We start from the raw sequence: 60,948 nt of genomic DNA, 5'->3' as shown, positions 1-60,948 counted from the left end.
CCTATATGCAGAAGTTTGAATTACTCGGTGAGATGTCGGTCGGCCGGCTAATTTTGTTTATTTATTTATTTATTCCGTTTTATTTAAACAGGCTAGCCCCGTCAGTAATCAAAGTACTGTTTTCAAGAGGGCCCTGTAGACAAGTGGCTAAACAGTCGTGTAAAAAGTGCGGCGCAGAATTGGCAGTTCGCAAATCCGAGACCCAGCGCGGCGGCCTATATCATGCATGCACTGCATATAGCCAGATTATGTAGATTAGAGCTGGAGCTGAGAAGCAGCGAAAATGTTGATAGGCTAGGCCAGCGGGAAATTGAAAAGTTACTGTTTTTAATAACGGATATCTAATTTGGTAAGTATTAATGTGTTGAGTCTAAATGGATTTATGCTGTTGTATTCAGATTTTATTGTTTGTTGAATAAGATTCATTCAAACCATGGAGTTACTAGGCCAGTTTTCATGATTCAAACGCATCTCCTCACTTTTTGCAAAATACGGTACTTATTGTGGTCCCATTTGTTGTTATATGTGTAGGCCTACTGACATTCGTTGGTGCCGAGGCGAGGCTCAACCAAACGTCGCAGGCGCAGGCAGCTGCAGGGGGCCGTTTCTCGAAACCGTCATAACTACAATATCAATGACATCTCGCCACTGTCGCGCAACTTGTCAACTAGATCTACGTGTTTCACGAAACTGCTTTGCCAAGATGAGCGACAACTTCCGCGACAGTGAGTTGTCACTTCTCCGAACCCGTCATATCTTTTTTAATTGCTGTAAAGCGCCATCACAAGTCAGTTTGTTGCTATTTTATGGGCCGCGAAATGTACGATTAGTTTCAATATCATTTTGAGAAAAATATAGACGAGTTCGATACGTACGTAATTCTCTGGGATGCTCATTCTTAAGCATGAAGGGTAGGGCGCCGCCCAGTATTCGGTCAGACAGCCGTTTCAACAGCTGTAACAATTTAAAAAATAATTAATGAGCTGCGAAACCTGCAAAAATCAGGCAGCTGAACAACTTTTCTTAACTCTGAAAATTAAATCTGATATGGCCCCGGAAAGATCTCCAACTTAGCTTGAAATTGGTCAGTGTCGCACTACTTTCTGCAATTCTGCGTTCTGTTGTTAGCACATGCGCTAACATGCATAGCCATATGTAGAACTAGAAGTCTATTGCTAAACAACTATGTGTGCTGTTGCAATGAATTTAGTATGTGTGTGAAGAGGAGCTCTTCCGTGTTCGCTCCATCGCAGCAAATTTGCAAATGACGCACTTGCCGATGTGCAAGAGGTATTTATACAAATAATACGATACCCTTGACATGCGGTATTGCTCGTCCAGTATTCAGTCAACGCATTGACAATCAGTGCTTTATCGCGCAATTGTGTGAAAATAGTGCGCAAATACGCTTTGCTCCTTGGCAACGGAGATACCACGCACAAATCGCGTGACCGAATTCTGGGCAGTAAAATGCTCCGTCTTCTTTCAGAAATATTTTTCTTAACATCATTCTTTATTTTAAGTGACTATAAAATCCTGTTAAAAGAATAATTTTCTTTTCTTTTGATGGGTAGATTGCAAAATAAAATAGGTAAGAATTCAAAATATTAGTGATTTCCCCTTAATGCAGGTGTCATTTGTAAGACGCACCTTTTGACCCCCGGGGATGGTGCGTCATGGTTGCATCATGTTCCCCAAAATCGCGACGCACTGTACCGTCATGGCCGCAAAATGTCCGTCACAATACTGACCCATATGTGCGTCATAGTAAGTCACTTTACCACGTTGCGTCATTTAGTGTGTCAATGGGACCGTCACTTTCTCCAAGCAGAAGTGTTTCTCAAATGTGCGTCATTGGCTAGTCATTTTCATGAAATGGTGTGTCATATGTTTGACTCAAATGTGCGTCAATGGAATGTAATGGTGTGTCACTTTCTGTGACGGAAGGTGCGTCATGGTATCAAAATGTATGACTCACATTGGTACAATGACGCACCATTCCCGGGGGTCAAGAGGTGCGTCTTACAAATAACAAGTGCATAAGTGACCGAATACTGGGCACTCTACCCAATCCCTTAATTAGCATTGATCTACCATGATGCTTATGCTCTTCACCATTCACGTTTTAGTTCCAATAATATTCGATAGGTGACCTCATCATTGCCTTATTGGTCATATTTCATTGGCTATCTATTATTATATTCCATATTAACTGGCTGAGAAAAGGTATTTTGCCTAAAATTTCTCGTCACAATAAACAACAAAAGTATGTATTGATAAACTATCACATTACGGAATCCTTCAACTACCTTTTGATTGGATTGTCAACAAAAAAACACTCACCGGTTTTTCTTCAGTTTAAGAATCTTTACAGAAATATGCAAATCGTTTGATGATCTACATTTGATAATGACACTATTTGTTATTTATTTTAAGAGAATTTATATTTTTCTTTTGAACAATTTTAGCCTCAAAACTTGTTTTGGGTTATTCGTGATAAATCAAATGGATCTTTAGTGTTTGGTGAATCTGCCACCTGTGTCAATGGTCATATTTTCGCGGCTGTCTTTTGTGCGCTCTAACTGCCTCATTTCTTGACAGATTTATTTCAAATTTTCAACAGAGATGCATTATACTCTAATCTACACATATTACACACATATTATTTTGTGATGCTGTTCCTAGTCTTGACATTATTCTGAGCCACTAGTGGCGATCTTTACGTCATCCTTTTGTTTCAGGGAGGGGAGAGGGAATCTTGTCCTGTCTTTGAACATAAGGATGACACAAAAATTGCTGCCAATGCCGGGCATACGATTCGCATTGCGGGGCAATGCAAATTGTGATATTTCTAGTTAACATTTGCTTTCAAGGTAGGTCTAAACATCAGATCTAAGTTTCTAACATTTAGATCTAGACCTAGACTATGTTTTTGATATCATCTTAATTTTTCTTCTTTCTTGACTCCCTTTGTTTCAGCTAGTTCAGCATTCTTCTTCAAGGTTGACCGATAAAGGCTTAATGGGGAAGAGGAAACCAGCTGATCAGATACATTTACATGTTTATGTAGCCCCGAAAATCTGATTTGATGGAAGTGACTGTGAAAAAATTGACTGATCATCATTCGACCTGAGGATAAAAAAACACAATTGTTTTGCTTTAGGGGAAAGTTTGAAGTGTATTCTCTGTGCCCTCCCACGATTACAGGTAAAAGATTGAATTTGAATATCTAAGTTTGGGATTTTCTGCTCTGCTTCCACCGTCCACAAGAACCCCTAAAACTGGAAGATTTTGAGGAGAACAAATTGGATGCCGATTCCTGGAGTGAGGAAACTGATTGTGCGAATGTGAGAAACAATATCTGCTATACATTGTAAACAGAACATTTGGGATATGGATCCATCTGAAGTGGAGTTCCTGGCAGAAAAGGAGGAGGTGACGATTGTTCCAAACTTCTCCCATGATGAGGTTTTCTTGATAGGGGGTAATGTGGGACCGTTCAACCCCAGTCTACCCATGAAGGTTCCCCTCTGGATGGCTATCAATCTAAAACAGAGACAGAAATGTCGTATCCAACCCCCTGATTGGATGCTTGTTGGTAAGTTTCAAGATTTCCAGAGGTTATTGCCTTATTGGGTGTGTGAGGGGGTTGGGGAGGGGGGGGGGGGGTAGCAAGTGTAAGGGTATTGGCGGGGGGGGGGGGACATGTGATAGTAGTTCTGCTATGTATGTTTCTTGCTCCTGAAACATTAGTGAAAAGAATTAGAAAGGTACAGGATAACAACATAGAGGATAGAGGGGGGGGGGGGAGGAATTGAAATGTGTGTAGCAGGCAAAGGGTGGGGATCAGGGAATTCTTACTACAAATACATGTAGTAGTTGATGTCAAGATTAAAACAGAATAGCTTGTTGAAATCAAAGTAAGATATTAATTCTTTCACTGGCTCTGAAAAAGAAATGCACATTGAAGTTCGAGAAAGTTATCAAACAAATTACTGTTATTTCATTAAAGTAAGTAAATATAAGTAAGTAAGTATAACTGATGTTCTCTCTTTTAATAGAGAAACTAGAAGAGGTGAAGAAGCAGGAGCATGATTCAGCTGTATTTCAGCCCATGGTGAACCCTCATTACATGGAGGTTACTAAACTACTTCTCAGCCAGTAAGTTGGATTTATTTTATTGGCATCACCGTCATCATCATTATCATCTACATATTCAAATTCAGTACCAACAATATCAATATATAATTTTAATCTGTATCATATATTCATGATCAATGATTTTATATCCAATGTCCTGTTTGTCAGTATGTTTTGCCTTTTCTTTATTCTTTTTTGGTAGGTTGTCAATACAAAAACAAATTCTTCTTCTTAATTCTTAAATGTTTTTTTTAACCCCTGTCAGTGCTACAGATGATATACCCAATGCTGATGAAGTGAACACATTGATTAAAGACATTTGGGATCTGAGGATGGCTAAACTAAGGCAGAGTATTGACAAGTTTGTAAAGGATCAGGAGACACATGCCAGGGTGAGTTCAAATATGTCCCTTCATTTTTTCTTTGTATTTGTTTTTTTCCTCAAATGTTTGCAAGATATATATATCATTATCATTACAGAAATGCAATTTAATTCCAGAGATACTACATTACTGGCATTTTTACAGGATTTTGTATTTTCAGAACCTGTTTTTTCTGTACTATTTGCACAATAAAGACCAAGTTTTCTAAATTACCCCGGTATAGACATTTACATTCCTCACTTTTCTTCATTTGAATTGTTCAATGCTCACAGTCTATTACTTTAAACTTTCAATTTTAAAAATAAGGATGTCAATTTTTGCTTTTCTTTATTGATTATTAACATGTAGTCCTATATTTACCCTAAATTTGAAATTATTCTTATGAACAATATAAGCATTGTTGTGGATTATAAATGTGCATTTCATCCAATTATTTTGCATTTCTTTTTCAGCTTGATAACTTGTCATTAATGGAGATCAACTCAGTCCGACCATTCCTTACCCAAGCCCTGGACCACATGCACACATTACGCATGAATCTCCTAACCGCTGGTCCAGGTCCTACTCAAGATAGTTAGGACTAGATCTCATGGACTTGGACCACAATGTGAGACCATTGTTATTTGGATCTATTATCTATTGTTTATGCATTGACAAACTCTGGGATGATAAGTACCGTATGCCGTGAACTCATCAACTGATACTGATCATCAATAACGTATGCATCAACAAGATTTGAATGGAAGTAATATGCCAGGAACTTCAGGAAGAGTATTAACTCAGTATTGATCTGCAGTCTTCAGCGTACAATGTATACATTGAAAAGTCTGGATGGAAAGAAATTATCCCCACTGTTGCTAATATCGTGTTTTTTCTCTGTCACCTTTGCTGTATGCATTGAACAGACTTTGAATGGAATCCATGTAATGACACAATCCAGGTTATAAGTACAAACTTGTATTATGCAATAATTAAAGGCTTTAAAACATTTTGTAGCAAGGAGTATATCTTTGCAAAGAGTTACTTTTCATTATGTTTGTGACAAGATTGCGCCATTGTGGAATTGATGGTTCTCCCCCCCCCCCCAAGGAATCAATCTCTGTAATTGATATACATGTATAAAAGTAAACCCTGCATGCGGATACTCAAGGAGATGAGTATGAATGTGGACTAAAACAAAATATAGAATATGAGGCTTTGAATGAGTAGTCTCATTTGCATAGCACTAGGTCAAACCCAGTTTACAAATGCTTCCTTCAAATGCGAAAGTTAATAATCTGAATACTAAGGCCGAGATAACTTGTGCTAAAGCTCATAAAAATGTACCTGAAACACAATCAAGTCGTATTTCAATAAAAAACTGGGCAATTGTTTAAAGTGCTTTTCTATTACATTATAGGGAAAATATATAAACATAGACTCAAAAGGATTCCCAGTTTTTAAATGAGTCCCTGCCATTTAAAAAGAGCCCCTATTGAAGCAGATATTATTATAATGCATAGAATCAAAGACAAAGTTGGTGCCAAAATTTGATTTTTATGTTTAATCCCTTAGTTAAATAGCACAAGTTATCCCAGCACGGCCAGCAGTCAAGTGCTCAGTGTTCATCTGTCTAATATTGGTAGCATTTTGTATGACTGCAATTTCATCATTTGCTATTGGGTTGTTCTACACCTTGAAAGATGCATTTATTATTCAAGTCATATTATCACAATGAAATTGAGATGTCATGTAACAGAAAGGAATCTCTCAGTACTACATTATTGAACATATGCATGCCCTTGTTAGAAGTTTAAAAGATTTGCCACTGTGATACCAAGTATCAAGTGGGGGATGTCTTTTATTTTGCCATAAATTTCAGGTGCTTTAATAACTGCATTTGCTTGTACTTCAGTATTTCAGAATTGTGATTTGTGATTTGTGAGTTGGTGCCTAAAAAAGTCTACTGGATATGTCAATGAAAATAGAATTGCCAATGGGTAAATTCATAATAAACAGCACCCCCATCGGCAAGATGCGATACACCTATTTTTCAGCCTGGGGCTCATCATCTTTCATCATCTGACATCATTCAATGAGTGCAGCGCATCAAAATGCTACCCAGCGTTTGAAATGACCAAAGCGGGTTGAAATGTGTAAATTCTTTCAATGAGATTGATTGTTCTCATATCAATGCACAGTTTTATATTGAATTTTAGGTGTCAGAACCCACCACTCATTGATTCTGACCGAAAATTTGTAAAATTCCTGGATATAAAGCTATTCCAATCTTCCCCTCCCAAAAGTTCTGGTAAAATCCCCTTAGCCCGGTCTCCAAGGGTATATATATATAACAAAGCCACAGCTGATACGATGATGAATTTGTCCCATGATGCATCACATGAAATCGTCAAAACACTAGTGTTGCTAAATGGGGCTGTGGATTGTTAATCCACCATACCGGTATATCCTCTTGCTTTGTGTAATTGCCTGATGAGATTATTCTGACATGATTAACATGTATTTTGCTTATTTCAGGTACAGTAGCATGATTTGTACTATTATTGCAAGCTACATGTAAATTTGAAACCGAGATTTCATTGGCTAAGGTATAAGTTTTGAATCAGTAACTTTATCAGCTCTTCCTGGGGAAAATGTTAGTTTTGGATAGATTTTGTCACTATTTCTCCAAGTAGGAATTCAACTCCCTGCTTCTACCCATGTTCTGTCATCCAAAATGGGTTTTATTTTCATGCAAGGTATTATAGCCTTCTAGGTTGACAGAATTGAAAAGCTGTTTATACAAGTTATAACAGTACCATATTATTGTATTGTTGTGTGTTATTTACCTTGGGATGCTAAAGACATGCAAATGTATGTATTTGTAGGTGAATAGCCAAGAGACCTACAGCAGGGCTCCACACTAACTTTAGTTGACTGATTTTGGGGTTGGGGGGGGGGGGGGTCTGGATTGGAGTTTTCAGGGTACGTATTCCTGAGCATTACCAAAGACCAACTGACCTGGTTCAGTCACGTTTTCAGAATGAACAGCATTTGCTTCACTAAACACTTACTCATGGAGACAGTTGTCGAAACAAATAGGCAAGATAGACCAGGGTAGAGATGGAGAAGTTACATCCTACCTAGTAGGCAGCACCTTCTAGAATGCATATAGAATTGCCTAAGATAGGCAAAAATGGTTTGAATGTGTTTGTGGAGCCAACGTCTTTAGGGACACGGTGACATCTTAGCTTAGCCTATGCTTGAGCCCTATGTAAAAAATGTCAGAGTTTTGAAGGTTTAAACTCTAAACTTTGGGTGCCCATGTGTCCTGGATGCCCGTTAGTAATGAGCTCTGCCTACATCATTGGGTCATATGTTTGTAACTTGGTTTACAGTATGCATGTGGGAGTGTTATGCCTTATCGTAGGTTACATACTGCATGTTAATCAGCTTTTAAAGGTCATGTTCAGTTTAAAACAAAACTCAAATTGTTTTTGTCTAAGTTCTTTGATTTTAGATGATGAATAGGAAGATACAGGTAATCCTGGGACGTAAATTCAAACAATGGTAATCTGTTATACAGACATGTAAAACATGGGACTTTGTGTTTAAGCCTGGGATAATGTAAGAGTTGTCAGCTGTAAAATTGAACTCTACTTTATACAAGAACTCAAGATTTCTGTGTCTGCAACATGTTTGCCTACCGTCTATACAGAGTGAGTCAGAAAAAATATCCCACTTTTTAAAAGTTGTATTGTTTGAAGTATGAATATTCAATCATGGGTTTCATGATATGTCTTTGAATCTCTGCATGCATGACTGAACATCAGACAATCTTAACAAGACTGTCAGATCTCACTTGCACCAAGTTACTGGGTGAGGAATAAAACACTGCATTGAACAAAGACACACACACACACACACAGTGACAATTGTTTCATATTTTCCCCTTTTCTGATTAAGCATTGATTTTTATCAAGATCGCTGAATGTTTAAGTAGCATAACCCTGACAATCTTTCCCTTTAGTACACATTCACTACCACCACCATGTCATCATCATCATCATCATCATCATCATCATCATCATCATCATCATCATCATCATCATCATCATCATCATCATCATCATCATCATCATCATCATCATCATCATCATCATCATCATCATCATCATCATCATCATCATCATCATCATCATCATCATCATCATCATCATCATCATCATCATCATCATCATGAAGCGCAACATCTGCCAATACGCACCAAGAGGACAGCGGCCACTCAACTTTTCATACGAGTCTTTGTTCAAAACACTATTTTATTCCTCACCCAGCAACTTGGCGCAAGTGAGATCTGGCAGTCTTGTAAAAAATGGATAACTCTATCAAGACATATCATGAAACCCACGATTAAATATTCATACTTCAATCAGTCAGAAAAAATGTCCTTACTTTTACAAAGTTGTATAACTTTGTAAAAGTGGGACATGTTTTCTGACTCACTCTGTATATTGTATTCTGTACATCGCCAAAAGAAATATCTTGCTTTACATGTATCTAAACAAGATAATTAACATAAATGATATCAAGATATAATCATGTGTGTAAATAAACTGTATATACTTCATTTTAGTTGTCTCTCTTATTTCAGAATATTTTTAATATTTATCCTTCTTTCTTTTGTATATTTCTCTTCACCTACGCTCACATTCTTTCTTCATTCCTCTTCCTCTCATTCTTTCATTTCTATTATAATTATAAACGTTGCATCAAAGAAATTCAAAGAACAACATGTACGAGTGATTGCAATTTTTTATTCTTCAAGAAACATATCTTTGGAATAAAGAAAAAACAGAAAGGTTGAGAGACAATAAAAAAGAAAGAGAATCTTACACAACTACAATGCACTCCAAACTCTCACAACGAGAGTGATGAAACAAAAACTAGGAAAAGACATCACAACAGTCTTGATTCTTCACAGAACACAAAAACGTGGAATAAATAACATGTCGGTCCAAAGATATGAAGAGGAAAGAAATAAAGACACATTGGACATATCCTCACACTGAAATTCTGTGTGCCGGCCCGCACTCTCTCTCTTCATGTTCACAACAAATGTATCGAGTTAACAACACTAAATAAAAAGAACATTTCTCAAACGATTTACAAACGAATGGAAATGTACATGACATACACATAGTTTGTGTCTGTCTGTCTCCACCATCAACATCACATTCAAATCACATTCAAATCACGTGATAAAATTTGTCTCTTCTAAAATGTGTTATTTACAGTTGTAACCATCATTAGATTCATGTGCTTCATATTAGATCATAAATTTACACTATTTCCAAAGACAAAAGATGCACAATAAGTACAGATTTTTTTGTTGAGTGAACACAAATATATCAAAAGAAACCACCCTATCATACAGTAACGTACAAGTATTCTAGTCACATCATACAAGGTTTATGTTAATCAAGATCACCGAATGTGATAGATTTTTGTCCATTTTTCTTTTTTCTTTTTCAAGCTTTAAAGCCCCTTTGCACTAGTTTGGCATGGAGGGATTAGACCTCCCTGCAAGATCACTGACAGGTGGTTATCTCATCAAATCAGCTCTCATTTAACATAAGAAAAAGGGCATCATGGAGAATTAATGGGTATCGCTTAGGCATTGTTGGCTGTATAGAGAGGTGCAGTGGGTCTTTAAAGACTACAAAGATTTCAAAATAATCTGATGTTTTGTGAATCTCTGCCTTACGATAATCTTCTTTCGGCTAATATGGAACCTTCATAAATGACAAATTTGCAACATGATAATTATTCAATTATAGATGCTCTATTTTATCTCATTGTTTCAATTTGTAATAATTCTTGTTTAAAAATCAAACAGAAAAATAGTTTGGAATCTTAAATATAAATATATTTTGCCACATTCTGAAGCTGAACTATGATGGCTGCCTTTTTCTTTACTCCAGCACTTCTTGAAAAAAAAAAAAATCTGTATTGTGTTGAGAAAGAAAAAAAAGGAGACAAAAACACATTGGATAAATAGTACCCTGTGTGGAAAAACATGTACATGTAAAATCAAAACAAAATCAAGTGTTATCCATTTAATAAATACTCGATACATAATAACACAATTAAGCATTAATGTTGTCGTTCTTAAATTTGATCCAAATGGATTGATTTCAGATACAGTATGTATTAAAAAAATATGAAGAAAAAAAAAATCACTGCATGTATATCTTTCTGTACCGGTCTAGGTAGTCCGGACTATGAGCATGGAATTATCATAAAGAAATAAAGGGAAAAAGGAAAAAAAAGTTGGTCCACTGTAACATCAATTTTTGGTCCTTACATTACAAACTCAGTTTATATTGCTGAATCATTCTCAACACAATAACTCTTTGAAGACCAAAACGCTGTTTAGTCATTATTTGTAAGAACAAGAGAATGGGCCAATATTGTTTCCCCAGAATTACATTCGATAGCTGAGATTGAAAGAAATATAAGGAAACAATTTCCCAACACTCTAGTTCTCACACTCACAAAAATATCATATGGAGTGTTGTAGGTATTCATACCAATGGTTTCAGAGTGAAAGAGAGACTTCAAGTCTAATGTCATCACATTATTATTAAACCAAACTAAACAGATTTAACATCTATAATTGCCTTTTTTCTTGTTTTTCTTCAAATAAATATTAAAGTGTTTGTGTAAAACTAGAAATCTTTTGAAAACAACTTTACATATGAAATTCAAGGTATAAAACTACCAACATGACAACATATATATGCATATATACATGTATACATATATTGCCACACATAAAAGAGAACTCCACATTGAATAAAAAAGGGACTGCTTTGAGTGAAAAACTGCAATATTTACAAATTTACAACAGCGCATATCCCTAAAAAAAAAAAAAAAAATCAAACAGGTGTACAGTTGAACATAAAAACACACAGGTGCAATATTCTTGTATGGGTGGGGGAGGTGTCTCACATGTTAATAAATTATGAAAGATATTTCCTAACATCAAGGAAAAAAACATTTTAATCCAGCAGTGGATAATAATAGATATGAACATTAAGTGAAATGTATTTTACATGATTGCACTTTGCTTCAAAGATATAAAGATGCTTACTTATAAGGGACAACAAAATAACATTAGGCTATGTGACAAGAAGAATGATAGTTAAACAAACTTTATGTAACAAGAAAGTCAAGTTATCCTAACTTCCCTCTTATACTTGTTCAAACTTGGAAAATGGTAGCAGCACTTCGTCTAGATTTTTATGAAAATAAGACTACTTAGTCACAATCTTCGAAGAATTACAAACAGAAGTCTTGGATAAATATTGCTTTCTTCTCTCATGTGCTACCATGTAGTAGTGAGATAGGAGTTTGATTCAATCCGTATGTCTGCTTTGAAAGAATGTATTGTTTATGATTGGATTTATGCATATGTGAAATCTAGACTGGCAGGCAGGAATGCTCCCTAGCTCCCTCCCTCCATGGTAAAGTGAAGGCTGTGCACTTGTAATTGAATCCAATCATCCAGGAACAGCACTTTGTTAATTGGATCTATCTATCTATCAAGGTATCTTTTCCGAGCTCTGAGATTGACAACAACATTTTGACACATATCTCTGTTTGCAGGTACCTCAATAGACTCTTGAAGTGTCATTCCACTCCATGTCTTAATTAATGTTCCCCTCCCGGTTGGTTCTTGGTTTGGTATCTTCTGCTTTTCCTTCTCATAAAATATTCAAGATACTCTAATGTGTTTTGCCTTTCTTTAATTTAACCATTCCTATCAATTGTGATAAGTGCTATATGAAAGCAGTTATTACGATTAATATCAGTAATAGGTAGTTGCCATATTTTGGAGTAGTTTTGTGTTAGCTGATGAAAACAAGCAGTGGGCATAAAATATGCTTTATTCTTTATATATACCTTTATTCTAAAAAATCAGAACCTTCAAAATCAACAGGGAAATTACAATTGTGAATAAATAATGTGGAATGACTATCCTACAAATGTACGGAAAGCTGCCAAAAATACAGAATCTACAGCAGAGAAAACCAAAGTTAATTTGATTGTATAAATAAAATAAATAGCATGTCTAAAACCAAATATCCCTGCTAGCCGGACAAACATATCTAAGACAGCATTTCCCGTCATAGAATAAATATACAGGTACATTAACTATGCTAACCTGACTTTCATAATGCCATGCAGCTCCATGTATGCTATGCATATTGCTCACAGCACTCTCATTCTCAACAAGTTTTCTTACAGTGCCTGCCAAAGTTTATTACAAAAATGTCAATTTATACTATGGTGCCAACTGCATTTCCTTTGAAATGAACAAACAAAATGAGATACACCAACAACAACAAATTTTAAAAAATTTAAAAAATCTGTAGATATTTCAAGTGATGAAATAAAGGGGGGGGGGTGAAATTGAGTGTTACCTATTAAATACTTTTTTTGTCCTATAGTTGCAGGCTTTCTAGTTTTATCTTGCAGGCAAACTGTAAAAATTCATTAACAGCATAGCTTCAGTATTGTTACATTGTTGGGTAAACAAATGAAACACTTCACAAATCTAACAGCTGCTCTTGAGTGGTTAAAAAACACCAGACTGGAAAATATATGGATCATTCCAGTCAGGAGTCAGACTTTGATTTATAATTTTCTTGGTCCATGTTTTCAAGCATCTTTTCAAAAATCTTTTCTCCATCCATCAAAATACATAGTGTTCTGTCAAGGAACTTGTACTACTGCTCTGAAGCACCCATGTCTTGTGTACGTCTAGAAACTTTTCTGTGAAAATTACTTTGGATTTTACTGTTCCTCTAAATTTCTTCTTGATAATTTCAATAATAAAAAATAAATAATTTGGATTTCTATAGTGCTTAATACAAATCTCTCCAAGTGATTTACAGTTATCATTTATCATATGTAACCTGAGACGGCTTTAAAATTCAACTGATCCCACATTTTCTTTTTTAAAAAAAGAAAATCTATTTCAAAACGTTAACATTTTTGTTACAATACATTGGAAATGTATGTTTCAACATTTTTGCTCCTCCGGTATTTCATGTTGTGATGAACACGAATACTTTGCGCTCATTGACAAACTCAACCTTCCTCTGTACTCCATTGCATCCTAATCCACGGCAAACTTGGGCACCCTCTCTATTGGTTGTTTTGTTGATGAAGTTTGATTCTGGTTTTTTTTTCATCCATCTGCCACATGTATCTGCAGGATATTAGTACTCCTCCAAACAAAGCCACAGACACCTCACGATTCTTGATCCTAAATCTCCCCCTATGCTCCTGGCCTGTTCTGCTGAACATCCTACTGCACGCTTCCATCATCCATAATAAGTAAGGAAATCAAAATTGTTGAACTGAAGAACAGAGACTATAAGCTAACGAAGGAATGGAATTCAAAAGTCTGTTTGATTATCTGGCAATAACCTGCACACTAAGACATCCAACATGGATCAATGCACCATCGAATAAGATTGCAAACATCCTCAGCAAGGCTTTTTACTTTCACTATAATCAACGCCAACCATCGTTACTGTTTGAGAAGAGCGAGCTGACGGTCCCTGCACTCTCTCATTGCTGGTGATAAGTTCACTAGACAGGCAAGCAACATCATTTTGTAGCCTTATCTAGGTCCATTGTTCTTTGCCTAAGTAGATGCATTTCTCGCATGTAGTTCTCATATTCTCGTTGCATCTCGTACATGCGCTCTGTCAGCTCCTGTGAGGTGTGTGCCAATGAGAAAAAGAGAAAGAGGAAGATATCAATTCTGATTCAGAAAACATTCATTGGTTGGGATAATCACAACAAAGCTTCTACCAACCTCAAAAGAAAACCCTAGCCCTAGAAATAACTATACGTATTCTGAGAAATGTATTGTATTCTTGTTCATTAATATACAAGATTCCCCACCAAGTGTATGATGGAGGTATATCCTCAACATAATATACATTTTCCTAATAACGGGACGTATTATGCGAAATAAAAGTTCATAACTTTAATATTCTTTGACCAACTTTTCTCAAATTGTTTCTTTACAGTATCTGTATTCTCTTTTTTCCTTCTAGAATTCATTTCAATTTTTTCTCAATTGATTTTCCTTTCCCACTCTGTATGGATGAGTATTTGATAAGTTTTGAAGTGTATCAATCAGATATACCTATTCACAGCTGGAGACCATATTTAACTCGGTTTTAACCTCAGACTGTTTCGTCATCAGATAATAGAGCTGACCACTCTACCAACTAAGCCAAAATTACACGATACTTTATAACACTGGCATGACCTCTTACACATACTTACATTTTTCCTCCTTGCAAGCAGTTCAGCATTGCCATTGAGTTCTGCATTGTGGTGCGTAAGGCCTGTTAAGTGTTCCAAAAGCATGGATCTCTCTGATCGTTGATCTGTTTGAAAAGAACGAAAGTCAATTTCAAGAAAATGTATTTGATGATACTAACAGCCCTGTTAATAAGCTCATGTGATTAGATGTGATAACATGGAAGATTTCTGGGATAGTTTTGGAGTAGTATAGTGTAATGTGTACTTCTCATCAAGGAACATTTTCAGGTTTTCAATAGTTATAAATCAGACATCACAGACTCTAAAATATCTACACACATAATAATGCTTTAATCATCATTGCATTCTACCAATCAAACAAAGGCCTTTCACATGTCTACTTCAAAAGCAAATTGGTTGATGTAAATTTCAAACACACATAACAAGATTTAATGTTAGGTTGGATTCCTACCTGCTAGGTATCTATGGTATGACTCTGAGACGACTTCCCATCCAGGCCAGGAATAGAGACGGTTATTCATCATTAGTGGCTTGTGTCTGCTACTCTGCTGTGATGATGCAGCTGATGGTAAGATGGATGATGACGATGATGATGATGATGATGATGGTGGTGTGGATGAAGGCGGATGATGTTGGTGGTGGTGTTGATGCCTGCTGGAGGTTGATGACGATGATGATGATGATGATGTTGATGATGAAGATGATGTTGGTGGAATGGTGAGATAGTCACGTTTAGCTGCTGAATCGTTCTGAGACGAGTTTGAACTTGCACCTGGATAGAGAAAGAGTATGTACACAAGTTGCAAGTCTACATCAGAAAGTACAAAGTCTGATGACTGAATATGTAAAAGGAATAAACTATCTTGTTAAGAGCCATGTATCTGAGGTTTTAAGGTACTTCTACGTTACGATATATATTTGTACAATATAAAGCATCCCTATGTCTCCATATAGTATAACTGTGAACTATACATATTTTGTTTTCAAAGAAGACTACAATTACTTTTATCAACCCCTACATATCTAGATCTGATTCTCTTTCTGTCCATCTTCAGTCAATGTATTTCCTCGTTCTTCCATTAACCTTTCCCTACATCTATCTTCCAACCTCTCTGTCTCGTACCTTTCTTTTGATTGAGTTTCTCCTGAGTAGATCTCAGCACCGATTGATGGAACTCCTGAGCGAAACCATCCGAGATGGGGTTTGTTGAGTTATGTCGCGAGGTGTTGAGGAATGATGAGATAGTGAATGGCGATGGCTGTTTCAGCACAGTTTCCGATGAGGATGATGAAGATGAAGAGGCGTCCGATCTCCTGCGATAGCTGGCCAACTCACCATTCACCACCTCTTGCTTGATTTCCTTCTTCAGCTGCATGGCATCCACGCTCTTCGTCGGTACCACGTCCCCGCTGCCTGCCGGAGGTGCTGTTTTCAGTAGCTGTTGGTTGTTATTAGAAGCAGGGTCGGGCATTGATGATGCTGAGGAGTCTACGTCGCTCGGGGAATGTGCATTGTTGTGATTGGTCGTTGATGACACCGCACCAGCAGTTGAACCCGGGATTGTTCCTAGAGGTACAGGTGGGGTGGAGGACTTGTCGTCGATCTGGAGGTGGTTGAGGGGGGTCTGCAGACCAGGGTGAGAGTTGATGTAAGGGGAACCCTCCTTTCCCTCTTGTAATCTCTGCTGGAGCACTGCATCTATTGCTGCAATAGATAGGAAAAAGAGCTAGATTAGAAAAACATATTATTTTATGACACTTATTTAATGGCATGTAAAAATCACCACGCTGCACGCAACAAAGCTGACAATTCCATTTAGTTTGGGTTGAGCTTTGATAGCTCTTTCCGGAAACGGTTCCCTATCTTATAATGTAAATAATATTCTGCAGTTACATACATGCAGTTTTTCACTTTAAAAGCCACACGATACACAGATTCATTAAAGTGACTGACAAATAAGAACACTGCCAGCATGTTACAAATAAACGTAGATAGATAGATAGATAAATAGCAGTATATAGAGACTCATGATAGCAAATGTCTGGAACTGACGAGACAACTAGCAAGCAAGGAATAGTTGCACATGGATAAGTAGAATAATGTTATAAATGATACTGACCTGGGCTGTGGGCATCGGCATTATTAGGCTGTGGTGCATCACCATCTTTATTATCTCTCCTTATCTTACGTTCTCTGTCTGCTTCTACTGCTTTCTTGGCATTAGCCATGCCTGAAAAGTAAAAGAATAAATAGAAAATTTGAATTAGTTTCCATTGAAAACATATATACGCGACCAAAAGTAGACTGATGCCATGCTCTACACCTTGATAGAACTAAAACCATGATAAATACACATAACAGGTATGAAGAAGAAGAAAAAAATGGCAGGTAACAGTAGCTACATAATAAGCACTTTCTTTTTTCTACCCAAAAGATGTTCTCTACAATGCTTGAATGCAAAAACTTGTTCAAATCTAAAAGAGTGCACAACTATAAAGTAGATATAAAGGAATACTGACAGAGAAGTTAACTTTTCGTCCAAATCTAGGAATGCTTTGTGCATCAAACGTTAAGTGGCTGCCCTTCATATGAAAACGTTGAAGGGAGATGGGAGGGGGGGGGGGTTAATCCCTTTCTCACAGGTAGCTGAGTTACACTGCTTTTCATCAGGAGGGGGGGGGGGGTTAATCCCTTTCTCACAGGTAGCTGAGTTACACTGCTTCTCATCGGGAGGGGGGGGGGAGGTTAATCCCTTTCTCACAGGTAGCTGAGTTACACTGCTTTTCATCAGGAGGGGGGGGGGGGGGGGGGGTTAAATCCCTTTCTCACAGGTAGCTGAGTTACATTGCTTTTCATCAGGGGGGGGGGGGGGGGGGGGGGGGGTTAATCCCTTTCTCACAGGTAGCTGAGTTACACTGCTTCTCATCATCACATGACATACACATTTTCTGAACATCTACTTATTAGTGACGTCACCTTGCTTCTTTTCCTGTGTGAGCGTATCCAGTCCAAAGATGCGGAGAAAGCGGCACTTGTGAGGGTAGTTGAGCTCCTTCTGAAAGTCATCCTGGGTGAGGGGTGCAGCAGAGGGTAAGAGAGGGGGTTGGGGCATCACCTTAGATACCTTGGCTGGGGGCATGTCCTCTCCATAGATCCGCCTCCTCTTCCGCCTCTGATCTCGTCTCACCTCTGTGGCAACAATGAAAATGAGGTTCACTCAATATCAACAAATTCAGTCCAGGTAAGAACAATAACTTCATTTGAGGATAATATTGTCCTGAATCTCTCATCTATGAATAAAATCTACCATAGCATATTTTTCAGTTAGATATCTCATGATAACTATGTTTGCTAAATCACAATAACCTCAAAAAACTTCATATTTTCATATCTGAACTCCTACTATATAAAAAATCACGGATCAGATACATCGTACAATGTTATTCCAAGCATACTTTTTTATGTCAAACCTAAAAATCACTGATTAAGAGGTCATTACCATGATGATACTAAAACTTAAAAGGCCAAAATGTCAACACAATTTATGGGACTTGTTTGAGATACGTGAGACATGCATTCTAGAATAAGCAGTAGTGTCTTTACCCCTCCTGTCTTTATGAGTGATTAATCCCATAGTATTGAGGAATCCAAACTTCTTCTCGTTAGCATCCATCTTGAGTCTGGATCGTTTGACGATGCGAATCATCCTCCTGCGATGCCGCTCCCGCTTATCCTCCAACTCCTCCTCGCTGTCTGATTCACTCTCACTAGAGGCATAGACACCGTTGAGTCTCTCCTCGCTCTTGCGCTTCTCCTCTAGATCCAGCTTACTGATGGCTGGCTCAGAGCTTGACCTGTTCATGTGACCTGGTAGAGCGTCCCGTATATGCTGATTGCGGTAGAACTCATGGATATGCCTTGTGAACTCTGCATGCGGGTGGCTTAAGTCATAGGGTCCCAGCTGCGCCTGGTTCTTCAAGAGAGTCTGCGTGTGGCGCGGTGAATCCTTGTCCTCCACATTGGAATTAAGCGGTACGTGGCTACCCGATTTACTGTTGCTGTTGCTACTAGCACCACCGCTGCCGCTATGTGCTTGCTGTAACCGTCTGTGATCACTGGGCATGCGTTCGGTATGTTTGCTATCATTATGTAACGTCCTTGAAGGGGGCAAGCGTTCATAATCTACTGTTCTATGATTGTTATAAGCACTGAGCTTGTTGTGAACCTCATGGGTGGTGGAGGGGTGTGGCAAGCCATGGGTTGATGACCCATGGGATGACCCGTGGGATGACCCGTGGGATGACCCGTGGGATGACCCGTGGGAGGATACATGTGCTGATAGGTGCGATGACCCATGCAGAGAGGTCAGGGGAGGTGGATGATGGCTGGAATGCTCTTCTCTCTGTCTCTCCCGATGTTCAGCTTCATGCCTGGAGGAAAATTAAGATTTATGTATGTCAGAATGACTGATCTCATTATGTTTGGACTCTATCTGTTTTTATTGCACTCACATTTACTTGAAAAGCCAACTTGAAATAAATTGAATTGATTTAAGAATTCATTTACATGTTTACAAAAATAGGGTAATCGAAGTTTAACAACAATTACCCACAATTAATTAATACTGACACGAAAGGACTTTTTTTGTTGATAAGTTAATATTTGTTTTAAAATCTGGTTAAAACCTGTAATTAGCATGGATCCATATAAATGAAACACAGTTCTCCTGTACACAAACACTAAAAAGCCACCAAGCGTAACACCAAATCATTCACTTTTATGTTGTATCCACAGCACCACTAAAAGTGACATTAGAATCTATAATTTTGATCTGCTCACCTTTCAGCAATCTTCCTGTCTTGTTGTAGTAACAGCTCCCTCTCATGGTGAGCTTTTCTCTCCCTGTCTGACAGGTAGCGAGTAGCATCATGGGAAGGTATATCCTGTGAAACCAAAGGGAAAGAACAATGGTACACATGGAGTTAAAACACAAATCAATAGCACCACTTGCGTTGTAGCAGTATATTGCATTCATAGATAATTATCAAATACAACAAAAATATAAATGACTGATAACAAAGCTATGAATCAATACTTAAAGGGAGTGGGTCGTCAGTTTCCATGTGCAGAAGGCCATAATTCGCTGACACCAGACTTGGTGGAAATACAATCAATGTGTTTAAAAGTCTGCACACAGCGAACCCGTAGGTCCATGGAAATAACCCTTCGTCTCTCGGAGAGTCTTCGGGTGAGGGAAAAGTGAGATAATGACTTTACCTTGTGGAGGAATGGATGAGGAAATACAAGGCATTATATAAGGCATTTTGGTCACAAAACTGAAGGCTAATCTACAACGCCTGTTATAGGGTAAATAACTGAACAGTGTCGAATTCCTCCATGAGAGCCGACTACTGTGTGTCCTTAATGCAAACTGACGTCTATACTGCCATATGCAAAACACACCAGTGGTACACTTTTGCTCCAGATATGATTCAAATGACAAGGTGAAAAGTTGTAATCTAATGATTTAGACCTCATTGAACTAATGTTCCTTTGACTTCTTTCTTGATTAGCCTTTTATCAAAAGATTTGAATAAAGATTGATGAAAATGACTTTTAAGATGTTTGACTCACTCTATGCTGGGAGTAGTTAGTAGGGGACTCCTGATTGTGGTGATGGTCCTCCCGTCCGCTGCGGGGTGTGTGACGGTGTTTCTCACTCCATCTGTCCTCCCTGTCTGCCTTCTTGAGGAGGGGAAGGGGGGCTTGGTCCTGGGGCGAGGGTTTGCTGGACCCCACCGATGAGTGTGACAGGGGTCGTCTGGAACTTGACGAATCTAGAGGGGACGAGGATGAGCAATAAATACATGAAGATAAAATGCTTTCCTTGCTTTATCAGCTTTATTTCCAATATGTTCAACTGAAGATGAAGTCAAATTGGTTAAAGACACTATTATGAATGGTTTGTTTAAAGATTTATTTGGAGGTTTATTTCTGTGTCTACTTGATTGCTGACTATCAGGGGAGTATCATCAATATCTACACATTAAGAGCCCAACACATTAAGAGCCCATCGCATCACATATAGCAGAGTACTGCACTGGTACGTAAGAGAATTACGTGTCAGGATGAAGCATGCAATCTGTGCAATATATTCGCGATGAGAGAAGGAACGCTCCGGTATGATGAGGTGCCAATATTTTGGCGTGTTGATAAAATCCATGATGATATAAAATTCGCGAAAATAACAGCTTATACAGTATGTTCATTTCAATCTCATTCCATTGTGAATGGGAAAACAATATTGTACCCTGTCAGTCAAGCAAGTACTGCAAATCTATATTGAGTGTTCAAGATGTATGAAAGCTTCTCGCCCCCAAATAACCGAATCTCAACAATATATTGTCGCAACTTTTGGAAGTTTCTCACAACAAAAATGGCTGGTGTCATAAATTTGAGACAGTTTCTGTTTTGACAGTACTATACAAGATAATTCCAGAAGCAGGCACTAATTCACTTGCACAACCAACGCTATTGATAGAGTGATATACATACCTCTTGCTGGGCTGTTGGAGTACCTCCTCTCATCAACCCTACCCCTGTCGTGATGAAGAGATGCTGAATCCCTCTCGCTCCTACTCCTCTCTCGGTTCTGCTCCAATCTCAACTCCTCCGCACGTCGCTCTCGTTCCCTCTCTCGCTGCTGCTCCTGTAGCACCTTCTCTCTGTTATGAAAGTATATAGGTAAATATGCCTTATCAGATACAGTACAACAGATTCAATTTTAGATTTCTTCTTGAAAAGCATATGAAGAAAATCACTTTGTTTAAAGGATAAATACTAGAGTATCAATAAATCATTGCCAAATGAGAGGAAATATATTTTCTCAAGGCATTTCATCAATTTTTTTTGAAAGAGAAAAGATGTCCTAAAAATCTGGAGATAGGAGAAACATTCTCTTCCAGTGATTGTGTTTTAAGTTTCCAATAAGGACTGTTCAGTAACTTATCTTATTATATCAGTTTTTGGTTACGGGCCTTGGTTACAGAACTCTGAAAGATAAAGTCGGGTTTTAGAAAGAAACCTCATTTCTTGGAAAAATCTGACATGAAATGATCAGAATTTTAGATTTTGAGTACCGTATTTGCCGGCGTATAGGCCGCAGTATTTTTGGAAGAGAAAATATCAAAAAGTCGGGGTGCGGCCTATGCGGCGAAAGAGTAAAAAAAGTTTTTTTTTTTTTTTTTTTTTTTTTTTTTTTTTTTTTTTAGTTTCGATTTATGGCGCTATGCCTGGCAATGTCTCCGAACTCAGTAATCAGTGTGTTGACTCACCACTCGGAAACTACAACAACACTAAAATTTGACTGTCATCTTGGTTTGAAAGTAATCTTTCTAATAGATCTCAATATGTAGTTTATAATAATAGTTCCTCAAATTTTTTTCTATAACAAATGGTGTACCACAAGGTACACCACTGGTACCATAGGTACTTTATTGTTTTTAATTCACATTAATGATCTTACACATTCTTCTAAAAACGACATTGTTACTATTATTTGTGACAAGTTTACAAGCACAAATCAGCGCCTTTAACTGCACCTCGATGTTAAATGAAGGTCCTTCCACGCGTGGGTTTTCGGCAGCAAAACAACAACAAAACAAACAAAAAAAAACGATTTTTTTTTTTTTTTTTTTTTTTTTTTTTTTTTTTTTTTTTTTTTTTTTTCAAAATCGGGGGTGCGGCCTATGCGAGGGTGCGGCCTTTACGCCGGCAAATACGGTATTAATTGTGTGATATTGCAAATCAATTTGTAGACAATGGTCAAATACATAATATATATGAAGCCTTTAAAAAAAATACGAACAAAACCAAATAATAAGAGGAAAGGTTACCTTTCTGCTGCAGTGATGGGGTTACCCAGTCCCCCAAATGACATGGCTCCTGGTGAGAGATGGGGCATCTGCATAGCAGCCTGCAGGTCTGCAGGGTAGCGGAGCCCAGTGAAGAGCGGGCTGATGGCTGGGTGGGGGAAGAGTTGTGCATGGGGTGAACCCAGAGGCAGGAATGGAGGCCGAAGACCAGGGTAGGAGGCATAGCGCTCAAAATGCTCTTCAGGTCTACAGTGATAAAAGGAGAGAAAGAGACAATAACAATATTTAAATATTTGAAAATTACAGAGCTTTTATCAAGTAACTGTATTATGCAAACAATTATGTAAGAAATTAATTGAATTTTAGGGGTCATATGAATAGACAGATGATGTGTTTATGAATATTATGAATCCAATAGCAGGGGGAAAGATAGTAGAGGGAGGAAGGGGTCAGCTTGTACAACAAAACATTCTCGTCACTGCATCTATTTTCCTCAAGTGCCACAATGCTTCAACTATGTCTCAATAAAGATTTAAGTTCATTCTCTTTATCTGCCTGTTCATCTGTCTGTCTGTCCCTCTACATGCTCAAAAATGTCTGCCGTTGTGCTGCCGGAGAGAGCAATGGGACTACAACGGCAGTGCTGCCAGAGAGAGCAATGGGACTACAACGGCAGTACTCTGGTATGGCTCCAGCGGCTCTCCGGTGGCCTCAATGTGTACCGGCACTTCGATCACTTTGGTGGTACATCAGTAGAACAGCGGATGCGCATCGGTAACACTAAGTGACAGAAAAGTGGTATTCGGTAGCACATTGGCTCTTACACCGGTAGAACACCGCCGATTTTCTCAGCGTTGTTAAGTGTGCACTCCGGTTTAGTTCGGGCAAGGTACATCGGGTAGGTGTGACAGGCCCTCTAGTATGCATTCTCTCTTTCTCTCTGTCTCTCTCTCTCTCTCTGTATATTTCTTTCTCTCTCTTTCTGTATCTTTCTTTCTCTCTCTCTTTCACAAGTTGTAGGTCTGATCAGTCAGTCACCCTGGGGTGAAGGTTAGACCCTATTTCTGGCAGTTGAACCTCGCTGATTGAATCACAAGCCAGGCATGAGGGTCTCTCCTTTTCCCTGTCAAACCACTATCAACCTCGCTTGGGCCGGGAGGGCAGAAATTTGAAATTTGTCAACATAGGCAACGTGCGACATGCCTAAGTTGCAGCCCCCTCTGAAAATCCTAAGATTGAATTTCCAGATTTTCAACAAACTATACTAATGTAGAGTGACAAGTAGTCTTGGCAGGGTCAGACCCTACCAAGTTTTATGCCATGTAAATATTTTCATATTGATGTAATATACATGCAAAATCCTCTCTAAAATTTCATACTATTTCTAATAATCAATTAGTTATGAATATTTTTGTTATTTCTTTAATAAAATATTTCACCACCCAAGGCTATTAAAGCTTATGACTCTTCTACCATCCATTCTTTGAAAAAGAACTTCTGATAGCCCTAGACTACAAAAACCCATAGCACGATGACAGACAAGGAATACAAAATTCTTTTTACAGGATTGTTAAGAATTGGACAGTTGCCCACACTGGAAAGACGCCTAATCGCATCATCGGCCTGCAACACTAATGATCTGGATTATAATAATTCTTATTTTGCTTGTCTCAGCTTTGTTTATGATTACTTACTTGGCAACACAGAGTAATACTATCCCTCAACTTATTTTGTTTTCATCAATTATACGAAAATATCAATGTTTGTATGATAAATGATCCTGAAAACTGTGATGGATTTCCGGGGGAAAGGAAGGGGGAGAAGGAGGAAATTATGCTATTTTGAAAAATATTTTGATTGTTTCTGGCTAAGCGTATATTCAATCCTGAATATAATTTTGTTTTCAATCAAGATATGAATCATCATTTTACAAACATTGGTGTACTTGAAAAGATAAATATATCTGTCAAATTATATGAAAACACAAAATATGACTTTAAAAATGTGTTTTACATTGAGCAACAGAATAGATCAGAAAAGATAGTTAGCATTTCTTACTCCCACAATCAGTTGATTTGTTGTCTTCAATGACATGCTTGAATGACATGAAAGGCTTCTCATCAGGTGGAAATCAGTCATATATTAATCACATGACCAAGGTTATAATAACAGTTGTCTGGATGTCCACAGATTTATTAAAATTCATTCTACTATATGACAGAAACAGCCTCACGTAATGCGATTGTCAATTCATGTGATGATTAAAAATCCATTGCTGGAATATATCGTAATGAATACAGAAATGAATTACTTAGCATCTTGCTGTTAGGAGTTAAAACACTGAAAACATTGAAGTTGCTTGATCAACACAAGTGGTGTACCAATCTCTAATCAACTGATCCATAACCTAATTCTATGTAACACAATTAAGGCCTTATGGACTCCTTTGTCTCATGATAACAATGCTATCACAATTCATTACCAACGGTATATTATAAAAGAAACTAAAATTTATATTCAAGGCCACGGTGTTTTGCATTTCACATCATTTCCACTTAACTAATTGCAGTCTCTAGTTCGATTCTCACCACTTCTTCACATCCAAATTCATTTATCGGTATTAATCATACGAAATAGTTTGACACTATTTGTTTTCAATATTATTAATTTCTCTTTGTGCTGAAAAAAATAATAATCTAACTTTGGAGGTGCCATCTAAAATATTAAGTAACAAAAGTAAGAAAACATAGCACTATCAAACAGCACTGTAAGCAATATCATACTTTCTCAGAGTAATTGAAATAAAGAAACCATCAATCTATTTAACAAAGAATTTGTTTTCAATAAGATTAAAAGTGTGGCCTTCCTCTTCTATCCATGTAGACAAATAACCATCACTAATCTTTGTCATACTGTGAGATAACTAGAATGCATAAGTATTGGAATAATCTCCAAGTTAAAGTTTCTTCTACCCCATGCAACCTTATTCCTACTATATAATTCGCTAGTTCTCCCGTATATAACATATTGTAATAGTGTATGGGCAAATTGTGGTTCGACAAAAATCAATTCTATTTTCAAACTGCAAAAGAAAGCCATACGTATTTGTACAGGTTCGCATTTCTTAGCTCACACTGATCCTTTATTCTATAAACTTAAAACACTAAAAAATTTCGATCTGAACACTACTCAAGTAGCAGTTATTATGTTTAAGTACATTAATAATCTGCTTCCACCATCCTTTGATAACATGTTTAGGTTTAATAATTCCGTTCATTCATACTCTACTCGCATATCTGGAAACTTCCATCTTACAAACCCCAAATTATCAATAACACACAAATCTGTTAGACATTCTGGCCCGGACATTTGGAATGATTTACCCGACAACATAAAGTCTTGTTCAACCATCTACTCCTTAAAAGCTACACTTAAACGACAAATAATACAATCATATGCTCCCCCTCTCTAAATTAGTATAACAAAACCGTGACTTATTTATTCTTTATCATGCAACTGCTCACTGCACCTGCACTTGCACCGCACCCTCTTGGTCACTCAGTTTTTCGAAGAGAGTTATGTCGCCAATTCTTTTTACGAGGCCGCCATCCATCTCCAGCCTAACCGCTCACGATGGCGGTCTCCTGCGTTCCAAATTACCTCTCTAATTTATTGAAAATATTTCATATTTCTTATGTTATTGTATGCTTCGTACATGTTTATCGAATGATATAATTGAACATGATTTTTCATTTAATTACTTTTGTAAACATTGTATTCATTGTATTTGTTATTGTTCGAAATTTTGTACTTTGAATTTGAATTTGTATATTTTTGAACGCAGAAATAAAATCAATCAAACAAAACAAACAAACAAACAAGTCACAAAGAAGGGGTTGGGAATATATGCGCAGACATATATGTATATCATATATTGTTAATGTGTGGCATCAGAAAATGATTGTGCACAATATGTATCATGCTAAATTGGACTGCCTCATCATTCAAAGAAATTGATGATTTGATATGAACACCACCGCCATTATTTACCCCAAAGCTATAAAGCGCACTAACGACCTGGCGAAACGTAGCACTATCAAAGAAATGCCTTGACGTCAAATCCAGGCGTGTTCAAATTACAGGCATAATTGCTCATAACCAATGCAGGGCTATGATGAGGGTGAAGATGAGAGCCGGAGTGTGGCTCAAATGGAGAAGGGGTGGAACAATGAATAGGGACGGCGAGGGGGAGGAAGGGGAAGGAGGGTGACGGGGAGGGTGACGGGGAGGGAGGGGGAGGGTGACGGGGAGGGAGGGGGAGGGTGACGGGGAGGGAGGGGGGGGGGAGGCAGAGGGAGGGAGAGATAGGAAAGAAGGAAGAAAAAGAGAGGGATGAGATAGATAAAGGGAGAGGGGGGGGGGAGAGAAATTTTTTTTTAAGCAGGTACAGGAAGTGAGAAAAAGGAGGGGAGTCAAAAAAAATGTAAGATTGATTTGAATTTATATAATGAAAGGATTGAGAAGAAAACAAGATACCAAGATACGTTATAGAAATTCTACAAATTCATTATTATTTTCCTCTTCTTCCTTCTCCTCTTCTTCTTCTTCTCCTTCTTCTTTTTCTTCTTGTACTTAATTATCATTTCTATCATCAGTTTAATGTTGTTATTATTATTATTATCTTTAATAAGTAGTTCTTTTAATTTTCTTATCTGTCTGTAAATATTACTATTTTAACTTATTAATTTTATACATGTCTGTAAGGGACCCCACTGGAAATAAGCTCTCGAGCTTTCGTGGGTTATCCTGTTCAAGCTGACTTTTTTTGATCTGTTATTATTGTATATTGTTGTATGTTGGAAGCTTGTCGAATAAAAATCATTCAATCAATCAATCAAAATGATCTGTTCTGCAGAAAAAGGGAATTGATAACACTCAGGAATGTATTGTTGATGCCTTTCTTACAAGTACATGCATTGAATTTGACTGAAAAATCTAAATCATTCATTATTACTCATTTATCCACACAAAACATCAAAACCTAATCTTTGTTAAAATAAGTGGAGGTCTAGTACAACCCCAGGAGGGAACTCCTATCCCAATCCCTAAGTCCAGACACAAAAGATGCCCTCTATCCGAAATAAATTTGACAATAAAGTATCCCATTTGCTCGGCCACTTTGAGGAGCACTGCTAAAGTGCAGTGGCGACACGGCTAAGATATATAATATTCCCTTCTCCGAGCCCTTAATGAAATCTATATATGTTTCTGAGCCCATGAGAGATGAGAACAATCTCCTTTAACAGATCAGTGCGGAAAATGTCAATCTGTCCTGTCTCATAAGATGCCTCTTTCTATATTCCAGACCCGAAGCGATAAAGATGAGATTCTGCTTTACCCTATTACTCCATACATCTTTCCAATTGTTTAGATGCTTTCTTTCTGTTCCTGTAACATATCCATGGGTGTATGCAACAAAATCAGTCCTTGGTCATTTTCTTTTCATTGAATATCCTTTCCTGTTAAATCTGACAATATATTTTTTGGTATATGATACATCCATATAAGAAGATATATCTTGAACTATACAATTTCAGATCATTTCTTTTAATTCCCCCAAAACTCCCCAACACAAGACTGTCTAATGCATAAAATTGCCTGTAATAAAGATGAAAATTTGACTGAAATATTTATTAATTTCTACAATACCTGTGAATTTTGGCTTCATTAAAACTACTAAAATGAAATTAAATCTCTCCATCTTCATTCCCTAGTAAGTAACCCGAAGATATCAAAGCTAATGAATCCTGTCAATTTATCACTTTAATAAATAATTCAAATTGTTCCAGCAATTACTGGTACATCAGTGCTAAATTGCTTGATTGTCTGATTAAAATGACAAGAGTGGTATTCTGCCTCAATATCAGCAGATGAAAGATAGATAGGTGACATGGAGGTATATATGTTACCGAAGCCTATTGATTTCAATCTCTTTACCAAAGACACCTTTCCTTGTGCCACAGCGCTGAAGCAAGCCCTCGGTGTCCAGCTGTTTAAATCGTTGGTTATTCTTTCCGCACAGCCAAAGAGGATCGCTTTCAATCAATAGCGCAAACATTGTTAATGGCAGATGCCGCTACCGCACGGCAACCCGACGATTTGTCTATCGAATATTCATGGAGATGGAAAACATGGCTGACAGAAGATCCGATTGCGGTTTCTCATCATTCCCCCCCCCCCCTCCCCCCTTTCTCCCAATCGACTTCACATGTGAGTTAATATGCGTGCGTGTGTATGTGTGTGTGTGTGAGAGTGATATGCTAAGATACGTCACAATGATGCTTATGACACCCTCTTTCTCTATTCCTCTAAATCCATGCTGCTTTGAAGGGCACACTTAGCTGCGGCGGCGGCGGCGGTGATAATGATAGTCTGTGTGCAGAAATAGATACCAGGCATTTGTGTGTGGCTGGCTCACTCACTTGGTAGTGATATTGAAATAATTACTCTTCATGTCTACAAAATGACTACAAAATTAATGCAAATGTAATTTCATTCTTAAGCATTGAAATTGTCTTCTAGTAAAATTTAATAAAACAAAACATTAGAAAATGATAATCTTTATCAATCCTGCTATCTAATATCATATTTATTAATGTAGGATTTAGTTGCAACAAGATCTCAAAAAACTGTTTGCATAATTATAATTATATATATAATTATCCAAAACAAGGACATTTGAACTACTAAACTAGCCATGTCATATTTAAACAACCTTATTACTATTCTTTATTTTAATTATTGGCTAGACTTTGTATTTCCCTTCTAAACAAAATCACTGATTAGAGAGAAATGGATATATCAAATTACAAATAAACAAAAAAAAACATATAATTTATATTTTTCTTAAAAGTTAGTACCGGTAGGCCTACCAACCAGTAAGGTTATACATGCACTCTTGGACTATTCAGATATAAAGAGGGGCCCAAACAAGATTGATATTTCATCCATAAACTGCAGACATATAATCTACAAGAAAAAAAAAATTCCTTTAAAACACAAGGAGAAAGAGGAAGGTCTTAATGTCTGCAGAGAACCAAAAGGGAATTAACGTCATGCAAGAATGAATGAGTTAATGCCCTTTTGGCTCTAAAAGTCATATCTGTTTTTCAACGAATTGGCCATTTCTTACAATTCTCAAATAAATAATTGTTTTGCTTGAATCGACATCAATTGTCGTGTAAAAATATCAAAATAGATCTATTGTAACACATCAGGAATGGAGATGTAGAGGAAACAAACATTGAACAAAAAGCACTTAGTCAATAACAATCTATCTACATAGAGATATTGGAGAATAGAGAATTAGACGCGGACTCGGTAAAAAGGTAAGCTAAGCACAGGAAACCGCTTTGTAGCGACAAAGCCCCAGACACACACACACACACACACACACACATTAGCCACTCACACTCACAGTGCTAAAGTCCGTTTGCTAATGGATCTCAGTGGCTGGGCTCACGGATGGTACGTGAGGGTGCAGCAAGATAATGTAATTTTCATGACGTCGTTAAACGCCCTGGCGAGTGCTACTTAATGCCACAATCATCATCCATCACTCGGGGCGCACTCTTATGCGCAGGGATTCAGCTTGGATATCTTTTAATTATTGCCATTAATCTTTTCCCTAATGAGCTTTCCTAGTCTCACTATCTCTCGCTTAATGACAACCACTGACCACTGTCTATCTTTATCTGATTCTCTCTTCTTAGCGCCTCTACTCTCTCCTCACTCTATTCCTTTCTCTCTTTCTTTCTAAGCTTGCTTTATCCCCTATATCATGATCCCTCTATAAAAACAATCACTCTCTTCTTCTCTACCCACTAGTTTTCATTCTTCTTTCTTGTTTCATTCTTCACTCTTCATATTTTTTTTTTAGTAGTCCTAACTGATTCAAGTCTTGTTCATTTATCACTGCAAGGACTTGGTTCTTGTAAATCAGTTGTTTTTAAAATTAATAATCAATGCTAAGATCTCAAGATGGTTTCAAATCCATATCCTTTTTAAATTTTTCTAATCTTCTCCTACTCTCTATTTCTCTTTGGATGTCCCTCTGTCTATCTTTTGGTGTATCTCTCTTTCATTCTTTCCTTCTTTCTTGCCTCTCTTTTTTCTGCCTGCCTGTTGGCGCGCTCTCTCTCTCTCCTCTCCCTGTCTCTCTCTCTCTCTCTCTCTCTCTCTCTCTGTCTCTCTCTCTCCTCCTCTCTCTCTCCTCCTCCTCTCCCTCTCTCTCTCTTCTATCTCTCTCCCTATCTCTCTCTCTTTCTCTCTCTCTCTCTCTCCCTCTCTCTCTCTCTCTCTCTCTATATATATATATATATCTGTATCTGCCTCGCTTTAACTCTGTATCTGTGTCGGTTTCTGCGTCTCTCATTCCACAGTGACCTGCCATTGTTCACTCTCACTCTGTTTTAACCCTCAAGACGGACAGACTCCACCGTCACTTCTCAACCGCTCACTTCTCGCCCTTCACAAGCATCTATCACCCTCTCTCTCCTCCAAAGCAACATACATCGCATGACTGCAACACAAAGAAATGGAAACCAAATGCCTCGATGTTCAACGCTGAGAGGTCCTTAGTGCAGCTATCTCATACAAGGACAAGTGTCTATCAAGGCATTATGTCTTGCCACCAGCTTTCACTTTCTATCCTTTGCTCAAATTCAAAAGCACAATAGAATAGATCGAAAAGGAATTTTTACAAAGCTAATGAGGAAATGAGCTCTGGGATTGAAAGGCTCTATCTAAGCATAGAGTAATTGATATCATGCACTTGGTGCTGTAGCTGCCATGAATTGTCCAAGGGCTTTCAGATATCAATACATTCATTTTAACTGACTGGTCTTCAAAAGGAAAAGCAGTTTTGCTTGACATGCGTTGTATACCAGGCGTGAGCGTGTGTGTGAGTGTGTGTGTGTGTGTGTGGGGGGGGGGGGGGAGAGGGGTACTTGTGTTTATCAATGCTAACTACACCATTGTTGCTATTTCATACAAATGCATTAAAAAACAAAATTGGTCCAAGAATTATCATGGGAGTATTTCTCCAGAGTGGACATCGGATCAAAATCACCTCATCTGTAAATCTTGCATAATTTTAAATGACCACAATTACTCCCAAGATCATGTTCAATCTTTGTCATCGATAAAATACAGGGATAATTTTCCCCCAGTGCATAATGCTTCCCATTTGGCAAATGAATTTCATCTTGATGAATTAAACATATCGCAATGAACAAACGTAGGGATAGTGCAATTCACATCAGGAAACGCTTGATGTAAAATTGCTTGCAACATGATAATAATGCAGCTTCACACTTCACATTAATAGCTTCCTTTGCCTCAGAGCAGAGCTAATTTGTTAATAGCTGTACAATCTGCCAGCAAGTGACATACATCTCAAAGACTTCCTTTGCCAGGCTTGCATCCATATTCTCCCCTCATCCAACCCTAGTAGTCAATACATCATTACAAAATAAGATGATGCAAGCTCTCATCTTCAATAAATAATGTATTAAACATCCCTTACATATTCATCAACTAATTAAGGTTTCATCTTATCACAAAGCAAGTGGGTATAAGGGTTCTGGCAACCTCCTCCCAGATGTATTCTCACCCCTCCTATTACATCATACAGTACATCCAGGATTCATAGTAGGCATGAGTATATTCTGTCATCCCCCCCCCCCCCCGTACCGTCAATCCTCCTACCAAATCACACAGCTTGAAAGAGGGCATTTTGATACCCACCTCCCTCATGGAAATACATGTACATCCAAGTGAGCACAAGTGTATATTCTGACAGCCCCCTCCTCAAAACCCTTACCCTCCCCTCTATCAAATCACACAGTACACCCTGACGTTCTCGCTATCAAACATAAACCTTATCAGGGGAGCGGCTCTTCAAACTTCTGTGCGATTTGCAGTCAGCATTCAATATAGATTTTAATTTCCTCTTTGGATAATTCCCCCGAGTCTGCAATGATACAACTCTCATGAGGATAGTCATATTTAGCTGAATAAATCGATCCTATCTATTCCTCTCATCTCATTACTTAAATAAAATGAGAAACTGTTTGGGTTTCCCCCTCAACATTTATCCCTTCAAATGAGAGGATTTCTGTCATTCTCTGTGGTAATGAGGCTTCCTGCAGCCCCTACCTTCTGTTTGATGAGGTTGTAATCTTTAGAATATTGGAGATTTGATGTGTTTCTCAATGTAATCTTGATATTCTGTGAAGGGGGTGATAGTGTTCCATCAATCAAAGATCTAGCGTTCAAATCAACCTGACAGCAACTCAATTGAGAGCATTTTGATTCCATCTCTCTTTATCCATCTCCAGAGATAGCTCTTACCACTTTTAATGGGGTTAACTTTGCAAGATTAATATTGGATTTCTACAGCAAATATATGTGGATATCAATTTTATCAGGATTAGCATAATATTTTTTCGATTAAATGACCTCTGTATAATGAAACAATACATGAATGATTTCAGTGATATGAGAATTAAAGCAGTAATGTAACAAAAGAATGTGGGGGGGGGGGGGGGAGGTTGTGATCAGAGTAGAAAGGTTCAATACTGCTGTGTTTCCTGATTTTTAGATGTCTTTTTTTCCTTCTAATTTTCAAGCATAAACCCTATATTAATTAATACCAGCAGCTTACCAACCTCGCACTGCTCTAAATCAATGGTCTAAAAGTGATGATGACTTACAAGTGACTAGATTCAGAGCAAAATACTGTGAGAGTAAATAGATAGCCATTGTTTGGAACACACCACTCTTTCCTCTTTTACTCTCTCCCATCAATGGAAATTGACATGATACAGAGCAGAGAGGATATTGTCCTCACAAACTAATGACACAAAAGTAGACTCTAGGAGAGAGAAAGAGAGGGAAGGAGGGAGGGGGGGGGGGGGGAGGAAGGGAGAGAGAGAGAAAGAGATAGAAAGAGAGATATATATATATATAGATGGACAGAGACGGAGATGAAGACTGAAACAGACAGACAAAGAGAGGCATGTATAGATAGAGAAAGTAGACAAACACACAAACGAACAGAAAGAGAAATAGAAACAAAGAAGCAGAGAAGGAGAGACAGAGAGAAAGAGAAAAAGACAGAGACAGAAATAGAGACAAACAAAAACCCACACAAAAAGATCCTTTTTAATATTTCTGATGATCCCTATATATTCCTTTTAATTTTTCTCTTCAACAATATAGTACTGTTACTTTTTCCTATCATTTGTAGACATGTCTTTGAAAAAGCCAAGTCTACGATATTCAGTATAATTCATACATTTATACTACAATTGATGATATAATGCACTTACATTGTACAATACATCCTGTTATTTATTCATGGGTGTATGATTTATTTGCTGCACAGTAATTGTTTCCGCCATTTCAAGAAACTGAAAAACAGTCTTAATTGCCTTTGGAAAATTGGATCCCTGTGTAACATCTTTAAAAGCTGTGAATTTACAAAAGATAGAACTAATTGTATGTTGGATTGCTCCATTCTCAAAATATTTGGCAAAAAGCATATTTGTCTATCCTTAAAAAACAAAAGAGGTATTTAGGCGTAATCTTACTTGGCAAGACCTGGGAACTAAGGCTGGTAAATTTGTTCTTCGTCAATCTGGGGAAGGTGAAAGTCATTTTTCAGTCAGCGGGATAGGAGGACAGCAGACATTGATCAGGGACCAAGATAAAGGGTCCCTTCCTTCCTGGATAGCGCAATAATAGCAACCGCAACAAAACGTCGAGTCATCTCGGATCTCTGTCCTCTACATTAATGTTGTTCTCTCGCTGGAATCGCTCGCATATGCAAAGCTGCCCCCCCCCCTCCCCTCACATCACATCCTGATTTTGTAGTTCATCAAAATGTCACCCTATTTCACCCGTGTTTGAGCATCAAAAGCTTCCATATTTACTCTCCTGATATCTCCTTTAACAGAAAAAAAACAAAACGATACATCGCTTACTCAAAAAAGCAGTTCACCAAAATGTCAGCCAACTTCTCCCGTGTTTGGGAGCATCTCCATTCTCTGGGTAACTTCATCAATGCTTTTCTTTAATAGATATATCTTGCCTTCTCCAATCAGCAGTTCATCCAAATGTTACTTGATTGATATCTTATTTGTATTCTTCGTCTTGCCCTATTTCCACTGGAGGGGGTTACAAGCTTGTTTGGGCGAAGACAATAATCTACTGTGCCTACCTTGTACGTCATTGTTTTCCGTAATGACCTGGGGAAATTTGATCTTAAAGCTACCTTTATTTTGTTTTGACATTTGGAAGTAAATGATGCGAAATCAGGGCAAATCAAGATAACAAATACAATGTTAATGTTCTCACAAATTTCTTGAGAACATTCTAATTTTGAGATTGTTAGTAAACAATGCTTGATGCCTCTTTGTCTGTCTTCCTTTCCTTAGGAGATTACAGAAGCTTGTTATTATGCAGCTCCTTAAAAAAACCACAAAGTTATCATTGGTCTCTGTAATCCCAAATAATGTGAGATTTACTTCTTTTAAATATGTTTATAATGTGTAGTTTCAATGGTCATACTTTTTTAAATCTCGGCAGATCAGACTTTTATTTAAATCACTCCTTTAAAATCCAAGATTTAATTTCTTGATCTTAATTTGGAAGAAGTCTCATGATTTCAATCAACGTAATCACTACGTAATCTTAGCAATTATTGATTGTCAGGTAGCTATAATGATAGCTTGCTTGCTTCTGTCTTCCCTCTCCCTCTAACACCCCTTCTCTCTGTCTCTGTCTCTGTCTCTGTCTCTCTCTCTCTCTTTCTTCATTTTTTTTTTTCTCTCTCTCTCTCTGCCATCTCCATCCCTTTCTCTTATTCTTTCTCTCCTTGTTTCAATCCTTAAGTTCTACTCTCAATCCTTGCCCTGGCTTCCCTGAATGGAAACAGTCAGATCAGGGACTGATGAGCTAGAAATAATAGCAGCCCCCCCCCCCCCCCCTCTCTCTCTCTCTCTCTCTTTCTCTGTGTCTTCTAATGCTTCTTCTTGCCAAGGGTCTTTGCCTGAGTATGGCATTACTCTTGAAATGCCACATGGGTGATTACACCCTATAAAAAGGCATGACTGCATACAAGTATAAGCGGCAGAAAACATCCAGAATGACGTCTTTACCACGACATAGACAGCATGTACTTTTCCACTTGTACACAGCGGGCAAATGAACTCTTTAAAAGCATCAATGGTAGTATTTAGAGACATATGTAAGCGGAATGATGAGGACTCCATGTGGAAGTGAAGTGAATGGTGGGTGGCCTTTCTCATTAGGCATCATCTCTAAGTTAGGATCTTTCCTAGACAACAGGTCTTATTGAACAACTCCCTCAAAGGTCACACTCAACAACCTCCAAAACAACATACTGTTATTGCAAGAAGCAAAAACTTCAAATGCTATGTAAATTATTTAAAACAAATTAATACTATACAAAACTTTCTCATCCAAACATAATTTTATTAAAATATAATGGAGGGGGGGGGGGGGTGGATAGGAGTTAGCATATGAAGGTGTTAAATACCAGAAGCTAACAGGGCATGGGGAAATCTGGTGAGGGGAAAAGGAGGCATTGGGGGGGGGGGGTGGGACGAAAGAGAGGTGAAAATAGTGGATGACAGAATAACACAATTTTGTTACAAACCTGAAAGTTGGATATTGAAGGTTTGCTGGTGTGAGGAACGCCGGATGGAATGGATATGAAGAGATTTGAGCCATGGCAGCGGGGTCGTATGCCGCTAGATGGTGGGGTGTGGCTGTCGGGGGTCTGATTGGGTCTTCTCCAGCACGGTACGGCTGAAAGCCCCTCCCAGCCATCTCCTCCGACTTGCTCGGTAATTGGGCTAGTGGTCTGTCAAGGGCAACCAAAGAGAATCATGGATTTAATTTACTCACTTGCCGATTCTTTTGAAATCAACAATACCAGAGCAGGGCTTCACCCTTACATTTTTGGAGGGAGTTCTAAATGACATTTTCACGATCTGTATGCAAGAGCCTTTTTTTAATCTTGATATTTTTGAGGTCTGGGCTTTTTGACGCTCATGTGTCCTCTACACCTCAAATTGTCAAGCCTCTCTGCCCTTTGTCACCCTGCTCCTGAACTTTAGAATAACAAAATGTTGAATTTAAGTTGTTTGAACTTTAGAAATAAGAGGCAATAAGATAAAAAAAAATTGAGCAAAGGGTCGTATCTCTCACCTCCTTGGACCTAGCCCTAGACTTGGGCTCTCTTTTCCTCTCCAGATAGATGAAGCACTCTCTCCTGATAGTGACCTACCAAGGCTACGATCTACTGAGTTGCTTTGACTTCTTCTTTCAAGCTCCTACAGGTAACAAATAAGAAAGAAACCAAATATAAAATCATGCATTGTGGACATCAATAGGGGTTGCTTTCACCCAATGATTCTTATCACTTAAATGCCATGTAAACATATGTATAGTGTACTACAATTTCACATAGAATGTCTTTTTTATTCCTTTTTAATGAATGAATATCCAGAAGATGTTTTTCTTAGCCAATGCAGCAGGGTTTAAAAAAAACATATGTTCCATACTGACTTAATGAATCTTGCCATAACACACATTCCTTAGGATTTTTAATAATTAGAAATCAATAACAATAACCTTTACTTGCTCATTAGCATATCTTGGCTAACCATGAAAAACAGGGCAACTTGGTCAACATGTAGAGTATACCTGTAGCGCTGCACTTTTTATGACAAAGGTAATTCAAATTGACGAAAGCGACCCAAGCAAGATACTGACAAGAATAGAGAACATGCTCACTTGCTTACCCCACTACTACACACATTCAACGCCTGATTCATATATAATACAGCAAACCGTGTAGTTTCTACATGTAAATGAATGGCAACTCTTTCAACAAAGATCCTATGCATACCATTCACTTAGCTCTGTGTTACAAGATAGCAAATGTGAAGGGTATTGCACTTTACATCATTAAAACTAGTGCTGTAACATCACGGATATCTCCAATTCCGTTTAACCGCCTGTCAAAATCATTTTTTTTTTTTTTTTTTTTTTTTTTTTTTTTGGCCGTGTGAAAAAGCAGGAAGGTGATTTAACTGAAGGCGCCGATTTGTGCTTGTGAACTAGTCACAAATAATAGTAACAATGTCGTTTTAGAATAATGTGTAAGATCATTAAAGTAAATTAAAAACAGTAGAGGACCTAGGACAGAACCTTGTGGTACACCATGTGTTAAACTTGGATGAATATATATTGAGATCTATTACAAAGATTACTCTCAAACCAAGATGACAGACAAATTGGAGTGATGTTCTAGTTTCCAAGTGGTAAGTCATCACACCGATTACTGAGCTGGGAGACATTGCCAGGCATAGTGCCAGGTGGAGGGGCATAAATCGAAACTTTAAAAAAAAAAAAAAAAAAAACGGGAAAACGAAACCGTCCAATTGAAAACGGAATCCGCCTTGGGCGGTCGGATACCGGACAGTTAAACGTTTGACTACAGCACTAATTAAAACAACAACCAAAAACGGTACAGCTAACCACTTCTTATCTGAACAAAGCATTACATTTTTAAAAACATTTAGAGCGATGTTTAAAGGGATCGTTTAACAATGTTAAATCTGAGATGCACGACCCTACGTGTTATCAGCGTCTGTGATATGGTGTTATATTGAAGCCAAAAAAAAATTGCGCTTCAAAATGATCATTAGTTGACCTCTGTGACTTTCGACCTTTGACCTAGTTACTCCAAAATCTACTCAGATTGTCTTCCTATGGTTCAAGTTTGAAGTTCATATCTCAAGTGGTTCTTGAGACATTGCACAATAACGATGGATGGACGGGTGGACAACCTGAAAACATAATGCCTCCGGCTCAACCTTTGGTAAACAGAGGCATAATAATTCAATTCAATTCAATTCAATTTTTGAATAATTATAGAAAAAGAGATGCATTTTGTAAAATTGAGTTTACTGAGGCTACCAACAAATTCTCTTCACACCACTTGAAATGGTCAACTAAAAGAAAAATTAATCTTTCTGAAAGTCTCCATAGTAATGAAAAGCAGTTTTAATCTCCACAAATGTGTAGCCTCAAGAGCTTGCAGTACGTTAAATAGTTCAAAGTTTGAATTAGAGATGTACAGATTACGAACAGCTTGGATCAATTTTAATCTCATCAGCCTTTGAGATATAAAAATCTTTTATTAGAAACCAAAGAGTGACCAATGTTACAGATTTATTCCTCAAAAGCGTGATATTGCTTTTTATAGGAATAGATTGAAATATGAATTGATGAGGACAGAATAGGGCCAGCCAAGGGATGATGTCATACGTGTCTCTATGATATTGGTAATTTAGATGACTATTTCCACTTTGACATCTGTGTTGAATAAACGTGAACAATTGTGTCATGTCAACACGGTCGCCAGCATCTCCAGAGATGAGACATCTCATAAAGCGGCAACAACAAGCCAATGATAGGATAGGGCCATGTGAGTCGGTGCAACTCATCATATTTGCTTGCTTTTTAGCTCTCTTCCCCCGATGAATCCTAGTGCGGGGACTCTGCCCAAGAAGCCAGGCATATACCCAAACGGTGTAATCTTAGATGGGACTCAATGTTACGTGGTGCGGGTAGAAGCGAGTAATGGACCATATTGTGATGGAGTATCTTAACACTGACACCCCCCCCCCCCCTTCTTCCTTCTCTAATGAAAGGAAAGGAAAAGTGCAGGTAGAGTGCATTGCAATCCGTCTTACAACTTGCTGCAGTCGTATATAGATGTACGTAAGAGGTTGATGAAGCTTGCATTTATTTGCGGTAGCTAAGGACATGGATAACTTTCAGTAAGCTGGCAGTAGTGATTTATTCAGGGTTTTATAAGTAAGGACGGGGGAGTTCAGCCATGAAGCAAATACTGTCTTTGAAAGCTACATTCAAAATAATTGATTCTGTAATTTTCAACTCTCCAAGGTACCAACAAAATATCATGACAGATTTCCGATTGACTTGGAATATTAAAATGCAGAGGGATTTAGTTCCAATCTTCTACGTTTCTTTGCTAATGACTGTGGCAGGCAGTGGTGTGCTTCACTAACTATGACGCAGTATCAATTTGTATCTGTCTGTATCTGATCACATCACTTGACGGATGAATACTCAACCCAAAAAAATTAAAATCACTCTTATATAGATACTAAAATCATAATCGTTTCTATTTGCAATATTTATGATAATAGATATTGATTAGTCCCACACTATAGATTTGGAGCTGTGTGCTTCCTTTGGTAAACTGTGTATAAATACATCATCATACAGTCTATTAGTTCTTATAGATGAGGAAATAGTATCTATGCTTCTCTCCTTCTCTCTTTGGTTTAACAAAATGGAGACAAGAAATAGAGAGGATAGAAGAAATTCCTGCTGGCATCTTGCTAGGGTCTGTTAGGTGGCTATTAGTGCAGGACTAAAGACTTTTGTTAATCATTTGTGTAATAACTGTGGGCAATCGCGAGGAACTGTTTGAAAAGTGGGTCTATCTAATCAAGCCTCCAAGCAAATTTCCTCTTCCAATAATTCTATCTTGGGGAAGGTTGTAGGTCGTGGGGGGGGGGGGTTTAATCCTCCATTCATGGAGATGAAGTGTAGATGAGGGTAATTTCTATAGAGGAAAATGGACATTTGACATATCATCTGCTTGGAGCCACAAGGGCTTTAACTCATATATTTCCTTAACATACGATAGATATATCAATTTACTCTTCCAAAGGTTAGAGGGATCACTTTTACAAACCATTATTGATTTTTGCGATGTCCTTTAAGTTATATCTAGATCCATTACACATTTTTTTTTTTTACATAAGTGTTGGGTTCTCTTCGTGATATTTCATCTATTAAGAGCCAGAAGGGCATTGACTCCATATAAAACAATGACATAATGGCTTCCTGGCTCCAAACACAGATGATAGATCTTTTATATGACGTCTGTAATAAATGTTAAATTGCACTGAATTGCATTGAATTGCATTGAATTGAATCGAATTGAATTGAATTGACTTGAATATTCCTCTTTACAAGTTGTTTTTAGGAAACCCTTGATGATGAAGCATGAACCTACCCTTCTTGAATCCAAGGTGGAGCTGGTGGTGTGGGTTGGGGCGATGGTAACGACCGGAGGGCTGGAGGTAGGCACCACGAGGGGCGAGGGTCCTAGGTGGTACTTGGACGGGGTCGAGGCAGAGCTACGTGTTGTACTGGCAGGCGAGGTTCTTGGCGAGATTTCATCTGGGCCTGTACATGAAAAGAGAGAATAAGAAAAGAAATGAATAGAGAATATATTTATAGAAAAGAACTTATTAATAGAAAAAGCATGTGTGAGAAGAGAAACTGGCTCGAGCAGCAGTCTCAAAACAAGAAGGTTTCAGGTTCAAAACCTTGTTGGTGCACTTGGGACATATGGTGAAGCAATTTACTGTAAACATATATTGCTTGCATCCTTCGACGTCAGGAAACATAAAATAATAACTGAGTACAAACATCAAAGATGTGTAAGACTTCCGGAAATCACACTAGTAGCCTGTTCAGACTTATGGAAATCACACTAGTAGCCTGTTCAGACTTATGGAAATCACACTAGTAGCCTGTTCAGACTTATGGAAATCACACTAGTAGCCTGTTTAGACTTATGGAAATCACACTAGTAGCCTGTTCAGACTTATGGAAATCACACTACACTATGAACATGACCGACAAAAAAGCGGACAAAATATACAGTTCCTCAGGTAGACAAAGGAACATCCCTTCACTGCTATTATGTAAAAAGGTGAATATGCATGTGACACCTGTTCTACACATTTTTACACAATAGCAATGAAGGGATGTTCCTTTGTCTACCTGAGGAACTGTATATTTTGTCCGCTTTCTTTGTCAGCCATGTTCATAGTGCTAGTAGCCTGTTCAGACTTATGGAAATCACACTAGTAGCCTGTTCAGACTTATGGAAATCACACTAGTAGCCTGTTTAGACTTATGGAAATCACACTGGTAGCCTGTTCAGACTTATGGAAATCACACTAGTAGCCTGTTCAGACTTATGGAAATCACACTAGTAGCCTGTTTAGACTTATATAAATCACACTGGTAGCCTGTTCAGACTTATGGAAATCACACTGGTAGCCTGTTTAGACTTATGGAAATCACACTAGTAGCCTGTTCAGACTTATGGAAATCACACTAGTAGCCTGTTCAGACTTATGGAAATCACACTGGTAGCCTGTTCAGACTTATGGAAATCACACTGGTAGCCTGTTCAGACTTATGGAAATCACACTAGTAGCCTGTTCAGACTTATGGAAATCACACTAGTAGCCTGTTCAGACTTATGGAAATCACACTAGTAGCCTGTTTAGACTTATGGAAATCACACTGGTAGCCTGTTCAGACTTATGGAAATCACACTAGTAGCCTGTTCAGACTTATGGAAATCACACTAGTAGCCTGTTTAGACTTATATAAATCACACTGGTAGCCTGTTCAGACTTATGGAAATCACACTGGTAGCCTGTTTAGACTTATGGAAATCACACTAGTAGCCTGTTCAGACTTATGGAAATCACACTAGTAGCCTGTTCAGACTTATGGAAATCACACTAGTAGCCTGTTCAGACTTATGGAAATCACACTAGTAGCCTGCTCAGACTTATGGAAATCACACTGGTAGCCTGTTCAGACTTATGGAAATCACACTGGTAGCCTGTTCAGACTTATGGAAATCACACTGGTAGCCTGTTCAGACTTATGGAAATCACACTAGTAGCCTGCTCAGACTTATGGAAATCACACTGGTAGCCTGTTCAGACTTATGGAAATCACACTAGTAGCCTGTTCAGACTTATGGAAATCACACTAGTAGCCTGTTTAGACTTATATAAATCACACTGGTAGCCTGTTCAGACTTATGGAAATCACACTGGTAGCCTGTTTAGACTTATGGAAATCACACTAGTAGCCTGTTCAGACTTATGGAAATCACACTAGTAGCCTGTTCAGACTTATGGAAATCACACTAGTAGCCTGTTCAGACTTATGGAAATCACACTAGTAGCCTGCTCAGACTTATGGAAATCACACTGGTAGCCTGTTCAGACTTATGGAAATCACACTGGTAGCCTGTTCAGACTTATGGAAATCACACTGGTAGCCTGTTCAGACTTATGGAAATCACACTAGTAGCCTGCTCAGACTTATGGAAATCACACTGGTAGCCTGTTCAGACTTATAGAAATCACACTGGTAGCCTGTTCAGACTTATGGAAATCACACTATCAAATCTATTTAATTATCGCATAACTATAAGATGAACTCAACGACAACAACAAATGTTATCAACCTTATCAATACTGCTGCTAGATGATCATACTGATGTTTCAGACTTCCTGCAATAAATTGCAATACATTTTGTTGGTTGGTATGGTGAGCTGAACTTGGCTCATTTGAAGAAGAAAATTTCAAAAGCAATTTCATTGCACAGGGATGGGAGGGGGGGGGGCATTTGCTTTATTTGGCAGTTCAGGTAACTTTTATGCAATTGTTATATTTTCACACATCTCATTCATGCAGTGTTGGGAATACATGGTCACTCAAATCTAGTTTTGATGCATTATAAACTCTAGAAAACTCACAAAATTGGACATATATCCTTTAGCCCTTTTTCTGGGCTCAATACCCAAGGACTGGATATGCAAAGGGGCCAAGGAGTGTCCCAGCAAACAAGACCTTGTGTACAAAGCCTTCCTGAGCAAAGTGACGCAAAGTGACGCTGCCTTGCTCGGTTTGAAGAAGGAGGATTCTAGGCTTTCATTTACTCTCTCCACCAAATAGGACAGAAAGTCAAGGTGTCACATTCCTAGTAGCCTAGCTACAAGGATAAATACTTTTTTTTCTCTATCTCGATGACGATGTGTTCAACCAGGGACCATCACAAGTCTTGGACATCCCATAGAAACAAATTATGTAGAAGTGAGACATTGTAGAATCCCAGGCAATGGTATTTGAAGGGGATACACACACTGAGCTGAGGCTTAGGATGATTCTGAGTACTGGCATGTTAGTATGAAAAATATAGACTAAGCCCTTCCTATCACATCACAGCATAGTCACTTTTGGGAGCTCACCTAAGATTGATTACATTTAGGTTTCATTTTATATATTTCAGTTCATTAATAATACATTATTCAGAATTCCTGTGTGTAAGACTAACTTTTGAAAATACATACTGACGCTTCATTCCAGAGGTGAGGAGAAGCAAATATAATTGGGTGGCACCAATAGCATATGGAATCGCTAGAAACATTAATCTTCAATTCATGAGTTGTTTGTACTATGTTAATAATGTTACTGAAAAGGCACTATTCTTTCTCAACCAAACATTTTCAATGATGGTTCTCCGATATTGTTAACCAAATAAATAAACACCACTACTTTTACAATCATATTGAAGTTTGAAATAACAATATTTTACTGTTGCATGAACCATGAATATTACAATACCAACATCGTTTAAAAAAATGATTTGCACTGCTCTCTTGAAAAGAGACTGCAGAATGATCAATTACCAGAGACATGTATCCCTGATAATACCTCTCATTTTCATAGGCAGCCATTGCCTCCTCTCAAATTAATGTTCCCTTGATATAAATTGATGAGTTAGCATTCCAGTTTCAGTCACCCTTCTCTTTGCTTCAGTGATATCAAACCAATGAATATCTGCTTCACTGGGAGGTAATAGGAAATGAACAGTTCCTATCAAAAATATTGGACCAAGGTTGTTTTGGCAGTGAATGACCTATCACATTCATTTGGGTCTTTTAACTACTAACACAAACTACTGAAATAAAAAGAAAGTTGATTTGGAGTTTGTTTTTGTTCTCATTTTGGTTAATTTGATTTGTTCCAGAAGAGGAATAGTTTGGCCACTTTCCAAGAGGAAAGTTTGAAGGGAATGGGCATGAGGTATATAAAGGTCAAAGTGAGATGACATGACTATTTTAAATGATCTGTGATAGTAACAATAAGACAAATCGAGAACTAGATTTGTTGTAGAACAAGAGAAACCAGAAGGGTGTTAACTTGTATTGTTATACACAGAGTTAATGCCCTTCTGGCTCCAAACCTATTACACTATTTGTTACCACAGCTCTTTAGGAGTTAAGTAATTCAGCTATTCGGAGAGAGAAACATGATAGATAGTAGAGAGCAGCAAGGCACACACAAAAAACAATGATTTTTCTTCATCTGACTTTCATGTAGAGAGACATATTAATAATAAAAACTATAATGAAAATAATATTGGTTATTTTTATACTAATCTACTATGCTTACAAAGTAGCCTGAAAATAGTGAAGTCTATGATTGATTGTTTTCTTGATGTGAATAGATTTTCTATTGTTCATATTGAGTATGGTACAGTGTTCCAAATTCTAGAAGCAGTAGGTCCATGGTTTACACTAAAGAACTTTTTAGAAGCATGAGCATGAGGACAACATGGCTTTGCCTGCCTATCAATGTACAATAGACCTTACAAAATGGTACAAGATATATATAAATGTAGATATTCTTGCCATGAACTAATGCCTTTTAGCATTTTCATTCATGAGATATCAAGAACTGGGCAAATCAACCATACCACAAACTTCATCAGTGTCAGAAAAATCCTCAAAAAATCAACACTCAACAAGAATTCTTAAAATAGATATGTCCAAAAGATGGAACTTCAAAGGGAGTGTGTTCTGCCTAGCTCCCCTCATACTTCATAGATGTATTCCGTTCATTCCTTCTACTTACACCCACATGATCTCTACTGCCCATTAAGACCCCAGTAGTGTTGCAAAATTCATTTTGTTCAAAGGTTAATGAGAGGACTGCTGCCACTCTATCTTACACCATTGTAGTGTGACATGAGGCCGAGATGGGGCATAATGTATGCATGTTACCTCATAAACACTTTATACATGTAGTTCACCAGCATGTACTCACTACAGATGCATGAGCAATGGATGTACAATTGAAGAAAAAAAATGCTTTGAATGTTCTGAATATTCTTGGACAACGTCTCCATAATTATATTTTTCAGTCCATACATCATCAAACTGAAAAATAATGATATGTTTTCAGTAATCAAAACAAAACAAGACTGTTAACGCCCCACTGTACTACTTGTAGCTACTTGCTCCCTCTACATAGAAAACAATGCCTAATCGGTGACCATTGGTCCCCTGTGATCCTCTTTTTCTTAGGTTAATTGAGACCCGAGTTGATGAGTTAACCATCTGTCAGTAACCACCCCGGGTGGTCTAATCCTCCTGGTCAAACTAGTACAGAGGGGCTTTAAGATACAAGTATAGGACAAAAAAAATGGTGTTTCTGTACCTATCTGGAAGGCACACGAAAATCGCCGCCGCCGCCACCACCACCAGCACCACCGCCATCACCATCACCACCACTAACGTAGGTCTCTCAAAATCAGCTAATCATCCTGACAATAGGCGCATTTATAATGTCAAATACCTCATTTAAAAAAAATTGCAATGTTTGGCGCTCTCGTTAACATTTTTGCGAAAACATCACCTACTGAAAAGCTCAGTGATGTTTTGGCATGTTTGGTTGGTAATGCGCATGTGCGGTCTTCCCGATGCAAAATGCATCTTTTATCACCTTTTTTATGCTGTGGCTGCTGCAGTCCAGTAGTGAACTAAATTGAGTGACAGTTGCAGCAACTCCACAATATTTTTCACAGTACCCATATCAATTTATGAATAAATCATTGTTCGACTTCATTTCGACCTTACATCAGCATGTTTTACATACTCAATTACAAAGACAAAACCCAACGATGCTCGATCCATACACACCGAGTCCAGCACAAACTGTTCTGCATGTATAACGGTACATGGGACTACAGGTTACTGCACGTACCCCTTTCGATAAGACTACACTTACGCTTCTGTGAGTGTTTCGCCATGGGTTTGTTGATGACATTGCCTTTGATTTTTTTCCAGAAATAACCATGGGACATAAATTTATGTAAAGATATTTGGAGGAGAGTCTTAATATACTTTAATTTATCACGTACAAAAGTATCAATATGGTGTAATGACGGAAAATATGAAAATACTGCAATATTTTGAGATTAAAAAATTGCACTCCGTTTCGCTCAGTTTTCGAATATTAAAACATGGTTGACAACTAATTGCAATATTTATAATTTCAAGCTTCTATCCAAACAAATCGCTTGAGATGCTGCAGACAAATGAATACCTTCAAGACAGACACATCCGTTTATCAGGTCCTCCGCACACAACCAGAGTCTATTATAAAAAGCAAAATTCATGAACGTTGTCTGGCTAGGGCATTATGCTTTAATTGCAAAGAAAGTACCCCCCCCCCCCCTCCTCCTACTCTACATCCTCTCCCCCTCCTCCATTTTATCCATTATTCTACTTGCTTGCAAGTATATCGTGAGCAATAATTTCACTGCAAAAAGATACTCCTCTCTCACCCCCTCCCCCCATCTCACTCACTCCATCCATCATTAGTTGCTTGAAGGTAAATTGTAAGCAATACTTCCAAATCTTCATCTGAAGTAAGTTACCAATGTTGCCATGGCAACCCAAATGACAATTTCCGTCATCTTGGGCTGGATCAGATTACTCAGGGAGATTTCTGGCGATAAAGACTTTGTTTCTCCATTTCTCTTATCTTCCAATACTTATTATTTTCTCCCGCTTTTTTTTCTTTCTTGCTGCATAGCTGTGGGTGTTCATTAGATGATATATTGTTTAAGATCTGTTAGAGAGAAGGTCTGTCAATTCAACTAGAGATTGTACAGAAAAGAGATTCAACTCAAAAAGATATACCGGGTACAGAAAAACACAAAACATTTATCAGCATATTGGCCGGTACTGACTCACACAACAATAACCATTACAACCCATTACCTTTGTATAAGGTAGGTAGGTATTGAGAGCCAGAATGCTGTAACCTCCATACAAAACATATAACATCCTACTGGCTCTCACCAGACAACTACACAATACAGTCATCTAGGATTCCTTCGCAGTGATCCTCTATATTTAAGTGATGAAATACGTCATCACACTATTTGCTTTAAAAAAGCAATATTACCTGCCTAAAATAAGGTGCTATGAATTCACCCTTCTAAAAAAAATTTTCTTTAAAGTAATCACACCATGCCCATTAGTTCTACAGAAAATTCATTAATCTACAAACATTGATTAATATGTGATCAAGTATAGGCTAATTCCACTGTAAGATTGTGATGTTAATAAAATCATATTTGGAACGAGAAAGGAAAAAATAAATGGACTTCTTCTTTTGTATTGGTATTATTTTCAGAAGAATTTACCTTCTCCCAGTTTCTGGGGATTTACAATGTATTCCATGGACAAAATAATTATACATGAGGTAATATAAATCACCTGTAGTAGCCATCATAATTATATTTCATAAATCTGAGATTTAGAATAGATGGAAATCTACAAGAAGGAATGTATGGACAAATAATTTGTTAACTGATGGCCATTATTAGGACCATTTTTTTAAATTTGTGAAAATAATTTCTTGAACAATTTCGGGGGCTGCTTTTCAAGCTTGCTTGCATGAAAATAACACTCTTTAATTTGTTTTGCATTGAACTCTATGCAAAATTTGGGGGCTCTCTAAAGACTTTCGGGGGCTCTTTTGGGCATTTCGGGGCTTATTCGTCCCGAGCCCCTGTGTATTTTCCCCCTGGTTCTAATGATCTGGGAGTGTCTGTGCAATGACAGAAACAGAACATAGTCAGATCATTTCATTATTTTGCGAATGGAGATCAGAAAGGAAAATACAGAAATGAAGAATTTTGACCCCTTTGATCGTGACGGCTCTTGTACAAAGAGTTATGATCATTCGGCGTTCTCAAAAAATGAACAATTACGATCTGAGATAAGAATTACAACAACAAAATCCTCAATGGCTATTTCTCTGTTTTGTAACACAAAGCTCAGCAATTGATCGTACTATTGATTTTGTTCATTGATTGCACATAGTGTGCAATGCAATCAATCAGAAATAACAATCATACGATCAATTGCTAAGCTTTGTTTTACTGGGCCCTTGAGCATTGATTTCGCATCAATAACTCCTTGCAGAACATATCTGCGACTCCTTTGACGGCCCTCAGCTGACAGGGAAGGGTAGCTACAAAGACTATACCTCTAGAGAGAGCTCTTCTTCTTAGTTCTTACCATTGTCGTTGGCCTGCTTGGCCAGTTTACGCAGGGCGGCCGCGAAGCTGGAGGTGCGAGTGGCGGCCAAGGCCTGGTTGGTGCCTGCACCGCCGTTGCCACTGGTCACCGTGACGGTGCTGGCTGATTGGCTGAAGGGGGTTACGGTAGCGGTAGTACGGTTAGCCTTGCTGTTAGCGGAGGATACCACGGTCAAGGGAGGGGGTTTGGTGCTTGGTCCAGGGGGGAGGTGGCCTGGATAGTGGTGGATTAGATAGAGAGGGAGGGGGGAGGGAGGGAGAGAGGGAGGGGGAGGGAGAGAGAGAGAGAGAGAGAGAGATGGAAAAGTGTAGATAAATATGAGAAAGGGGGTGAAAGAGGGAGGGAGGGAGTGGGAGAGAGAGAGAGAGAGAGAGAGAAAGAGAAAGAGAGAGAGAGAGAGAGAGAGAGAGAGAGAGAGAGAGAGAGAGACGCAAAGTATGAGAAAAAGAGAGTGAGAGCAAGTAAAAGAGATTGGGAGAGAAAAAGGAAGGGAGCGTTAATAATTTTTGGTTGATGGAGGTATGCAATGGAATTTGTCATGGTTATGATTTTTTTTGTTCAAAAGCAGGAGCCAGGGAGAAATACAAAAGAAAATTGAATATAATAGAGGTTGAGAGGATCCCAAAGGAGTGACAGATATACAGTGTAAGAAAAAGAAAGAAAAAGAAAGAAGAAAGTATGGGCAGACAATGGCAGAGAACGAGGTAGATAGATACACAGATAGAGAGCGAGAGAGAAAGAGAGAGAAAGAGAGAGATAGAGAGAGAAAAGAGAGAGGAGAAAGAACAGCATAAATCAGAAATAAATGAAGATAAAAGAAAAAAAGTGAAGAAAATATGAAAAGCAGAAAAAGGCGTACGAAGAAAGAACATGATCCAGGTTTAAGGGAAAAGGATTTGGAATTCAAAGAATTTGGGTAAAAGAAAGGAAAAGAATGATTATATAAAAATAAACAAAGAAGATGCTAGTTTTGATGGGAATAGTTAAATATCATGACCATGACTGATTAAGAGCTTGTTAACAATGAGTTAGAATTGTTTACAACTGATGCATTATTTAACTTGAGAGATTTGAGCTCCTTCCTCACTATTATTGCACTTTTTCATCAAAGTAATCTTTTATATAATCAAAATGTGCAGATATGTTATCATGAAAGCTTATATATCACATTCCACAAGCTTTCTTTTACAAAAGAACCAGTCCTTTCTTTATGCTTCTTGACTTCTTTTTGTTTACAACAGTTATCCTCCTGCAATGCAGTAAAAATTATTATAAATAAGATGATGGAAAATGTTATCTTAAGGATGTTCTTGATATTATGAAACCAGGCACAATATTAATGTCCCTGATTAAACCATGCTTGAGGAATTGTCATCAGAAGAGTGGAATTTTTGCAATAATTGCATCATCTATTTCCAACTTTTCATGTTTATAACATTTGTGCTGCATTGTAATAAAGGAAACTTTAAAGACCAATTAAGATTTGCTTTAAAAATATACAGTATCATTATTAACAAATTGTAAAGTAACTTTTCATGATTAATTTTTTCATGATGCTAGTAACATTTTAAGACAATGTAGCAGATGCTAGTAACATTTTAAGACAATGTAGCAGATGCTAGTAACATTTTAAGACAATGTAGCAGACCGACAGATTGTGAAAATTACATCTTACTTCCAGTGTCATAAGTGCAGATAACATTTAGAGTTATATGATCCCACAAAAATATTCTTTACAAAAAATAATTGTTTACTCAAGAGGAGGGCTGGATTCCTTGCAAAAAAAAGTTGAGAATGGATAAAGGTAGAGTAGAGATAGTTAAAGAAATAAAGACAGAACAAATGAGAGAGAGAGGGAGGGACAGTGAGAGAAATGGAGAAGAAAAGAAAGAGACCAAAACACAGACAGAGAGATTGAAGAGAAAAATAAATAATACTTCAGTCACACTGCCAAACTGAATCCAAACCAACTCCAAAAACACCTATTTTTTGCCATTTTTTAAAGGTTAATGTGAGTTTTAATTTGGTATATTTTCAGTCTGGTGTTGGTGACTTGGGTATATGAAAGTGATAGAAGAAAAGGACAATTTTGAAAAGGCACAAGAAACAAGGAATACAATAGAACAGAGGATAGAAAGATCAATAAGAAAGTGGCAAAGAATACTGAGAATTGATAGAAAGGTGGAGAGAGAAGAAGAGCAGAAGAGTGGAATGCCAGACCCTTCCTCCTCAAAAGGAAAAAAAAAGGAGAGAAAATGCTCTCCATTTTGTATGCACAGACATGCTCGATCTCTAACATGCAATTTATGAGCAGTCTTCAATTATGCAAGCTAATGGGAAAGAGAAAGAAGCATGCTAAGACGTGACCAGTCTTTAATTTCCAGTCTGGCTAAATGGTACAAGGGAGGATTTTCGAACGTAGATTTTATTAAAACGTTTAGTAAAAAGAGACTAATGCATGAGGTGGATGGTGAGAAAATAAGGAATGCAAACATGAAATGCACATCAAGGTGCATGCACAAAAGACAAACATGCTCATGCAAGGAGTAAAGTGTGTTTTGAGGAAGGGGGTTTCATCACATTTCTTGTGGCCTTGACAATTCTTTGAGGATGTACTTTAATTGCTTTCATACACAGAGTGCTTTTTTCCTTCTTTAAGTGATAGATATTCAGTAAGCTACATTCAAATAAGTGCTTCATTTCCTTATAGTCATATAGAGGGAAAATCCATAACTCTCTTATCATTTTTATTCATAATTTGCTCAAACTTTCACTGACTTATTCCTCTCAATTCTCTGCTTCTATTAGAACCAACTTAATATCAGGGTGGATTACCCATTTAGACTAAACATTATATATACCCCCCTCCCCCTCTATTTCTCACTCTCATTCCCCCATTTCTCTTTCTTTAATTTACATATATATATATACTATGTTAACATGAGTGTTGGAAGGCTGCCTTCCATTTCCACTCATGTAAAACATAAGTATAGAAATAAGATGTAGAACAAAATGCTGAATTGCATGTTGTATCTTAATTCTCTCTTTTTAAAAAGAAGTGGATATAAAATCAAATTAAAAACAAATAGGAATTTAATATACATGTATTATGACAATGACATAAATAGATGCATTCTTTCTATGAATCCCCATTAGCAGAAAAAGGAATTTACAAAAGATTACTATGAGCCAAAATGGATTATCAAGGGAAATGATGTTGAAAACAGATAGATTACAAGGAACAAAGTGAGGATAAAAGCAGAGGGGAAAAGAGAGAGAGAGAGAAGGGGGGGGGGGGTGGAGGAGAGAAAAGGAGAGGTGAAGAGAGAAACAGAAGGAGATAGAGAGAGAGAGAGGGGTGGACACATGAAGGGAGAGAGGGAGAATGGGAGAATAAAGAAGAAGGAAAAAAGAACAGCAAAAGACAAAGATATAATGTAAAGGAAAGATAAAAAAGAAAAAGAAATTATGTGGATATAGAAGAGAGATAAAAGAGAGAAGAGAGAGAGAAGAGAGAGAGAAGAGAGAGAAGAGAGAGAAGAGAGAGAGAAGAGAGAGAAGAGAAGAGAGAGAGAAGAGAGAGAGAGAGAGAAGAGAGAGAGAGAGAGAGAGAAGAGAGAAGAGAAGAGAGAGAGAGAGAGAAGAGAGAGAAGAGAGAGAAGAGAGAGAGAGAGAGAGAGAGAGAGAGAAGAGAGAAGAGAGAAGAGAGAGAGAGAGAAGAGAGAGAAGAGTCAGAAAGGCCGGGTCAACAATCAAGCAGAAAAGGCCAGCAAAATCCAGGATGCCAGCTAGCTTGGTCTTGAAAGGCGATATGCCCTGACGCGCTCAACCACTCAATTTACCGCCAGCCACCTCAAACCAGCACCCACCACGACACACACACACACGCTTCACAACCCAATACCAATCCATGCAAACCATTAAATAAGGAATGATTAGACGCCACACACAAATCCCTCTCTTTTTCCGTCTTCTTAGCCTTTCGATTAACTATTCATGATAGCACAGCACATCATCCAACACCGATAATTCCAGTTTGGCTGAGCGCTTTTGGCGTGGAAGAAATAAGACCCTGTCCATTACCAGATAAAAGTCAAGATTACTCTATTATCAATCCAATTTTATTACGTAATCCATGTGATGATTTATTTTCTATTCTTATTTCAACATGCCTAATCATCAGGCCTACACAATTATTAATGTGTTTATTTTATTAGTATTAAGTCTGCAAAATTGTTATACTTAATAGTCATCTCCATCAAAAACACAGAAAGTTATATCATTTTCACTCTTTTATCTAATTCTCTGAGCATAAAGTCTATATAATTAACATGATACCATTCCTCATGTTTTTAATCTTCTGACACAATGGCAATGCTGGTTCTGAATTTTGTTTCAACAACAGAAACAAACAAAGAGAAGCTATTTAGTGAAGAAGCATGCAATACATGCATCCATAATTTAAAAGATCAGATTTGCCAGATCATTCCAACTTTTATACCATAGATCAGTCCAAAATGGGAGAATAATGACTTTGTGCAAAGTACAGCTAATGGCTTATTGACTTCTTGTCAAGGGGAAGCAAAGGTGCAAGAACACAAAGTGGTTTTTGAGATGCCTGTAACATGTAACAAGTACACCGCATCTGCTCTAAGCCAGAAAGCTGTTAACTTGTATATTTGAAGTACTTGAGAGAAAAAGCAATAGTAAATGCAATCATCAAAAGTACATTGATCTCTCTCTCTCTCTCTCTCTCTTAATACAATGTATGTCAATTGTCTACATTGTATCTCTATCTCTCCCTCACTCTCTCTCTCTCTTCTTCTCTTTAATTATACGTTAGAGTTTAATAACCTCTCTAAATTCCTGTAAGCTGTTCCTTCAATGGCTTGGTGATCAAAGAGATAGTAGCAGTGAATTATGCAGGTAGTGTGTAAACCTGAATTATATTTATGATTTCAATCATATCAATTACATGTTAAGCCTATTACATGTATATTACTTCAACAATGTCAGAGCAAGTAATATGATCTGTGTAGCATGAATTCCCTTAAATACAGAGCACTTGGCAAGACATTGATCTACATTTGCCACACTCCACCCAGGTGAAGTAAATGGGTACCTGGTAGGAATTTATTCCTTGAAACGCAGCGCGCGTAACAGCTGCACTGCTAAAGCCAGGGTAATTATGCTGCATTATTGTAGAGCGCTTAGAGACTTCTGACAAAGTAAGTGTTAGGCGCTATATAAGCACTGTAATTATTATTATTATGTTTATCTCAAGGGGGAGGGGGGGGGGGTATCAAAACTCTGAAGCAAGTGACACATTTCTTGCATTATTCTATCAAATCACTGGAAACATATTTAATTTCACTGTTAAATGTAATTATTTCAACGTATTTGATCCAGATTTTTCTTTTAAATTTGAATGATTTGATTGTGGAAGCAATATAAAGCAATGCACTGCTCTAGCTGACAAGAGCCAACATTGCATTAACTCTACATGGCTCTGAGCAGATAAATCAACATGAGAACACTTACATATATCAATACATTGATTACTCCATGCACACACAAAAGATATAATAAACTGAAAGCTAAATTCACATTCACAAAGTTGTTTCAAGCTCAAAGCCGACAATTTTTCCATCTTTTCTTGAAAACCTGAGAAATCTACAAAAGTGTTTTTCACTGACATTTTTTTCAACAGGGAAATCACCACGTTGAAATGGCAGGGAACAATGACCCTTTCCCTTCTAACATTTCAAGCCGTCAGGCAGTAGAGACATTGAGCCCTGAAATGTCTTAGAATCCACCATTAACATGTCAATCATACATGAAATGTCCATTAGAGAGTAAAGGGTTTGAAAATTGTGCGCAGAAGTGCACCAACCTGCCCTGTATGCAAAGATAGAAGTATGTATGTATGTATGTATATAGCCTGATAGATGGTGTATGATTTCAATGCACTTGTGCACAGACATACCCTTATCCTCACTGCACAACAAGTAAGGTGGCTTGGATACTGGTTTGTCCATATTTACTGCCCTTTTTGCTTCAAAGTAACTAAACAACTATGACTGCCAGTCAAAGCTACAATGATATCAAGACACAGCCACTTACTCCTCTGTACATTTGCAATTATGCACAGTGATATCAACAAAACTAAAAATACCATTCACACTTTTAAAATATGGTACTTGAGACCTTTTAGGTAACATCTAAGACGATACTTAAGTTATCAATACATTGGATTTCAGGTAACATCTAAGACGGTACCTAAGGTAACATCTAAGACGGTACATAAGGTATCAAGACGGTACCTAGGGTAACATCTAAGACGGTACTTAAGGTAACATCTAAGACGGTACCCAAGGTATCAAGACGGTACCTAGGGTTACATCTAAGACGGTACTTAAGGTAACATCTAAGACGGTACCTAAGGTATGAAGACGGTACATAAGGTATCAAGACATTGGCTTTCATATGCACTAAGTTCATATCTTCAGAAGATGAGTGTTTGGTATACAATGTAAAGACTGAATTCACATTCCAAAAATAGAGTTCAAAGAATCACATATTCCCAACATGATCACAGAAACTTCAAGAAATCAACTTAAGGTCGATTCCTATGTCCTACTGCCTTGCCTACAAAAAAATGAATGTGCAGATTATAAGTTTGCACATTTCATTGAATGATGCACAAGGATATTGAAATGGCCTTACACTGATTTTAAATGAGTCTCTGCTATAGTGTTTTCCTAACAAAAGCAACCCATTGGTCATATTTTATTTCAAATACAAATACTCATGCGATGCAGTGATGGAATTATTGATTTTGTATTTCCTTGTTCATGATTTTTTTTTTTTAGAATTTGCACATGTATTTTCATTGGTCTTAAAACGGAAGAAAATAAGGTAATAGATTTTCCCCATTAATATGATCCTTTATATGATGATTTTTCTCCTTACCAATCCATGGCATTTCACTATATAGATGCCATCCAGCTAATAACTGAGTCAGCACAAATTTTCTTTGCTATCAAAACATAACATCCATCATTCATTGGAGATTTATGGGCCGTAGTAGTCATTCATTCCATCGTCATCACAGCTTTTTAATCACTGTCTTACCCCCCCCCCCTCCCCCCTCCCCCTACTCCTCCCTCTCCTCATTCTCCATTTAAATGGTGGTGGTAGAGCAGTTTCCTTTTTGAACCTTCTCCCATCACACTCAGATGGACAAACCCGACAGCAAGCAGACCATTGTTTGTCACGCTTAGCAAACCCGCCACAGTCAAATTGATTGCTCTTGCCCTTGCAAAATATAATAAATGGAAAGAAGATAGAATAAGCTGGGTTTTTTTTTTTCCTGGGGCGAGTGCTAGTCTGAAATATGGACTCCCTCGAGTAACCAGAAAAAGTGTGAAGCTTTATTTAGCTTTATGGATGATTGGGTTAAAATTAATTTTCTTGAATGACCAAATGGAATAAATTGCTGTTTAAAATGCATGGAGGAGGAGTGAAAGTGATGGGATTATGAGATGATACCTTTTGGATTTGTTAAACCTCAAATGACATTGTCATAATTAATAAACAAAATATGGAGAATGCAGTTCCATTGTTGATGTTGATTGGTATTCTCTGACATAAGTAATCACTCCTGATTGATACACATTAGTTACCAGTATCCCACACCATCAAACCCCTTGTAACACACTGATAAACCCTTCTCACATACTCTTCTCATGCACACATAACCACATTAGAATCCTTGACACCCCCTCCATCAAACCACCAACATCTCAATGCATCCTAAACTGCATCCCTAAATATCAAATATCCCCTTCCCTTACCCATCTTCAGCACCCTTCCTTACATGCATTAAACAGTCACCAAGACACTGCATACATACATACATACACACACACTCACTCTTCTACTGTGTGATTCCCTCAGCTACAGAAGGGGGCTCTTTACACATAATCAGGTGATCCCCATTTCACAGACGACTGATGTCATAACAGCACAAGCCGTGCACGACGGCGGCGATTAATGCCTCCAAACCCAGCGCCAGGCACGTCCCTTTGTAATACTCGTTTTCTCCGAGCACTTAACGTAAATATCATCTCTGCGGGCTTTCTGCCCAGAAAGAATTTTCCATGGGGGGGGGGGGGGGGGGGGGGGAGGAGAGAGGAGAGAGTGAGGAAAGAGATGAAAATGGATGACACTTTGAGGCTTTGAGCACCCCGCATAAAACATTAACAAGAGACCTTCATCTGTGCATGATTTAATACCAGATCGTCTTCTCATGCTTGCAAGTGACTAAAACTAGGCAGTTCAGGTGAAAAAATAGAGTTAAGCTAAGTGTATTCTTTTCATGGTAGTTTGAAAGAACTAGGGACCAGCATTAAAAAACTGTTTGAATTTTGAAAATCTGTCAATTCATTCTCGAGATATGCCCATTTAAAAACACGCAAATGACACCATTTGTAGACGCATACTAAGTGTATTTCTTATTATATCCTTTGTTTTAATTATGGCACCATTGTTTTAGGTCAAATATATACATAATGTGTCATAAGAGCAAAACCATTTAAGCTATTAAAACGAAACTTGGAATTTGAAATAAATGTCACATGGGCTTTTAAAAATCATTAAAAAAAATAATCTCTGATGTTTACTTTTTACCTAATTAGCATAATTGATTAAATTTTAACAAGAAAGTGATATCTTTAGTGACATTAATGGCTTTAGAATCTTAATGTCTTGTCCGATAGACTTCAAATTTACAACATAAACTAATTAGCACACAAATAGTTAAGCTATAACGGTTTATCGATTCTTGTATATTAATCCGTCGCATAATTAGCATATTAATATTATAACATTTAAATTAGAATGCTTTTTAGAATATATAAACATCATTTAAGTTAGAATGCTCCAACTGATTCACCTGAAATTTAGCACACCTACTTATAAGCACACAAGCATTTTAACCATAACAATTTTATATATCTCAGATAATTACTTTGTGCCTAATTAGCATATTAATTTACATATTAACAAGAAAATTGCCTTTTCTAAGCATATGATTATAAGTTGGCTGTTGCAACCAATTCACCTGAAAAATATAACTGAGCATAAACACATTCAAGATGTGGCAATTTCATGATACTTAAATAAATGTATATAATATAGTTTTTTTTAATTAACATATTTTAATTAACAAAGAGGCCATTTTAATACCAAGAAAAACAATGACAAAGAAGCAAAAAGCTGCATCCAATTAACCTGAAATTTAGCACACACATTATTATTGAGCTAGTATGTAATGTATTTCAATTTAAGGTTAAGAACAATCTCTAAAAAGAATGATACTTAATTATGCCTTATTAGCATAATTAATAAAGAAATGAAATCAATTATTTGCTTTATAAATGATATTTAAAAAAACAGCCAGGCTCTGTTAATTATGAATCAGGCAATTTGCTTTTTCAAAACTATAATTCAGTAGAAAAATGTATCCAATTGTAAGTAATGTACACAATTAAAAAATAAACTAATTAGTAATTAAACACAACCTACAGGCAAGTGTAAAAGAAATAATAATAAGTACTGAAAACAACACCACCCAAAAAAAAAAAGGTTGACACTTTTCCTCTGAGATTCAAATAAAAAAAAAGGGGTAGATCTAGGCCTAGGGGGGAAGCCCCATAAGCTCTCAGCACCCTTGTGTATAATTTACTGCAAGGTATAGGATTAGGAACCGAAAAAGAAATCAAACATGAATGTTCATTAAATAATTTAATAGAACATTTTTTTTGGAGAAAATAAATTGTTATTGTTAAAAAATTACTTTCCCCGAAAAAATGTTCTAGATTAATTATAACCCCCCCCCCCCCACCCCCTTGCAACACACACACACACACACCCTGACCAAAAGATGGGTATGATCTTGATTTCCCCTGACCTACCTAGTCATGGATTATGGAAAAGTAAAGATAATTAATAAGTAACTTTTTTTAAATCCGATACCATCACCCAAACTAAGTTTGAACTAGTCTAGTCTTTGACCAAGTCATTGAGATATACACGCATACGTCGCGTTTCATATTCTACCTAACATTCAACAACTATTTTTTACACCCTTTATACATTTTATCTTTAAAATTTAAATATGGATATCAGAAACTAAAAATAACCGAAACATTGAATAGATATTCCTATAAATATTCCTACGTAACTATAATTTAAACTGTACCGAAACTTGGCAAAAGACTATACCGCAATAAATTCGGCATATCTGCAGTCAATTGCAGCATCAAATGCTACGTATGGGACTGACTTTTGTTACACATCGGGACGTGGGTATCACGGAGAAATATCGGCTTTAAAGAATAAAAAAAGAAGAAAGTTGCGTAAAACATTATATAATCCGTAGAATCATATGTGGAACGTTCGAAATAGGCTTCATATTTTATCGACACGACCGCATAATGTCATATTATCGATTTTACGGACATATTTTTCATATCATTGCAGTACGAAGCAGCGAGCACTTGTGCATCGTCTGTGCATCGTCTTGTGCGCATGCGCATGAGACGAGCACGAGACGAACATGTGACCGTTTCAGGCGGACTTTCGCTTATACGCACGAATACAAATTACGAGTCTTGCTGGGGCAAAATGGCAATCCAGACACCCAAAACTATTATTAAAATTCGGGCGTTGTTATAAATATATTTCGGGATTTTACTTTTGATTGTTATAAATGATGAAATAACTGACCTATATACGATGTTGCATTTTAATCGGACGAAATCTTCAGGTGAAAAATTGGCGGTAAAAACTTCACATGGCTCCAGAATCTAAACCCATTGATGGATTTTGATGCAACAAACTCCGAAGTTTTCCGAAGATCTATATTTTATGTAAATGAGCTTGGATATATATTTGACCAATCAGGAGCCTCCGCATCCTTTCCTAAACACCCCGTAACCCAAATCCGACTCTGGGATTCCCCGAATAATTGAACACTTTACGGTGCCGCATTTTTCGAAATGGCTGACTGTCACATAAATGTAAATGATGGAGGTTCAAACTATTGCTCTAACGTAAAAACGGGATAATCTACAGAGCTGATTCTTTCGGTATATTATAATTAAATATTGAAAAAGAATATATTTTAATCTTGGCTGAATATTACGAAAATTAAGTATAAAAATCGCAATTTAGAAATCACAATCCCAAAGTTTTTGAACAAATGTTATGCTCTGTGTCAGTGTGTGTGGGAAGCAAAGTTGATCAGTTGGACTTTTGCGGAGTGCTGAATTTTTCACATTTTCAACAAAACCGTGGGGTTTTAGAAGCTGTCATTTACAAGCTAGTACAAAGAGATATCATTAGAAAACATATCCAAAAATCAGGGATGTGCGATGTTCAGAACGAAAATGGTGGTATTTCTTAAACTTGTATTGTTTTACTTGTTGTGCATAAGGCGCTGTGTGTGGCGAGATCGGTCAACGCATTTTGTTACGTAACTGTACTGCCTACTAAAACGCCAATGTGAATAAATATAACTGAAGTAATTTTATCTCCATTACACAGACCTGACACTAGAACTCAATAGAAGCTCTATGATTAAAACAAGGTAGACAAATTGGGAAATTAATTTTAAAGAAGAAAATTATCCTGTTATGATGCAATAAAAATGATCTTTGACTTATGTCTTAAAAAGTTAAACCATCGATGTTGTAAGCTCTGACCATGGATCAATA

At 37.5% G+C, this 60,948-nt stretch overlaps 2 protein-coding genes across 3 annotated transcripts; one reads left to right on the top strand and one right to left on the bottom strand.

Annotated features, from left to right (window-relative positions):
- Positions 1-252: 252 nt before the first annotated feature.
- Positions 253-6,326, top strand: LOC585278 (DNA replication complex GINS protein PSF2). Of its 2 annotated transcripts, none has more exons than XM_030975467.1 (5): positions 253-349; positions 2,980-3,598; positions 4,062-4,161; positions 4,406-4,532; positions 4,976-6,326. In XM_030975467.1, exons 2-5 carry the CDS (start codon positions 3,394-3,396, stop codon positions 5,099-5,101), a joined length of 558 nt encoding a protein of 185 aa, XP_030831327.1. In that variant the 5' UTR covers positions 253-349; positions 2,980-3,393; the 3' UTR covers positions 5,102-6,326. The 2 variants fall into 2 exon arrangements, with proteins under 2 accessions (XP_030831327.1, XP_011666878.2); XM_011668576.2 differs by having other exon boundaries at positions 259-349; positions 2,984-3,598.
- Positions 6,327-10,197: 3,871 nt separating this feature from the next.
- On the bottom strand, positions 10,198-49,392 carry LOC764695 (genetic suppressor element 1). The gene is made up of 15 exons (XM_030975974.1): positions 49,148-49,392; positions 40,963-41,135; positions 37,050-37,174; positions 36,496-36,702; positions 22,773-22,997; positions 21,433-21,602; positions 20,512-20,714; positions 19,717-19,820; positions 18,481-19,307; positions 17,854-18,066; positions 16,997-17,107; positions 16,000-16,581; positions 15,328-15,648; positions 14,877-14,980; positions 10,198-14,294 (listed from the first exon to the last, which is right to left on the bottom strand). The coding sequence occupies exons 4-15, from the start codon at positions 36,666-36,668 to the stop codon at positions 14,187-14,189; spliced, it is 3,141 nt and encodes a 1,046-aa protein (XP_030831834.1). The 5' UTR covers positions 36,669-36,702; positions 37,050-37,174; positions 40,963-41,135; positions 49,148-49,392; the 3' UTR covers positions 10,198-14,186.
- Between the last annotated feature and the right edge of the window lie 11,556 nt (positions 49,393-60,948).

The sequence above is a fragment of the Strongylocentrotus purpuratus genome, unplaced genomic scaffold, assembly GCF_000002235.5.
Source record: "Strongylocentrotus purpuratus isolate Spur 01 unplaced genomic scaffold, Spur_5.0 spur5_scaffold_8, whole genome shotgun sequence".
NCBI lineage: Eukaryota > Metazoa > Echinodermata > Echinoidea > Camarodonta > Strongylocentrotidae > Strongylocentrotus > Strongylocentrotus purpuratus.
This window is presented reverse-complemented; position numbering and strand designations above follow the sequence as displayed.

What these genes read in the sequence shown, in the direction of transcription:
- LOC585278 (XM_030975467.1), top strand. Translation starts at nt 3,394, where the DNA reads ATGGATCCATCTGAAGTGGAGTTCCTGGCAGAAAAGGAGGAGGTGACG. An exon ending in CCCTGATTGGATGCTTGTTG is followed by an intron (nt 3,599 to 4,061) that starts GTAAGTTTCAAG and finishes CTCTTTTAATAG; the next exon opens with AGAAACTAGAAGAGGTGAAG. An exon ending in ATCAGGAGACACATGCCAGG is followed by an intron (nt 4,533 to 4,975) that starts GTGAGTTCAAAT and finishes TTTCTTTTTCAG; the next exon opens with CTTGATAACTTGTCATTAAT.
- LOC764695 (XM_030975974.1), bottom strand. Translation starts at nt 36,668, where the DNA reads ATGGCTGGGAGGGGCTTTCAGCCGTACCGTGCTGGAGAAGACCCAATC. An exon ending in CTAACTACTCCCAGCATAGA is followed by an intron (nt 19,821 to 20,511) that starts GTGAGTCAAACA and finishes TTGGTTTCACAG; the next exon opens with GATATACCTTCCCATGATGC. An exon ending in GAAACTCAATCAAAAGAAAG is followed by an intron (nt 15,649 to 15,999) that starts GTACGAGACAGA and finishes TTCTCTATCCAG; the next exon opens with GTGCAAGTTCAAACTCGTCT.